The sequence below is a fragment of the Athene noctua genome, chromosome 5 (genome assembly GCF_965140245.1).
Source record: "Athene noctua chromosome 5, bAthNoc1.hap1.1, whole genome shotgun sequence".
Lineage (NCBI taxonomy): Eukaryota > Metazoa > Chordata > Aves > Strigiformes > Strigidae > Athene > Athene noctua.
Window position 1 is genome coordinate 33,522,844 of NC_134041.1, and position 71,398 is coordinate 33,594,241.

General features: G+C 44.5%; 1 protein-coding gene and 1 pseudogene across 1 annotated transcript; one reads left to right on the top strand and one right to left on the bottom strand.

Annotated features, from left to right (window-relative positions):
• Positions 1-332: 332 nt before the first annotated feature.
• LOC141961069 (putative C->U-editing enzyme APOBEC-4) lies at positions 333-1,921 on the bottom strand (annotated as a pseudogene).
• A 9,451-nt stretch (positions 1,922-11,372) lies between these two features.
• On the top strand, positions 11,373-59,460 carry LOC141961071 (ral guanine nucleotide dissociation stimulator-like 1). Its single transcript, XM_074907612.1, has 16 exons — positions 11,373-11,399; positions 12,399-12,509; positions 19,446-19,651; positions 21,632-21,709; positions 33,426-33,610; positions 36,056-36,180; positions 36,866-37,081; positions 41,389-41,492; positions 42,664-42,748; positions 45,057-45,146; positions 46,995-47,081; positions 48,225-48,257; positions 49,742-49,863; positions 50,758-50,847; positions 51,364-51,378; positions 59,256-59,460. Exons 1-16 carry the CDS (start codon positions 11,373-11,375, stop codon positions 59,458-59,460), a joined length of 1,779 nt encoding a protein of 592 aa, XP_074763713.1.
• The last annotated feature ends 11,938 nt before the right edge of the window (positions 59,461-71,398 follow it).

Below are 71,398 nucleotides of genomic sequence, written 5' to 3' on the forward strand. Positions count from 1 at the left end.
TACTTGCTATCAATTACAAAATGACACAGCTTTGTGAGCTTCCTCTTAACGGAAGGGAGGAACCCAAGGGGGGGGGGGGGGCGTAAAGTACATGCACACACATAAATAAGTGTATATAAACCCCTCTACTATTAAGGAAACAGCCGGTGGGAAAACTTTATCGATAGATCAGCCTTACCTACAGAACCACCTTCTTGACAGAGGAGGAATTTAGGATATGTCATGTGTTCCCCCAAAGTTGCCTCAGCTGGGAAGCTACAAGTCTGGCTGTGGCGGTAGCTTGTGGACTGTTCACATGTTTCTGGTAGCAATTGGCTTAAGGGCAACAAACAAATTACTCCCAGGAGGTAATCAGAAGATACCAAGGTTTTGGTTTTAGTGCGATAGAATTATGTTTGAAAGGAACAGGGATAAAATAAAAGTATACTATCTTCAGAATCAGCTATTCGAGACCACCAGTTATTCTGTGGGTTAACTTTTGTAGGAGGTGACTTTATTGATTTTTTTTTTTCTTTTTTCCATCTGTGATCTCAGTTTGATAGCCAGAAAGCAGTTCAGTTAGTATCATCTTTAGAGTAGGTGCCTGCTGCTTGGAAAAAAATCAGGATTATGAGTGTCACTGAATTATTCCTTTGGCATTTTTAAATGCCTTACGATATTTTTAGGTCTGGGGTATAGATGTTCCCTCTGAAAGGGCAGAAACATGCCTGGGAAAAGCACCAAGGGGCTGTGAGACATCGGAGGTAGCAGTCTGCCTTTCATCGCTTGGAAAGGCTGCTGGGAGGCCGGACTAGGAGAAGAAAAGGCCTTTAATTTCTGCTGCACAGCAGGGTTTCCCTGCCTCGCCTGTGGAAAGGCTTTCCTAAAGTAGGGTGTAATTCCTGTTAAGTTGTTAACTGGATGCAGATTTTGTTGATCTGCTAGGGTTCTTGATGGTGGAGTTGAGTGATGAAGGGCTGACCCTGGGATGCCATACACAAAATTGCAGAGGAGGTAACACCAGGCCCCCCCAGGCAGTCTCTGCAGAGTCACCCCAGGCCACAGGCTGGGAGAGGCTCCGCAAAGCTTCGCCGTTCCACGCAGCCGTGGGGAAACCGTCCTCGGTGAGATAAAACTGAGAGAAATAGATGCAGAGCGTGATTTCTGGATACTTCCACAAAAGGGTGTAGATTTTACTTACGCAGCAGTGGTAAACCTCGTTACAAGGAGAGTAATTTGCATAGAGGACGATGCATCCGATGTTTGCATGGGCATCTGTAACTGCATCCAGATAACCACCCACCCCAAACAGCACAGATTCGGGATGGTAGCCTCGCTCAGTACAGTCTGTAGCATGGCCTTTTTGGACTACGCTGCCTGAGGAACTCCTCAGTTCACAGAAGAGGAGGTGTTTGTTTCGGAGAGTTGCTGTTGATCTGTAAGGGAAGCCAAAGACCCTGTCAAATTCTGCGTAAGGGACTCTCGCTTCTTCACCAGCCCGCATGTGGTAGGGACACTTGGCGCAGGTGTGGTTCTGTCTCTGCCAGCAACAGGGCTTTACCACAGTCCCCTGGTTTGTCAGATATTCTTGGAAAATTGTTTTCTCTCCTGGATTCAAGTTCTGTTGAAAAATCTCCCCGTTTATGAGCTACATAGCTGACAGTCCTGAGTGAAAAGGGGAAGTATTAGCTTAAGTCAACCCTTCGATTTATTTGGCACTTGAACCGCAAAAATAGTAGGGGACAGTCTCCTCAAAAACGTACTGAAACTTGTAGCAGCGTATAGCAACTTAGTGACACACAGAACAAAGCGCCCTTGCAGCCTAGGAACATTTTTCCTTTTCACAAACTAGCCTTTTTTGCTAAAAACGTAAGTTGAAAATATTTCTCCGGCTCTGCTCCCTTACCCTAGACAGGACAAACTGTATAATAAAACCAGCCATGATTTTCAGGAATTGATTAGCAGATGAGCCTTATGAAATCTGGCAAAGCAAACAGGAAAACACCACCAAAACCCAAAAGGTATAATTACCATCTCAGCAGCTCCAGCTCAGTAAATACTCGTCTGATTTCCTTCACTGGCCTTTTAGGACTGGTCCAGAGTTTCCACTCCAGTGATGTGGCAAGCTTTCTTTTCAAAATCCTATGATGAAGAAGAAAGTTACTATTGCCTCCCCAACTAGCTGCCTGGTGATTCAGATCAAACGGACTGACGAGTGCTGGCTGTGTGTCAACAAGACGAAAGAGGAGGCCAGAATATGGTGTTCTTTGGAATACTTAGAGACGCCGGGGGATGTTTAACTGTGGGCTTTGAGCCTGGACACCCCAAGCAGTCTCTAAAGCCCTTGTGACTTTTGGGGTTATTTACAAGAATGGTCATCAGAGAACCAATACATAGGACTATGAGGTGCACATTTCCAAATGGTTTGGTGGAGCTCAAAGTGTATGCAGTGTAAAGAGGGAGAAGTAGATGTGCTGTCTAGGTTACTGGTTTAGGCCACTGCGATAGCGGTACTTACTCTAGTGTCAGAGAAAGCAGAAATTTAAGTGAGCTAGGAAGGGGGCTTGGGTGCATGTAACCATGCCATGGGTTAGATGCACTGCATCTACTCAACATGCCTGAGCATCTTCCTTAGCTGTGGAAGGATTTTAGTCAATTGTCGTGATTCACAAGAGAGAGAGAAACACAATGGACATTAATAGTAAATGTATTGCTATCTGCGTTTCAAAACTGCCTTTCTGTTGATTCCAAACAAGTATGACATTTGTTCTTCAGGAACCTGTTTCGGAGATTTTGGAGAAGAAGAAATAGAAGCTCACCTGAGCAACACCTTGCCGAAACTGAGACACAGGTGCAGCCTGCAGAAGATGCAGAGAGTGTGCAGGAGGCAAGTCACTGGTGTACAGGCAGTTATAGCTGACTATGGGATATTTTAGAGATGGTGTAAAAACAAACAAACAGAAAAACAACTCAAAACCCCCAAACCCCAGCCTCCCCAAACCTGGATTTTATTGTGCGGCACTTGAAAGATACCCTTTCTAATTTAGAGATTTCTGTGTTCAAGGCTGTGGTACTTAGTAAAGCCCTGAAATTTTAATTGTTCAAGTGGTATGTATAATGAAAACTCATTACATGGTTACAGAGGGACTAGTGTATATATATATATATATATATATTTCTAAAGTTAATGGTTACATATTTGTTTGCAATTCTCCTGTTCATTGCTCCTCCCTGCAAATCTAAACAGAGCTCAAAAGAAAGCTATGGAGTAGGCATCTGATTTAATGGTGCCTACTTGGCTCTGTAGCAGGGCTCTAAGAGGGCAATAAAATCCTTGTAGGATTTGGTGAAATCACATAGAACGAATGTAGCATTAAACAAAAGAAGTAACCCATAGATAAGCCGAATTCTTGCTTCACTTCAGCTATTTGCCTTTTAACTGAATGAAGAGAAGAAAAAAGATGACAACTATGTCTTACTGTTGTTACTTGAGCACTGGGGAAAAGTTAGGGTCCCAAGCCAACTGGAAAATGAGGCTCTTTCTCATATCTTCACTCTCAGCTGAAATTGAAGCCTATGTTCTGTTTTCTGTTACGCTAGTGGGAATCCTTTGTTGGCTTAGACTAACAGCATTGAGATCTGAGAGCAGAGAACTGCAGCGAGTGCCCATCTTACCTGAACGCTTGAAAGAATTGGTCTTAGATCTGATTGAGAAATCTGTCCCTGGTGTTCAAGAGTCTTCAGCATCCAAAAGAGCTCTCTTATATGACTGGCTTCTTGAAATGGGGTCTAGGAATTTCTGAGTATTTTGAAATACGTCCTGCAAGAAAGGAGGACACAGTTTTCAAGTTTAATATGGGTCATTTAGAATAAAAAAGCAAATAGGATCAACTATGATAGTAATACAAGGATTTATGATTAATTTATCCCTGTTACTTTAACCATCTCTTAGAGGTTAAGAGTGTTGAGTCTGTGCACAACGTTCGGAAATGCCACACTTTGTTTTGGGGTTCACAGTTCACAAGACTACTTTGTGCAGATTTTCCTCATGCTTTAAGTCTAAGCCATGGAGTTACTTTTGGACATGTTAGTTGTGACCTCTAACATGTATAATGCCATTGAAAACACACGATTACTAGGATTTGTTGTAGGAACAGCATTTAAACTGAAACTCTACATTTACTCTTTCTGGAAACTATGTATGCATGAAATGAATGCGACCTGCCCTCTGATTATAACTCAGTGGGTGGGAGGGACAAAGTCCTTGGGCTTTGAACTAGTTAGATACAAATACAGAGCTGCCTGGCAAAAGTCTGTTCAGAGGAAGGGAAGGCCCTGGATAGAGTGGGAAGTACTCCCAGTATCTTAAGTAACAGGCACTCCAATATAATTATTAAACCCAGAGTCCTCTGGGGAGTGCTTGGATTAAAGGATACCAGAGTGATACAGTCTTCTAGGGAAGGAAATACTTCTTTTTCAAGAGGAAAAATGAAAAAGACTCTAGAGTGAAAATTAAGGAGATGAAAATCCTCATAGTCAACAGAGATTTATACTGTCGAAGCAGACAGCAACAGGGCCATAAAAGGCCTATGTGCATACCTGTAACCAAAGCAAACTGAAACAGAGCAGAAGGGAAAAAGAAAGTTATGTTTGTAAATGGGAAGTTCTGAGAGCTCATCAACTAATCAAACAGTTACACTTCTTGTTCTGGAAACTGAAGCTTGCTAGAAAAGAACATGAACTATGGCAAGTAATTTGGGAATGAGGGGGAGGATTGACTACCAACTAGCCAATAACATAAATAACAAATTTGTGAATGTATTGGAAGCAAGAAGCTTCTTATGGACAATCAGCCTGTTTATGGAGATGAGAGAGCAATTAGGGAAAACGAGAACTGTGCTAAATCAACCCAATATCTGTTTGTGCAAAAAAGAAGGCAATCTTTTGAGTGACACTTGTATATGAGAGCCACTTGATTCACAAATCAGGAAAGGTTTTTTTTCCTTAATTCAGCTGATGCAATCAAAATGACCTATTTATATCACAATGTCCATAGGAATTTTCTGCTGTGGCAGAAAACTCTGTGGTTACAACAGTGATGATACCAAATGGAAGTGTGTGTGTGTGTGTGTGTGTGTGTAACAGGTGGGAAAATCAGTCCTTTCTTTGAAAAAGGAAGAAATTGGTGAACTCCATCTCCCTGTCTTCTCCTTTACATGAACACTTGCTTATTCCTCTGTGAAGCAGCAGTAAGGTGAAGAAGCACGGTCCCACTGTTTACAAACGGAACGATCTCAACAGCATAGGCAACTTTCCCTTTGTTAATATGGCTTTGATTTGACTGAGTTACAAGCCTTAGAAAACCACGTACTCAGCATGCACTTCAGGGTTTTGTTTCTTCCTTCAAAGCTTGTGAAGGGGGCAGCCAAGAGGATTTGCTGCAAACACCTGAGTAGCTATAGAGCACGAAACTAGAGAAAGATACTGCTTTGAAGCAGCAGGGACACGTGTGGCTGGAAAAAGAACAGAGGAGCTGGTAAAGCGCTTAAGGCCTAAGAAAAGTTTCTGGGTGTTTTGCGATATGTGCGACTGAGACTCCAGTTCCTAGGACCCGCCGTCTCTGCTCCTCCAGGTTGTTTCCAAAGAACCAAGAGAGGTTTCTGCAGACTGAGTAGGGGGCAGGTATAAGAGCAGACCCTGAGGTACGCTGGCACTACTTACCCTCCTCTTGAGTGAAAAGGCTCAGGGGACAGGGAGTAAAACACGCTGTTGTTTCTCCGTATGACGTTGCAGGCGGTGCAGTTTACCAGTGATGTGACCACGGTTTTGCAAGCAGCATTGCTTTGAAGTCTTAACAAACGGCAGGCCAAGGACTTGCTGTTCCTGAAGGAGATATGCCCCCTAGATCTGAGATTATACAAAAGCATGCCATCTCCTCTTGGACTGCACAGTTTGTGAAACAGTGCATGCCTATCTAACTGCAATCACATCTGAAATGAGAGGTCAAGGGAAGGCTGGATCTGCTTCCTTAAGTACATAATTTTTTGAATTAGCATTGCTAATTATGCAGCCTTATGAATCAGTAATCTGTTGGGTTTTTTTTTGTATGGGAGCTCTGTTGCATTTCCTCTGGCATTTTACAATGAAGCTGGTTAATACTTCCAGTTACTCAAAGGCACCTATTTAGTTCTAGTGTCAGCCAAGACAGGTTATGATGAACTTGGTTATCTGGTTCTTTACTGAGCTGCTACTGCATTGTCACATCTTTCAACGCTGTTCAGAGCGAGCGGGGAACACGTTTTTTCCTTTTTTGCACAGGAATAAGGATCGCAAAGGTTGCAGACAGTGGAAGATCAGACATACAGTGTATAATGTAACATTGCTTGTGCTTTGATTAGTTAGCGGTTTGAAATTCAAATTTAATTTTTGATCCCAACAATTTTTCTTACTGGCTGACATGTACTGACAGGGCACTCATTCATCTAAAGAATATAAATCTCCAAGTTAATTTATTTCCAAAAGAGGAACATGGAGGACCTGCCTCCCCTCTGTTACCCTCCACATCAGCACGCAGCACGTAAACGTATTGCCCCTGTGCTGATGGAACAGACTGCATGAGGTAAGTGCCTGTGAGGTGCTTTGTGCTGTAAAGGACCTTGAGTCCTTTACCGAGATTGCAGCACGCTGAATGTTAAGCGGGTCTAAAGCACTCTGACAAACTAACTGTGTAATTGAGTGGAAAGCAGGAACTCAGGCGTGCACAATGTAAAGGAGTACTACCAGGTGGTTCTCATACAGTAACTGTGGCAAAGAGCTCTCTGTAGCCAAGCTACAGGCCAGAGTCCGCAGCCAGTAAATCACAATATAAAACCGATACGTGTTTGCATTTCTATAGTCTGCTTAAATTCTGTAGCTTTTGTGGCTCACCTGTGTGTGATTTTTTTAATAGTTTCAATCTCAAGAACTGTAGTCTGCAGCACCTGTTAGCTATCAAATTGAGGGCATATGCCATAAACAGAAAGCGGGAACTAGATGTGGTTATAAAGAAACCAGACAAATAATAATTAATGAGATAGTATGAATAGAAACAGTATTTATTTCCTTTTGTAAGCATGCCCTTCTAATGCATCATCCACTGCAGGGGGCGTCTCTTTGGACAGGCTTTATTCTATACGATAGATTCTCCTATTTTCTACAGGATGAACAGACAGCCTGTCTCGTGGAATCCTCTCTTCCAGTTAACAGTTGCACATGTACAGGTAGTGCCCTTGAGGTGGTAGCCACTGCTTCTTAAACAGAAACCCCAAAACAGAAAAAAAGAAAACTATGTAATATTGTAAAAACACTTAATGCAAAGCCAGGGTTACTAGGAAATGTCTAGCATTTCCAACATGCAAACAGGTCTAGCCCCTGGCACAATCAAGCACCAGACAGTGGAAACTGCTTGAGCTGGTACTGCCATTGAAAGGAACATCTTGAAACCACGGCCTAACTTATGGTTTCTGTAATGCAAGGAGCGTTCTCCCTTTTTTGGAAAAAAAGTAAGGAGGCAGTTGTGTGTTTTCCTTTCCTGTCTCCCACTGAGCAGCCCTTCCCAGTAAGGCTAATTCGCATGCAGCGCTCTGGTACCTGGCTTCTTTCCTTTTAGGCTGCGCGATGCCCTTCTCTCATAGAGAAGCTGTCTGGGACGATTCTTACATCGCCTGGTTACTTTGTCCTTTTCCTTTGCTCTCCCAAATATTTCCCTTATTTGGGTACCGCTGGCTTCTGTTTCCTCTTCTCCTTCCGCTAGGCCCCTAGAAGAGGCAGTAGGACTAGCTGTTCTTTATTTCCAGCTGGTTTATAGGTCTTTTGCTTTATCTGCTCATGAAAGTGTCTGCATGCCAGCTGTAGCAACAGTTGAAAACAAGGAAAATCATCACTCTGTGACTAACTTATTTCTCTGTGGACAGTCAGCAAGTTCTCATTGGGCTTAAGTGGTCAATGATCTGCCGTTTGAGAACTTTCCAGACCTCAAAGGATCTTCTTATATAACATTTCACTGTGAGAAGTGTAAGGTTGCATTTCACAAGTGGATTTGCATTTCCTTCTTGGTGCAAGGGGGAGGGAATACGTGCTCAGATGTATTTAGAGGAACAATTCTGATTCAGTAGAAAGGGCAGGCACAGACCTTGATTATGGCAGGAATGTAGCTATCGCATGTGAACATGATTGGGAAAGAACCAAATATTTAACACAAAGTTAACCACGAGTGTGGCTCATTGGTGTAGATCGAGTTTGTGATTAAAGTCTGTTAAACCAGCAAACCAGAAGTTCCACTAAACCGAGTTGCAGACTGTTCTCATGCTTTTTCATGCTGTTCTCAGTCCTCGAAATCTTTACAGAACATCTTTTAGACCAATCAGAGCCTGCTTTGTCTTCATGTTCTCCTGTGCATTCTGATCCTGTCTCTTGGTCTACATAAGGGGTTGAACACTACATAATGGTCTTAGAATGCAACTAAAGGGAAGTTAAACATTACATACGCTTTTCCTCCTTTTCAGTATGAAATAATCAGTATCTGGATAGAAATCAGATTTTTAGGAGCCTAGACTGAGCACAATCCTTTCTCTCTCAAAGATCAAATAAACACATACATGTTATGTACACATACACAGACACGCATGTTTTGGTAAAAGTTAATAACAGGAGTTGGGTCCTTCTGTTAAATTTGTAGTCAGTACAGCATGTTCCATTCACTTTGACAGGTTCTACCAGTCTGAGAGAAATTTCTTGTATTCCGTGTAACAACACTGTTGTAGCTATGACATCTGAGGATCTAAATATGGACAAGGTCCGTTGAAAGAGGGAGTATATTTGAATTGACCTCTTTGGTTAGCTGGAAAGCAAGCAAATACTGCGGCATAAGAAAGAGGCACACTATGTTGGAAAACACTATCCCATCCCCTGGCAGCTGCTTTGATGAGCAAACCACCCCAGCCTACACCTATCCCTCTCCCAAGTGAGACCGTTAGCAACAGAATCCAGACTTCCAAGGAACTAGAAAACTGCAAATATTAGAATTGGCAGAGGATTCGGATAAACACTTTTGCACTGAAAATCTGTTGCAAATGTGACTGCAGGGCTCTACGCAATGCAACGTCTGACGGAATTCTTGTGGGGACAAGACTCAGTCCCGGGGAGGTTTGAGCCTGCAACTCATTCTGATTCCAGGGTCTAGGCTCCAGTTCATCAAAGAATCTTAAGAATTTAGTTGCTTTGATGTGAATGGTTTAGGCTCATGCTGAAGTAAAGCTACTGCTTACGTGCTTTTCTGAACTAGCATCCTAGGTAGGGGCTAAAGAAAGATGAAATTAATTTGTCAGACTAAGTTGCACTGTGTATTGCCCTGGCCATCTTGCAGTTTTCCTCTTGCAGCTAAACTAGTTAACGGAAACAGCTTCTAGAAGCTTACTCATGTAAACTAATTTAAGGGATAAGTAAACAAAATAACTAGATTAAGATTTCAGTCAAGTAAATACTGAAAGTTTCTACGAAACACAGACATATTGGGTTGGGGGTTTCTGGTCAGATTATTGAAGTTTGTATCTGCCTCAGCATATTCTGGATCACTTTGGTGTTAAACAAATAAACTCAATGCTCCGCCTGGCAAATCATCTGATCACTTCAACCGTGACAACACAATGCAATCTTGGTTTCGTAGCTTAAAATAATGTTCCTTGCTTTCCTGTGCTGCCTCACGTTAACAGCTGCAAGTGATAACAGTCTCTCCGAACCAGCACTGCTCCTGAGAGACTTGCCAGTAACACTTGTGTGTAAATACGTGAATATACTGGCTGTTAGTGCTGAGGTTCAGGAGATCTGAGCTTTCTGGTTCAGGTCTTACTTGCTTTCATTGACTTGCACAGTAATTGGTGCATTCAACTCCTCTCTGCTTCCCTTTGTAAGTCCAAAAATCCAGGTAACTAAAGACAGCTCAATAGGCAACTTAAGTCAGTGTTTTTAAGGTGGTTTGAGATCCTTGTGTTAGCATGCTGATGTCTGCAGCTAGTGCTTGCGTAAGAGGAGGGTCATGGTTCAGAGGGGCTTGTGTGTGAGCAAGGGGCTCCCACAGAAAAAAAATAAGGATATTGTGGGTTTAGTCTATGTAAAGAGGTAAGGGGGAAAGATGATAATCTACTGATTACAGAGACTCAGTATGAGAAGCTTTTCTCCTTGGCTTAGGAAGAGCCATTCTCTTGCGGCGAGACAGGTGAAGAGCGTCGGGGTTTGTTTCCCAGGGCCAGCTGCACAGGTCGAAGGGGTAGGAATACTCTCCCCAGGCCTCCAGTTTCCCATCCCCTTATCTCCGCAAGCCAGGAGCGCTGCCCCGTGCCCCTCCGCATCTCGACCTGCAGAGCCCACGTCTCCGCTCCTTGCTCCTCGTGGCTCCGCTGTTTACCACGGGTTTCTTACCTGCCGCTGCGCATCTGCACATCCCCTGTCCCCGCTCTCGCTTCTCCCTGGCAGGGGGAGGAGGTTTTCTGCCGACGGCCACAGGGTTGCGGAGAGCCGCGGGGGGCCGCGGCTGCCCCCCAGCCAGCACGGTGGGGGCTGCCTGCCCTGGCACGGCCTGCCTGGGGTGGGCAGGAGGAGGAGGAGGAGGAAGGCCCTTGCTCTGCCCCTGTCTGAGCCACCTGAATTGCCCGGTGGGCGAGCGCAGAGCAGGGCCGCGACAACCTGGAGTACCGCCGCTCGCAGCAGGGCTGGGGTTCCCTACAGCCTCTGACTTCCTTCCTTTCAAGCTTGGGGAAGTAAGCTTGTCCAGCTTGAGCTTGCCCTACAATCCCCCTTCTGTCCGTTTGCCTTTCTAAGTGCTAGAACAGTTCCAACCCCGTCAGGAGCGGGCAGGGAGCCCCCCAGGCGGCCCGGCCCGGCCCTGCGCGCTGGGCACCTGCCCCGGCCGCCCGGGGGCACCGGGCGCTGCCGGTGCGGCTGCACCCGGGCGGCGGCGGGAAGGAGGCGCTGCCCGCCGGCCCCGTCCCCGCTGGAAGCCGAGCGGGACGCGCCGCACCTCGTCCCTCTTCCAGGGAGCTGGGGGCGGGTGAACGCCCCGCTCCGGGCGGCGGAGCCCCGGCGAGCGGCAGCCCCGCGGCCGCTCCCGGCGCGGCGCCGGGCAGGCACGACTGAGTCCGCCGCAACTTGTCGGCCGGCGGTAAACAGGAAGCCCCTCGGCGGGGCCGGGGCCGGGCCGAGGCGGGGCCTGGCGCGGCCGCCCGCCCTCCCGCCTCCCGCGCCGCGGAGCCGAGGGGCCGCACGGCTCGGCCCGGCCCGGCCCGGCCCGCGGCGGCCGCTGACAGGGCGGAGCGGCGGCGGCGGCGTGCCCCGTCGAGGCGCCCGGGAAGGCGCCGAGAATGAAATTGCTGTGGAAAGCGAAAAGGGTAACCGGGCGTCCCGTCCCCCCCTTGCCCTGCCCGCGGGGTGCCGGTGCCGGCGGGGTGGCCCGGGCGCGCCGCTCCCCGCAGCCTCGCCGGAGCCGCAGCGCGCTGCCGCCTCCCTGCTCGTCGCCGCTCGGAGCGATGCTGCCTTCCCCAGGAACCGTGAGCCCGCGCCTGGGGCCGGGAGGGTGCTCCGGAGGGGGGGAGTCCCCCACCCCCGGGAGAAGCGGGGACGCGGGGGCTCTGCCTGCGCTTTTGTCCGGGTAATCAGCTGGGAAACGAGGAGTCATTGCAGCACCTGTTCGCTTCGAGTTTGGAGGACGTTGCGCTACTTCTTTTTCTGTTATCATTGTTATTTTTTTTAACCCGCTTTCTAGTGTTTGTGAGTTTTAAAGCCTCGACTCCGTAAAGTTTTTCGTAGCTTGGAATAATAGGTTTTGAAAAGCAAACCACCGGCTCTTTGGATCCGTCCTGTCAAAAGAAATAAAAGGTTGGTGTATTTTAAACTTCGAAGCTAACAAGCATTTAAAGGCTGCCTGCCTAAGTAATTCTGCAGTTTTAAAAAGTGCAATTCCTTCCATAAATGAAAGGCCAAAGAGATTAATTGCTTTGGAAAGGGGGGGAGGGGAGGGAAGAGAAGACTGCTAATCAAACCCAAACTGTTTCCTTAGAAAAGACTTTATACAACTATTTAAAGTATGTGCTAGTCTAGGAAAAACAGTTGAATGGGAAGTCAAGGTATCTTGATACCACAGGAGAGGACAGTTTGCCAAGAATATCTCCAGAATATATCCTCAATCTGAAAGTATCCCGTATTGCTTTGATTGTTGTATTTACTTTGTGCAGCCCATCTTCTGCCCTCAGGTCTGCGTGAAGCAGTACAGCACCTGGGGTAGAGTGCGGTTAGCAGAGGAGTGAAAATGTTCTTTTTCTTTCTCTCTTTTTTTTTTTTTGTTTTGTTTTGTTTTTTTTTTTTTTCCCCCTTTCTCCTTTCCCTGGCAGAGTGCAATTCAGGATGTGGGTGAAGAGGTGGAAGAGGGAGCCATTTTCCATGTCACCCTGAAACGAGTGCAGGTTCAGCACGCTGCCAAGGAAGGAGCAAACTGGATAGGCGTAAGTAAAGCTGGCGCGGTGGCGTTTTGGAAGGCTGCTCATGGGCTTTGGAGCCTGCTCCAGGGAGCTGAATTCCACACGAATCGTTAATGATAGTAACTTTTAGCACTGACTGCTCTCACTGTTGAAAAAACCCAAAACAGTGAAGTTGACTGCCTGGGTCATCTGAAATAACTCTCTCCTTGTGTTGACTCTTTTCTTGTCATGCAGACAAGCTTTGACCAGTTGTGGCGAGGGGTCGGGGTCGGATGATACTTAGTGCAGGAGTAAGGATCTTAGCTTATGGCCTGAGAAGCTGAACATTTAGCAGTTGTTTCAGACTGGGCTATGGCTTGTTTCTGCTGCTAGGAACCTATCTCAGGTCTCCCAAATTAGTAGTCATAGTATTTTGACTAATGAAGATCTGTCGGAAGTTAGCGGAAACTTCCTGAGAAGTTAAGTGAATATAGGTTTGGGTCTTATTTTTGTAGTGCTTTCTCAGCTAGGTTAGAAATTACTTGTCTGCATGTCTGCAGGAATTACAGCTCTGTACTGTTTGTCAAAGGTACATTTTAAAGCATGAAGGCTTTAGTGGTAAGTAGATTGAGCTGAAATGCACACGCACTCAATTTGGCATGCTGCCCAGTGCTTCACCTCTGTCAGGCCAAGTCCCCAGCTGATAGAAAATGTCCTCACTTCATTGGAATCAGTGCAGCTGTGGCAGTTTGAGCCAGATCTTCAGGAGCTGGCTCTAGCTTTTGTATTATTTTGTTATGTTTCTATATTTTCTTCAGGATCAGAGGCAATGATGTAAGAACTTGGTTTGATGTAGTATCCAGACTGATATTTTAAAGACTTTTAAAACTGCCCTGAGATTTATATCAAATCGTGTTCTTGTGAAGTTCCATGACATACAGCAATGCAGCGGTGCTGAATCCACAGTCAAGAAAGATAAGCAAATTCTGTCCTGCATAGAGATAGTGCTTAGAAGCTCCCCTTCCTATGTTTCCAAGAAGTACATAGAGTTCCAGTCAGAACAGATAATTTCAAATCTGCTTCCTTCGAGTGGCAGATTTCCCGCCTCTGCCTCCTGTTTTTCCCAGGAGAAAATATTAGAAAGTATTTACGAGCTCCTGTAAATAGATCAGGCTAGAGAAAAAGGCATATTGGTAACTGGAATAAAAGTTTTAAGAGGAGTAGCAAGGAATTTGAATGACGTGGCTAGAAAGAGAAGGTTGTATGAGGTTCAGCTTACTCCCGAGGATGTAAAGGCAGCCTGTAGGGAGGCTGGCACCTGTGTGTTGAACCGGATGGTGCTATTGTCCATGAAGCAAAGACAGCAAAGCAGAAAAGACGGGTGAAAAATTTAGAGTTCTGTGGTGTTTGTTGGTCTTGAACTGACAGCCAGGTACCCATGAAATGAACCAAGGACAAGCTGAATCGTAGCTTAGCCAGAAGCAGATAAGAACAGTAGAGCAGTGGCTGTAAAAGTAGACGAGCTGCTAAACACCTGAATTTCTGTTGCCAGGAGCAGTATGCTGACAGAGTATGAATGGCATCGGAAGAGGTGAACTCCAGTCAGTGGTTTTATGTAAATAGTAAACTGAAAAGTAAACAGTTAGTTGACAGAGAAAGGAAAAAGCAGCAGGTAGAGAAGGAAGTGGAGAGATGGGGGGAATGTTTAAGAGGCGAGAGACTGAAAGAGATTTTGATTAGCTGAGGGATGGGACTGTGGAGGGCAAAAGGGACGAGAGAATGTGTATGATGTGGATGGGATCCACTGGACAAATGAAAGGATTAGAGGATGACCACGGGAAAGAAACTTCTGCATTTGTCAAATGATAGAAATGAGAATTGTTCAAGGGTTCCTTTGCAAGGAGGAACAAGGGCTGGAGAATTTGAGGAGCTGGGACTGCAGGTGTGGAACGAGATTGAATTGAAATACTGAAACTGCTCGACTGTGGAGCAGACACAGTTGAAGATAGGAGGGATGGAAAAAAGGCCTTTCTCTTGAAGATGCTTGGCCTGGTGGTTGTGTTTGTGCTGTATGCCAGTGGATGCATACACTGAAGATGAACCACAGCTAGGGGCTAGCAGAATGGGCCTTACGTTAGTGGAAAGAGAAAAGAAGGAATGGGGTAAGACAGTAAGGCAGGAAGAAAATGATTGACCATGTAAATAGCAAAGAGGCAAGTGAGGGGGTAGTTTAAGGCTACCTGGTTAGAGGAATGTTCTCAGCAACTGGCCAGAATTGTACCAAGGCAGTAGATACTAGTGCCGGCCAGTTCTTTCATCCAGTATGAGGTGATGCTGTGTCAGTGCGATTTGCCTTAAGTTCTGTAGAAAGGTAAGTAGAGTAGGTCTGTGAGATGCTTAGCTTTACAGTGGCACACTTGGAAACTGTGGAATGTGTTTGGTGAAGTCAAGTAAGGTAGGAAGTTCAGATAGTTGAATGTATGAGCTTGGAAGTTGGAGAGACCAAACTGCAAACACTACCTTGACTTCTAGTTTGAATAAGGGAAAAAACCTTTCAGACCAGGGCGCATGAATAATGATCTAAGAAAGATGCTATTTTTTTTTTTTAGGAGTTAGACTTTGAGAAATAGAGAAAAGCTCTTGTCAGCAGAGAAAGCTGTATCTAAGAGTTAAACTAAGAGTTGGTGAAGTCAAGCCTCACAAAGGAAGTGAACACAAACAGATCACGTTTTGTCAGCCATATGAGAACAACAAAAGAATAAGTCTGCTTCCTAGAGAGAACGAGATAGGAATTAAAATTAATCTATATATAACCCAAAAAACCAAATGAATTTTTACCTGTTTTCTATAAGGATGACAAAGGTCAACCTAGAGGTTGATGGTAATGATGGCGCGTGGGGCTTTTTCATGTCTTCAAGCTTTGTCTCCAAGAGCTTAATGTGCCCATGCTGGGCATCTGGTAGTGTCCATCCCCAAACTACCAAGGAACTGGTGTAAGAAATGATAGTCAAGCAGCAAGAAGTTTTAATTCATCGATCAAGTCAGAAATGCTGTTGTATGGCTGGAGAACAGCAGCGGTGCCTGTATTTGGCGTGGGGAAGGTGTGATTTAGGTGGGTAGGAGACAGTGATCTCATGAAGATAACTGCTCTGATTTAAAAAAGCTGTGGGCTTAAACTGTTTGAAAATCTGCCCATCTTGAATCTTGAAATCACTGAAAAAAATTAGGGATGATAAAATATTTTTAAGTACCTGTTGAAGAAGAGCTGCTGCTGCAGCTTTAATATGTGAAATAATATAAACACGAACAATCCCTACAAGTCTCTTAAAATGATTTCTAGCAGTTTAATGTTTTGCTGACAAACTCAGGTTTAGATTTTCAGGGTTTGGTGTTGTTTTTTTGGTTTGCTTTGGTTTTTGGTGTGGGGTTTGTTTTTTGTTTTTTTTTTTTTTTAACTTTCTCCCAGTATGATATCTTGGGGAAGTTGCAGTGTTGCAATTAGCAGAGAAATTTGTGCGTGTATCATACTTGGGAGCAGATTCAGCCCTTGTTTGGTACACATTCACATTAGTGGATGAGACGCCTTTACACACGCTGAGTAGAATATGGCCGTAAATCAGTACATCATGGTTTGGACAATCTGCTGGATAGAAAATTAATAGTTAAATACGGTGGTGCAGGCGTTCTTCCCTGTTTGAAAGTGGTTGCATTGTATAAGTGGTTATTGTCAAAAGTCTATTTTAATTGTACGATGAAAAGTCAGCAAGAAAATGTAGTGTTTTTTTTTCTCCTGAGCAAGTTTTGCTTAGGGAAAATTTGAATGGAGGCGGGCGATGTATAGCACCAATAACAAACAGTATTCTTAGAGTGTTTCTGTAATGGTGATGCCATATATAATTCTATATATACCTTTAAGTCAGGTGTATAACAAATTATACACCTTTATATCAGCCATGAGATCCACGGAACAAAGTTTTTCAAGTTATTCTGGTGTAATTTCACTCATTCCCTGTGGGGTTGCGTTTGGGGTAACAGTGGGGTTTGGTGCAGTAGTACTGTGTGTTGCCTTGTCTGTTTATAAAAGGTATGAATGGGTTCATGACACAAGCCCAAGTTACCAGTCTGTTTGAGCAGATGTAAACCCACAGTGCTTCCAGAAATTCTTACAGCTTGCACCCAAGCTTGTGTTCCTTGCATCAGCCTGTGTGTTTCTGCAGCCGTGGGGTGAACTTGTGCGGGTTAAACCTGAGCCTAGGAGGTGAAATAAAGGGCTCTGTTTTGGCTGGACCACTTTCCCAGCCCACTTGGCTGCAGCAGGTGGACAGAAAAGGGCCTCTGGGAATGGGTTCTTTCAGTGGCTTAAACTCAAGGTGAAATGGTGCCATTTTGCAGTTGAGATGTGGCTGCAAGTCTCCTAGGGCCTCTGCTTACCTACTGCGTCTATACTCTTTACAGGCTGTTGACAGGTCTTTGTGTCTTGATGGTGCAAGATGATCCTGGCTCTTCCAGGCCTTCCTACAGACACAGAGGCACTTTTCTGCCAAAAATCTGTGCCTGGGCCCACTTCTTGTTAGAAAGTCCAGAACACTGTGGGATACTGCTGTTATTCCTGATTTTTCTTTTCCTGTCTGGTCTATTTGTTTGGTTTTGGGGTTTTGTTTTTGTTTTTTAATACAGGAGGTTGTATTTTAATGTAACAGTAAGATTTGTTGGACCTTGTTAAGCTGGGAAATGAGATGTCCTCGTGCCAGAGTAGCAGGGCTTTAGACTAATATTAAAGACCTCTGTCTTGTTTAAAACAAAAAAGGGTGTCTATTATAAATAATTCAAAAGCAATGGAAGGTCGTGATGTAAATATGAAGTGGATGGGTGATCCGTTCCTAATTATTTTATGAATAGGTTAACTTTTTTCTTTGTGCTTTTGTCAATATACCAAGCCAGAGTTGGTAGTGACTGTAAGTCATTAACATGCTGTCTTCATGTCCTCAGTCTAGTCCCAAGGTGTTGTGTTAATGTTGGAATATTGTTAGCCTTGTTGTTTCTAACTCATACCTTAGCAGGCAGTTTCTGGAGCAAAACGTCTGGTCAAGCTGTCCATGAACTTCATATTCAGTCCTGGTGGTGGTTGGTCAGGATGAATTTGAGACACGTCAAGGAACCATGGAGAAACTCAGAATGTGGATTGTCTCGTTACTTAGGGGAGCCTCTCAGTCTGTACAAATAACCGACTCGATATTCCAAACTCAGAAGAGCTGTTAAATTATAAACCGTTACTGTAAGGCTGTGAAATGTGACCTAATGATATGCTGTTACTGCGTGATCTCATGATACAGCAGAAGCTCTTACTAGGAGGGGAGGCTGTGATTCCGAAGAGAACCATCACAGCAGTCCCAGCTGAAGGCATGCTGTGGGTGAGTATGTAAGGAGGAAATCTGCAGCGGAATAATGCTGCGATGAAAATGGTTGAACTCCTTAGTTTTTATCCTGAGGTTGCAGGAGAGTTGATGATGCAAAGACTAAGTACTAGAGTGTTGTGTGTTCATGTCCAGTGCAAGTTTGTTTCCTGTAGCATTCTTCTACTGATATATCTAATCTAACCTAAAAAGATTTAAGATTCCCTCCCCCCCCTTGAAATATTTCATGACGGCTTGATTTCTCCTTTGCATAATGCCATTAATCCTAGCTAGGATTTGACTTTGTAAACTCAGTGGAAGTGAATAAAAGTAACTACTTCAAAAAGGTATTTCATTCGTTCAGATGATCTTCCAATAGTTTATTTACATAAATCATAGTGATGTCTGGGGATTTTTGACAGGATTTTTCATTTCACTCATGGCTGCGGACACTCGAATGGGCTCAAGCCATTTCTTTCTCTCAAGGAAAATTACTTTTTTGTTACTGGAGTTCCATTAGTGCTGGTGATATGTGATTATGCACGTCATGTAACTGTGACTGAGGTAAAAGAGCAGGTGTGTCACAGCATGTTTTCCTCAAGCTGAGGATGCAGTCCATCAGTCAGTTTGGTCCCCATTAAACAGCAGCAACAGAAAGAGAACTGTACACCTCCCCATGCTGCCTCTGTAGCTCGGCCTTTCTTAGGTTAGTGATCTGAACATTCCTTCCCAGAGACAGTCAACTCAAGAGGTAGAGGGAAATCTTCTGTTTGATTGCTCTTGTTGATGTATTTTATTTATAATCTCATTTTAAAGTTTTTATCCCACATACTTAACAAATCAGTATTTAAAGTAGTCACAAAAATAATTTTCTGAACCATCCTCTAAATAATGGCAGAATTGAAGGGAATGTTTCTAGTTATTTCAGACTTAAACCAGTCTGTAAGCATGAAAACCAAATGCTGTCTAAGCCCCTCCCCCCAACACCAAACCCTAAATTTGTTGACAAATCTTGTGCCAAATGAAAACTGTAAGAGAAAATGGAAATGTTCTAATGGTAAGTTTGCAAGATGATGTTGGCACCCTCCTTGCAAAAGTATCATGAAATGTTTCACATCCAGATGTGTTCATGACCTTGGGTTCTGTGTGGCAACCCAAAGTTGGTATTTTCAGAAAGGGAATCACAAGTGCTGATGCCAAAGTTGTGGTCAGTTTTCATGTTTATTCAGAAGTTAATGGGGCACTGAGTTACCACTATTGTTCCTCCCAGTAATAATATTATTTGTGGTGTGATGGATTTTCTTTTAGATGATAATATATGTTGGGATCATAAGCTAACTTAATAGCAGTTGGACTGTAAAAGATTGTGTGGAGCGTAGAAGTTATCTTCAAGATAAACTTACTGAAAACCTCTGCTATTTGATACGGCATTTGGTGTTCATTTAGCCAAAAGTGACAAAATCACGTAGTAACTAAAGATGGAGTATTGATGTGGAGGATGGAATTTAATCTTTGTTTCATTGTGAAAGCTGTGTCAGGGATCTGGCTTCTGTCTGATTTTTGTGATTGTTTTGTTTCAACTTTGTAGGCTGGAGGGGACGAGTTCCCTCCAGAACGTACTGTCAGCCAGTACGAAACATGCAAAATCCGGACAATAAAAGCTGGGACTCTGGACAGACTTGTGAAGAATCTTCTGACAGCTTTTGGAGACAGTGATTTCACCTACACCAGTATATTTCTGTCTACATACCGTGCCTTTGCTTCTACTAAGGAAGTACTGGAAATTCTTGAGAGGTAAGAGCCAGTATACAATGGGAACTGAGCCATCATTTACATGATAGGGGGATGTGCTCAGCAATTTCTTCCATTACTTTTAGAGGACATGGACTTAATAACCCGATGGACAGATGTCAAGAGTCCTGCAAAATTCAGAATTTCAGCGTAAAGATAAAATGTGTAAATGCGTGCTGCCCACATCCCAGCTGTCATTAAAGCGTAGTCATCAGGCAGCAAAAGTGTGCCGTGTCTGACTGCTAAGGATCCAAACTAGGACCAACGCAAGAAAATTAGTACAGCTTCCCTCTACCCACCCCTCAAAAAAAAAAAAAAGAATGCATGGGCTGCAAAGTCATACCTAGAATAGATTAGTATGTTTTTCTGGATACTGATATTTTTGGACCTACACTCTCCTGTTTGGGGGCTGCTGATTTGAGACAGGGATTGTACAAACATAAGAAAGAATTCACTGTCCCCTTCTAGTACTTGACGTGAACATGCAGTCATAAGTATTTGCAGACAGCAGAAGAACTGGATGATGTTCTAAGAATAGCTTAGGGTAAGACTGTTAAATCACATCTGCTGTATCTGTACAAATGCTTAGAACCCACAAGATTAGTTTTCTCACACTGAATTCTAATTGGGACATGATTAGATCGGAGGTGATCTTCTTTTGGGAGGAGAATATTTATTGCATTTTCCCAATCAAGTTTGTGTAGATTATATTTACTTTAAAGAGGAGCTGACTTGCCAAGTGACAGTGTGTCGTGAGAGTGTCTTGCTTCCTAAGCCTGTAAATTGCCAAAGAGGCACAGATTTATCAGAGGAGCCAATAGCTGTGTGCATATAGATTGTCCCTTTTAGCCAGTAATATTTTGTGTATGATTTATTTTACTGACTTTTATAAAAGACACATTTTTAACAGAGAAAGTTGGAATAAATAAATAGTGAGTTGAATTGAATGGAATTTTTCTTTGAATTGCAAACGCTATCTGTACAGACCTGGGATTCTTGCGTGTGAAGCCTTAGACTGATACTTCCACCTCTTCCTTTTGTCCTTTGAAACATTTTGGATGACTTTGTTAAGAGTTCTGACATGAACCTGCTGGACACAAACTGGCAGCCCGCTACGTGATACATCTACCTGATGTTACGAGGATGTTGTAGCACAAGCACTTAAAGATGCACTTACTCTCCTCTGACTGTTCAGATTAATTTCAGGTGCCTGTTACCCTTAGTTGGGCACAGAATGCGTAAAATCAGCTTGCCTTATTCTGGACTGTGCGTAATTGTCCGCTTTCAGTCATGAAAGCTGGCTGTAAGGAGCCATGAACTCCGTTACGGAGCTGTATGTCTGAAACAGGGGGCACTGCCGTTGAAAATGAAGGGCATAATCCTGCCTTCGAGGCACGTGCGCTGCCTGTGTAGGTGAGAGATTTTGCTTTGCACTTTTGGAGTCGTGCCCATGGTTTCCTCTTTCCCAGTGGTAATTTTCAGAGTGCCGTGGGCCCTTCCCACTCGTGACAACTGTGTCAGTAGTTTTGGCACGAGTGGGCACTTGTCACCTCGAAAACTTTGTGGGAAATCACTCTTGGAGTAGGAAGAAATGGCAACTACTAGAGAAAGAGAAGCTGCGTTGGAGAAAGTGGTTGTGTTGCAGCCTCATTGCGCCCTGGAATATTGCTCTGGGAAAGGATGGAGTGCAAACAGGCAGAAAGGGTCTTGGAGCTGTGAGCAAGGAAAATGTTTTGGTTGATTCCTCCTGTGTGCAGGCTGCTTCCTGTAAGTGAACAAATTCGGTTGGAAGAAACTGTCTGTCTCTTGAGGACTTTTTTCCTCCTAAGTGACATAATCTTCAAGCTCCTTAGTTTTGCCCAAATGTTAGATTCCGTATTTGAGCTTTTTAGTTGTTGATGAGACTTGTATATGAATTATGCTATTTAGGATTTTGCTTTTATTCAGTCGGAGTTCCTCTAAACACCCGTCTCATTTTTTCAGGTGCGAAAACCCAGAGCCCTCAGGCTGTGAAGAGGATGTAAGCCAGGATTCCTCTGAATCCAAACCAGTCCTGGGGACGTAAGTGTGTTTCTTCACTGTTATTTTGCACAGGAAGCCCCAGTCAGGATTCGGTACTGGGGGAGGCTGTGGGCAGCATAGATGTTGCTTCCTTTGAAATTTCAGAGCACTGTTGGCTTGCTTCAAGAGGCTTGTGTAAAGGCCACATATCAACGGTCTGGTAAGATATCCAGCCCTATAACGCAGAGATCTTTCTGTCAGGGAAATTGTCTCAGAATTCAACATGAGACGAACACATCTAGGCCAAGAGTTAGTTGATTAAACAAAGGAGGAGTGTTTGTTTCCCCTGCTTTACCTCTGGTGGTAAATGGTTATGGCTTGTGACTGATTTCATTGTGCATAACAGCAGTGTCTGCAGACCGAAGCTGGGGTTGTTTCAGGCAGCGTGTGTATGCGTGTTTCTTTGCCACTGGTGCCCCTGTGATTTACAGTGTTGCTTTTAGAGTGAGATTTAAATTCTGAAGTCATCCGAATTTGCAAGAAAAAGAGCAAAGCTGTCTTGAAGTGCAGTTAAAGGGGTGAAAAAGGGGTTTGCTTATCCTCCTAGCACCATATGAACGTGGATTTTATCTGTAGACGTCGGGTGTAAAATGTGCCTTAGGTCTTCAGCATTTGTTCTTTGACAGCGGTGTGATCTGTGGTTTGCATGCATTGTGGCAGTGAAGAGTAGCTGCAACGTTATATTTGATTACAGTATGAAGATGCTCTATTCTTGTCAGCGTTACTGAGGATTGTTTTTCTATGAATGTCTCAGCTTCCACCAGTTAAGAAGACCTTAGTTTTTTTTATCAGTGCACTGACTTCTCAAGGCGTAACTGAAGAAGAAGCCTTTAGCTTCCTTTTGTTTTGAGGTGGAAGAAAAATGTGGAACTCTTCTGTCATGTCCACATGTCACACAGTCCAATCAAGACTGAGAAATACGCTGCACTGTTTTAATTCCTGAGATTCAGGCAGACTGTCGATTCAGTTCTGTTCTACAATACCGAGCGTGGTCTTCCCACTGCTTACCTCCATGCTTTTCTGATGGCTTGTGTGTTGGGATTAGGGGGGTTTTGAGTCTGGCTTAAAAGGGTTCAAACATCCCCAGTCCAGAAATGTGTCGTTAACATACTGAACACCTTCCTGTCCTCCGTTGTCTGAATGGATTGGTTGGACAGTGAGGTCGCTTTGCCTTCCGTCACTCATGCAGCAACTGTTTTGCTTAACCACCAGAGATAAATTGGTAAAAGCTCCTTGGCTGTGAGCATTTCAGTAGCTGTCTCTGACAAGAAGAGATGTAGAGCTTAATTAATGTCTGTAAATGACACAGGACTCTCCGAGGCTTTAGTTAGAAACACACGTTATCGGTTGTTAGTTTATTTTTTTTTTTTTAGCACTTAGCAAGGACAGCAAGCTAGAAGCTCTACTGATTTGGGCTGTTCCTCTTGCCCCATGAGACTCAACATGGGAGCTCAATTCTCTGATTTTTTTCCTGGCTGCTGTGACAGAGAGCTATCAGTCTTTTCCTCCCATTTTGCCATGAGAACTCATCAAAGAACAGCTGGTAGTTAAAAATTCATTACAAGCACCAAGAAGGCAGTGTTCTGTAATGGGTAGAGGCAGTAGTAGGCAGCCAGCAGGTTCCCACACTGCCATCGAAAATGAGCTCCAGGGTCTCTTCCAGCTTTGGGCAAACCATTTGACTTTCCCCTTTCCCAGTCAGTCCAGGCACAGAATATGAGCTACAGCAGTACCCTTCCTGCAAAACAGATGAAGCGTTTGTACTGGGGATGAGGAGAATAGTTTCACCAGGGTAAATCAGGTTGGGATTAGTCCCCCAACTGCCGTGTCATGGACCCAAAGGAGCTTGATTATGAGATGGAGAACACTCAGTGTGTTTATGTATCTCAGAATAGACCTGCAAGTCCCGTGCCAGGGCTTGAGTGCGCTTGTGGCACAGCCTCGTTTGAGAGCCTTGTGGGAGCTCATTGTCTACATGTGAAATCTGTGTTCATATTTGAACTCCTCTCGTGATCTCGTAACTTGAGGAAGGAGAGGTCCTCCTGGTATGCTTGTCCATTTTGCAGCTATTAACAGGATAGACCTGAGCCACTGTATCTGTCTTTTTGAGGATTTGAACTTTAAAAGCCAAGTGCCTGGTTGTCGGGAGCACAGAGTACAGATGTTCTTTGAGCTGACACATCAGTGTGTCTGACTGGATGCTTGTGGTCAGAGGTTTTTACTGAGAGCATGGCCCTTCATGGAATATCAGTGGGAGTGTGGGATACCGTTATTGCACGAGGGTTTTGTGAAGTGGGGTTATTGGAACAGGTATCAGGGAAGGTTTCTGTAGATGTGAAAAATACGGCCATTGGAGGGCTAAGCTCTCACAGCTCACTACAGAGCGCGGCCCTAAGCGTTTGGTGAAGTGGATAGGACCTGCTGCAAACCAGGGCTGTTGTCACTTGGTCATCTCAGCTGTTTTTCTGATGGCAGTGGAGCTCATGAGATCGGCTTCTCTAGAAGACGGTTTCTTCTTTCCAGAACATCTTCCCCCGCTTTCCCTGACAGCAATACCTGTAAGTCACCACCCCTCGTGCCCGCAGCAGCACTTATGACTCCGTGATGTACAGAATCAGTTGTTCTGGCCTATAGTAATCAGAACAGAGGAGTAGCGTAAGAACTCCTAGCTTTTAATTTTGGCTCTCCGGCTTAGGTAGGTAAGGAACAAGGCACGGATAAGCCATCTGTGCTTTTCTTTTGTGTCAGGAAAGGGGTATGATCCTACTTGCTTTGTAGGGACGTTATGTGGCTCAATTAATAGCGATGTTGAAATGCCTAAGTGCCAGTCCTGCTGTGATTGTGATAATAGCTGTGGTTGCTCAAGTGCAGTAACTTTGCAGCCAGGTAAGAAGTCAGACGAGGAAAGAGCAGCCACCCTGGGGAGCAGGCCGTACAGTTAGATTTACTACTGTGAGCTTTACCTCTCAGTCTGTACTAATTCTGACATAGAGCACGGGGAGCAATACAAATCGACAGTGCATGTATCCAAGAATGTAAAACTGTTGAGGAATTCATTCTTCTGAATGGGTAATTCTTCGTATCTTTGAAGAATAAAATACGAAAGGACAGCAAGTTTGTGGGGGTGCTAGTAACTTTAAAGAGGAGCTGACTTGCCAAGTGACAGTGTGTCGTGAGAGTGTCTTGCTTCCTAAGCCTGTAAATTGCCAAAGAGGCACAGATTTATCAGAGGAGCCAATAGCTGTGTGCATATAGATTGTCCCTTTTAGCCAGTAATATTTTGTGTATGATTTATTTTACTGACTTTTATAAAAGACACATTTTTAACAGAGAAAGTTGGAATAAATAAATAGTGAGTTGAATTGAATGGAATTTTTCTTTGAATTGCAAATGCTATCTGTACAGACCTGGGATTCTTGCGTGTGAAGCCTTAGACTGATACTTCCACCTCTTCCTTTTGTCCTTTGAAACATTTTGGATGACTTTGTTAAGAGTTCTGACATGAACCTGCTGGACACAAACTGGCAGCCCGCTACGTGATACATCTACCTGATGTTACGAGGATGTTGTAGCACAAGCACTTAAAGATGCACTTACTCTCCTCTGACTGTTCAGATTAATTTCAGGTGCCTGACACCCTTAGTTGGGCACAGAATGTGTAAAATCAGCTTGCCTTATTCTGGACTGTGCGTAATTGTCCACTTTCACTCATGAAAGCTGGCTGTAAGGAGCCATGAACTCCGTTACGGAGCTGTATGTCTGAAACAGGGGGCACTGCCGTTGAAAATGAAGGGCATAATCCTGCCTTCGAGGCACGTGCGCTGCCTGTGTAGGTGAGAGATTTTGCTTTGCACTTTTGGAGTCGTGCCCATGGTTTCCTCTTTCCCAGTGGTAATTTTCAGAGTGCCGTGGGCCCTTCCCACTCGTGACAACTGTGTCAGTAGTTTTGGCACGAGTGGGCACTTGTCACCTCGAAAACTTTGTGGGAAATCACTCTTGGAGTAGGAAGAAATGGCAACTACTAGAGAAAGAGAAGCTGCGTTGGAGAAAGTGGTTGTGTTGCAGCCTCATTGCGCCCTGGAATATTGCTCTGGGAAAGGATGGAGTGCAAACAGGCAGAAAGGGTCTTGGAGCTGTGAGCAAGGAAAATGTTTTGGTTGATTCCTCCTGTGTGCAGGCTGCTTCCTGTAAGTGAACAAATTCGGTTGGAAGAAACTGTCTGTCTCTTGAGGACTTTTTTCCTCCTAAGTGACATAATCTTCAAGCTCCTTAGTTTTGCCCAAATGTTAGATTCCGTATTTGAGCTTTTTAGTTGTTGATGAGACTTGTATATGAATTATGCTATTTAGGATTTTGCTTTTATTCAGTCGGAGTTCCTCTAAACACCCGTCTCATTTTTTCAGGTGCGAAAACCCAGAGCCCTCAGGCTGTGAAGAGGATGTAAGCCAGGATTCCTCTGAATCCAAACCAGTCCTGGGGACGTAAGTGTGTTTCTTCACTGTTATTTTGCACAGGAAGCCCCAGTCAGGATTCGGTACTGGGGGAGGCTGTGGGCAGCATAGATGTTGCTTCCTTTGAAATTTCAGAGCACTGTTGGCTTGCTTCAAGAGGCTTGTGTAAAGGCCACATATCAACGGTCTGGTAAGATATCCAGCCCTATAACGCAGAGATCTTTCTGTCAGGGAAATTGTCTCAGAATTCAACATGAGACGAACACATCTAGGCCAAGAGTTAGTTGATTAAACAAAGGAGGAGTGTTTGTTTCCCCTGCTTTACCTCTGGTGGTAAATGGTTATGGCTTGTGACTGATTTCATTGTGCATAACAGCAGTGTCTGCAGACCGAAGCTGGGGTTGTTTCAGGCAGCGTGTGTATGCGTGTTTCTTTGCCACTGGTGCCCCTGTGATTTACAGTGTTGCTTTTAGAGTGAGATTTAAATTCTGAAGTCATCTGAATTTGCAAGAAAAAGAGCAAAGCTGTCTTGAAGTGCAGTTAAAGGGGTGAAAAAGGGGTTTGCTTATCCTCCTAGCACCATATGAACGTGGATTTTATCTGTAGACGTCGGGTGTAAAATGTGCCTTAGGTCTTCAGCATTTGTTCTTTGACAGCGGTGTGATCTGTGGTTTGCATGCATTGTGGCAGTGAAGAGTAGCTGCAACGTTATATTTGATTACAGTATGAAGATGCTCTATTCTTGTCAGCGTTACTGAGGATTGTTTTTCTGTGAATGTCTCAGCTTCCACCAGTTAAGAAGACCTTAGTTTTTTTTATCAGTGCACTGACTTCTCAAGGCGTAACTGAAGAAGAAGCCTTTAGCTTCCTTTTGTTTTGAGGTGGAAGAAAAATGTGGAACTCTTCTGTCATGTCCACATGTCACACAGTCCAATCAAGACTGAGAAATACGCTGCACTGTTTTAATTCCTGAGATTCAGGCAGACTGTCGATTCAGTTCTGTTCTACAATACCGAGCGTGGTCTTCCCACTGCTTACCTCCATGCTTTTCTGATGGCTTGTGTGTTGGGATTAGGGGGGTTTTGAGTCTGGCTTAAAAGGGTTCAAACATCCCCAGTCCAGAAATGTGTCGTTAACATACTGAACACCTTCCTGTCCTCCGTTGTCTGAATGGATTGGTTGGACAGTGAGGTCGCTTTGCCTTCCGTCACTCATGCAGCAACTGTTTTGCTTAACCACCAGAGATAAATTGGTAAAAGCTCCTTGGCTGTGAGCATTTCAGTAGCTGTCTCTGACAAGAAGAGATGTAGAGCTTAATTAATGTCTGTAAATGACACAGGACTCTCCGAGGCTTTAGTTAGAAACACACGTTATCGGTTGTTAGTTTATTTTTTTTTTTTTAGCACTTAGCAAGGACAGCAAGCTAGAAGCTCTACTGATTTGGGCTGTTCCTCTTGCCCCATGAGACTCAACATGGGAGCTCAATTCTCTGATTTTTTTCCTGGCTGCTGTGACAGAGAGCTATCAGTCTTTTCCTCCCATTTTGCCATGAGAACTCATCAAAGAACAGCTGGTAGTTAAAAATTCATTACAAGCACCAAGAAGGCAGTGTTCTGTAATGGGTAGAGGCAGTAGTAGGCAGCCAGCAGGTTCCCACACTGCCATCGAAAATGAGCTCCAGGGTCTCTTCCAGCTTTGGGCAAACCATTTGACTTTCCCCTTTCCCAGTCAGTCCAGGCACAGAATATGAGCTACAGCAGTACCCTTCCTGCAAAACAGATGAAGCGTTTGTACTGGGGATGAGGAGAATAGTTTCACCAGGGTAAATCAGGTTGGGATTAGTCCCCCAACTGCCGTGTCATGGACCCAAAGGAGCTTGATTATGAGATGGAGAACACTCAGTGTGTTTATGTATCTCAGAATAGACCTGCAAGTCCCGTGCCAGGGCTTGAGTGCGCTTGTGGCACAGCCTCGTTTGAGAGCCTTGTGGGAGCTCATTGTCTACATGTGAAATCTGTGTTCATATTTGAACTCCTCTCGTGATCTCGTAACTTGAGGAAGGAGAGGTCCTCCTGGTATGCTTGTCCATTTTGCAGCTATTAACAGGATAGACCTGAGCCACTGTATCTGTCTTTTTGAGGATTTGAACTTTAAAAGCCAAGTGCCTGGTTGTCGGGAGCACAGAGTACAGATGTTCTTTGAGCTGACACATCAGTGTGTCTGACTGGATGCTTGTGGTCAGAGGTTTTTACTGAGAGCATGGCCCTTCATGGAATATCAGTGGGAGTGTGGGATACCGTTATTGCACGAGGGTTTTGTGAAGTGGGGTTATTGGAACAGGTATCAGGGAAGGTTTCTGTAGATGTGAAAAATACGGCCATTGGAGGGCTAAGCTCTCACAGCTCACTACAGAGCGCGGCCCTAAGCGTTTGGTGAAGTGGATAGGACCTGCTGCAAACCAGGGCTGTTGTCACTTGGTCATCTCAGCTGTTTTTCTGATGGCAGTGGAGCTCATGAGATCGGCTTCTCTAGAAGACGGTTTCTTCTTTCCAGAACATCTTCCCCCGCTTTCCCTGACAGCAATACCTGTAAGTCACCACCCCTCGTGCCCGCAGCAGCACTTATGACTCCGTGATGTACAGAATCAGTTGTTCTGGCCTATAGTAATCAGAACAGAGGAGTAGCGTAAGAACTCCTAGCTTTTAATTTTGGCTCTCCGGCTTAGGTAGGTAAGGAACAAGGCACGGATAAGCCATCTGTGCTTTTCTTTTGTGTCAGGAAAGGGGTATGATCCTACTTGCTTTGTAGGGACGTTATGTGGCTCAATTAATAGCGATGTTGAAATGCCTAAGTGCCAGTCCTGCTGTGATTGTGATAATAGCTGTGGTTGCTCAAGTGCAGTAACTTTGCAGCCAGGTAAGAAGTCAGACGAGGAAAGAGCAGCCACCCTGGGGAGCAGGCCGTACAGTTAGATTTACTACTGTGAGCTTTACCTCTCAGTCTGTACTAATTCTGACATAGAGCACGGGGAGCAATACAAATCGACAGTGCATGTATCCAAGAATGTAAAACTGTTGAGGAATTCATTCTTCTGAATGGGTAATTCTTCGTATCTTTGAAGAATAAAATACGAAAGGACAGCAAGTTTGTGGGGGTGCTAGTAACTTTAAAGAGGAGCTGACTTGCCAAGTGACAGTGTGTCGTGAGAGTGTCTTGCTTCCTAAGCCTGTAAATTGCCAAAGAGGCACAGATTTATCAGAGGAGCCAATAGCTGTGTGCATATAGATTGTCCCTTTTAGCCAGTAATATTTTGTGTATGATTTATTTTACTGACTTTTATAAAAGACACATTTTTAACAGAGAAAGTTGGAATAAATAAATAGTGAGTTGAATTGAATGGAATTTTTCTTTGAATTGCAAATGCTATCTGTACAGACCTGGGATTCTTGCGTGTGAAGCCTTAGACTGATACTTCCACCTCTTCCTTTTGTCCTTTGAAACATTTTGGATGACTTTGTTAAGAGTTCTGACATGAACCTGCTGGACACAAACTGGCAGCCCGCTACGTGATACATCTACCTGATGTTACGAGGATGTTGTAGCACAAGCACTTAAAGATGCACTTACTCTCCTCTGACTGTTCAGATTAATTTCAGGTGCCTGACACCCTTAGTTGGGCACAGAATGTGTAAAATCAGCTTGCCTTATTCTGGACTGTGCGTAATTGTCCGCTTTCAGTCATGAAAGCTGGCTGTAAGGAGCCATGAACTCCGTTACGGAGCTGTATGTCTGAAACAGGGGGCACTGCCGTTGAAAATGAAGGGCATAATCCTGCCTTCGAGGCACGTGCGCTGCCTGTGTAGGTGAGAGATTTTGCTTTGCACTTTTGGAGTCGTGCCCATGGTTTCCTCTTTCCCAGTGGTAATTTTCAGAGTGCCGTGGGCCCTTCCCACTCGTGACAACTGTGTCAGTAGTTTTGGCACGAGTGGGCACTTGTCACCTCGAAAACTTTGTGGGAAATCACTCTTGGAGTAGGAAGAAATGGCAACTACTAGAGAAAGAGAAGCTGCGTTGGAGAAAGTGGTTGTGTTGCAGCCTCATTGCGCCCTGGAATATTGCTCTGGGAAAGGATGGAGTGCAAACAGGCAGAAAGGGTCTTGGAGCTGTGAGCAAGGAAAATGTTTTGGTTGATTCCTCCTGTGTGCAGGCTGCTTCCTGTAAGTGAACAAATTCGGTTGGAAGAAACTGTCTGTCTCTTGAGGACTTTTTTCCTCCTAAGTGACATAATCTTCAAGCTCCTTAGTTTTGCCCAAATGTTAGATTCCGTATTTGAGCTTTTTAGTTGTTGATGAGACTTGTATATGAATTATGCTATTTAGGATTTTGCTTTTATTCAGTCGGAGTTCCTCTAAACACCCGTCTCATTTTTTCAGGTGCGAAAACCCAGAGCCCTCAGGCTGTGAAGAGGATGTAAGCCAGGATTCCTCTGAATCCAAACCAGTCCTGGGGACGTAAGTGTGTTTCTTCACTGTTATTTTGCACAGGAAGCCCCAGTCAGGATTCGGTACTGGGGGAGGCTGTGGGCAGCATAGATGTTGCTTCCTTTGAAATTTCAGAGCACTGTTGGCTTGCTTCAAGAGGCTTGTGTAAAGGCCACATATCAACGGTCTGGTAAGATATCCAGCCCTATAACGCAGAGATCTTTCTGTCAGGGAAATTGTCTCAGAATTCAACATGAGACGAACACATCTAGGCCAAGAGTTAGTTGATTAAACAAAGGAGGAGTGTTTGTTTCCCCTGCTTTACCTCTGGTGGTAAATGGTTATGGCTTGTGACTGATTTCATTGTGCATAACAGCAGTGTCTGCAGACCGAAGCTGGGGTTGTTTCAGGCAGCGTGTGTATGCGTGTTTCTTTGCCACTGGTGCCCCTGTGATTTACAGTGTTGCTTTTAGAGTGAGATTTAAATTCTGAAGTCATCCGAATTTGCAAGAAAAAGAGCAAAGCTGTCTTGAAGTGCAGTTAAAGGGGTGAAAAAGGGGTTTGCTTATCCTCCTAGCACCATTTATGTGACTACTGGCTGGAAGAGGTTTGAAATACAGGGATGGCTTCCTTGTCAAGGGGGAAATCTTCAGGACTTCATTTTCTCAGGAAATTTAGAGGTTTCTTTTGCCTTTTACTCTGGAACAAGGGACTCTTTTCCCTTTCACGTTATGTCCTACTCTGTCACAGTAGGTGATTATGAGGCAGTGGCTGTGGACAGTGGGTCATGTTATGTGACTGCACACAAAAGTCCTTTTCCCTAATCCCTCTGTCAGCTCATGCGAACAAAATTCTCTTGACATCGTTTTTTGATATGCTGCCTGTGTCTTCCCAGCCTGTAATATGTGCTGTGGCCCGTGGTCGTAGTGCACCAATATAGACATGGTGAGGTACCGGCACGTTGCTGTGACGAACCACAGATCTCACAGAAAATGCAGCAGAAAAAAAGAAAAGTTGATAGTTACTTTTTTTATCCAGGCTTGAATTTTCTTAAAACTTGAAGTAATTAGATTATTTTGGCAGACTTTGTTTAGTTTTTTTCACACTCAGTTGAAATTTGTCAACAACATTGTGAGTTATCTCTGGAAAACCATAGCATAAATTTTACGTCTTGTTACAAAATCAAGTTGAAATGATGGGAAGTCCCTGCAAAGACAGGATTTAAAGAATTTCCCATAAGCATCCATTTGTGGAGTATCTATGTACCAGTCCCAATAGGTGGGTGTGGGTTAAAACCTACATAAACCAGGAAAAGGAGATAAACAGATCACTTCCCTCTGTTTCAGGCAGGGTGGAAACCGCATCAGCTCTGGTTTCCCCTCATCCCTCTCAGTCTGTGTTAGGCTTGTCCATGGGCAGTTCTCTGCAGTTGGTGTCTTTTTAGCTACATGTGTCTAAGAAGGCGTGCGATAACTTTCCTGAACAAGATCCAGTGCTCCTCTAACTCCTTAAGCGTTCCTCTTCCAGCATAACCGAGCATAACCTTTTTGCATGGTGTAATTTGACAAAGCCTCCCTGTCTTTGAGCTAAGGGTAAACTCAAGGTTCTGCTGATACATTTTTTTGTTAAACGCATTTCATCCTGAGATTAGCAAGGCCAGTCTGTCTTCTGGGTTCAGCTGTCTTGGCGCTTCAAGCTCGATACGGGGCACTGCCCGTGCTGCACATGTCACGGTTAGGGTGTTATCTTCACAGATGAGGCAATCTCACTGTGTATGTTCATGGGGGTTAGGTTCAGGCTTAGACGGCTTTTTCACAGAAGCCAAGGTTTCCTTCAGTCTTTCTCCTAAGACAGCAGATCGTGAGTAGTATGGGTTGGAGGACAATGCAGCTTCAGCTTGGTCCCTAGACTTGGCAGCAGCAACTGATGGGAGGAAGGGCAGCAAAGGAAGCGTTTGATTTAGCGCTTCCACGGGGGAAGCTGCTACCCTGAATGCGTCCAGAGGAGGGCAACCAAGGTGGTGTCAGGGCTGGAGGCATGTCCTGTGAGGAGCGGCTGAGGACCTTGGGCTTGTCTGGTTTGGAGAAAAGGAGGCTGAGGGGCGACCTCATGGCTCTCTGCAGCTTCCTGAGGAGGGGACGTGGAGAGGGAGGTGCTGAGCTCTTCTCCCTGGGATCCAGGGACAGGACGCATGGGAATGGTTCAGGGCTGTGCCAGGGGAGGTTCAGGCTGGGCATTAGGAAGCATTTCTTTACTGAGAGAGTGGTCAAACCCTGGAACAGGCTTCCCAGAGAGGTGGTCAATGCCCCAAGGCCGTCAGTGTTTGAGAGGCATTTGGACAATGCCCTTAACAACGTGCCGTAACTTTTGGTCAGCCCTGAAGTGGTCAGGCAGTCGGACTTAGATGATCGTTGTAGGTCCCTTCCAACTGAAATAATCTGTTCTATTCTATCAATATTTGATGTCCTGAATTTAATAGAAGAGTCTCAATATAGCTTAAGTGGATTTGATTCTTTATTCGTTTTCATTTGGGGACTATAATCAGATCCACTTGGGGGAGGGCAAATCAGGAGCAACTTCACTGAGGTCCCTGGCAAAATCTGAGTGATATCTTAATAAGATTCCATGTATAAAAATTAAATTCTTTGCTCAAAAAAGTCTTCATACTGCCTTCATGTGGGGTATGAATGCCTGTGTTTTTATTGTTGTATTAGACACAGATACCTGCGGTTGCATCAATACATGCTGTTTACAACCAGTGTGTTCTTGTGTATTTGCTCTTAGTGAAGTAGCATCAATCTTAGGAGCCTGGCTTGATCAGTGTACTGAGGATTTCAGAGAGCCGCCTGACTACCCATGTTTGATGAAGCTGTTGGATTACTTGAAGAAGAATATCCCTGGCTCTGACCTGGAGAGGAGGGCGCAGAACCTCTTGGAGAAGTTCCAGAACCAAGAAGTGGAAAAGGACGGTAAGTTACCTTTCCCTTCTGCCTTCCTGTTCTCCCGGACTGTGTGGTGACACAGGGGTTTGTGTGGAGTACACTTCACTAACTCGTAGGCTAATTGATTATATTGTGAGGCTCACCAGGGACTTTTTTCTTGTTTCTTTCTTTAAAAAAAAATCTCTGTGAGGCTGCAGGCTCTGTGCGGGATGAAATAGTCCTATAGTGTAGGTGCCTATGCCTGTTTATTGTGGGGATTGGGATTGGGAAATCCAGCACTTGTCTAATATTTAGCCAAAACTTTGAGATTACTGCAGCAACTAAGTCGTTAATTGTCAGCGCCCTTCCCGTGTCATGGAATTAAAACACACAGCAGGTCTCTAGCTGTTTTTTTCATTTCAACACACATGCACCGAGAAAAGCCCAAACCAGCAGAAAGAAAAATACAGAGCTGTGGGGTTAGAAGAGTTTTAGACTTGTCGCTTACTTTATCAGAGCTCCATCTTTGTTTATTTCTGAGATTTCTTTCAGAACTCTTAATGTGTGGTCTGGCATCAAGGCTTGCTGATAATTATTGTCCCAAAGCATTCATATTGTGCTATGAATTTACAAATTTGGGTCCTAATCCTACAGTTTGATTTGCGTAATCAGACCTCCGTTCAGTGCTGCCATCAGCCATGCCGGTAGATTAGACTGCAGTATCAGATACGTAGAAAAAAGCCATTTCTGGCCTCAATTCTTGCTGCTTGAGCAATGCAAATCAAGGTGAGTCAGAGACTGCAAATTCAAAAGGGGCACGTGGTTGCTGTCAGTGAAGTCAAGAGGGCAGCTGGGCTTTGAGGGGGACCTAAACGGATCAGCGATTTGAAGATGATGAGATACTTGAGTACGAGAGAATTCCAGCTTCTTGGACAGCAGGGAAAAGACTGGTTACACATTTATGAAGGTGAAGGAGAAAAGAGAAAAAAAAGGCATGAAAAAAGAAAAGGAAAATTCTTGCGTTGCACTCGAGGACCTGATTTTAAAGGCACTGGGAGATTTTGAGTAGGGTTGCAACTTTGCGATGAGGATTTTCACTGAATTTCAAGGCGGAAGGGAAAATGAGGAGTTACACAGCCAAAAAGAGGGAGAAGAAGGTGTAACTCTTGTAACAGTTTGGTAGAAATCCATTTAATTATGCGCAGTGTTACAAAACAGTCACGGAAAAATAATGCTGGAACAGAGGTCTCCCTTTATTGCGTTTAGCTCTGTCAATAAATTGTGCAGTTGGAATGTGCGGATGGAAGTCTGGATAGAGCCTCTAGTTAATAATTTGTTACATCAGAACTGTAGCAATTTACACTGATGATTAGGTTTTGCTAATGAACAAAGAAAGGAAAACTGAAGTATTTTGAAAAACAATGATAAAATATCGCAGTCTGCTTTTGTCGCTTTAATATCTGTTCTGCTTTAACTGGTTATGAAGTATTGCACAACACACTCTGAAATGCACTGGTTGTTTTTGTTAATGAAATCTCACTAGTAGTAAACTCAGCACTTTCAGTGTTAGTCTTCAACAAGTCCATTTTTTTTCCCTCCCTTCTCATGGAGTTACTGTCACCTTACAGTAAAAGGGATTAGGAAGAGGATTTCTTTTCAGAGATTTTCTGTTTGACTTCCTCCTCTACCATGGGAAACAAGGGCATATTTCTTTGTGTTTTAATGTGGCTTTGTTCTCAACCTGTGGGAGCCAAAAGGTGACATGGGAACATCTGTGAAATCCTTTCCCTTCTGCACTGGATCTGGTCCCTTGATGAGGACAACTCTCCTCTCTCACCTCTTCATTGCTGCCCAGGGCAGATTTAGAAGCAGCATTCAGCTGAATGCTGTAGGTGCTCACTGTTCTCCCTTTTCTGGGCAGAAATCCCAGAGAGGGAAGGTGAGGGATGCTGGAATAAACTCTCTTCAATGTAGTTTATGTAAGCACAAATGGTGCCAAGAAATCTGATCTCTCCTTTTAGTTCCCCACATGGGAGCTGAAATCTGGATATAAGAGCACTCCTAATGCAGTATTTTGGGGATATGACTGCAGTCTTGTTCCTTTTCAGTTTGGTTAATTTTTGGTTTTTCAGATTATAAGACGCATTAATACTAAAAGGTAGATTAACAAAATTCTGCAATGTTAATAAGAAATTTTTGTTGGGGCATTCTTCTTTCAGAAGAATGTTTAGTGAATGGGTTAAGTCACTTCTCTGCTAAGAGACCCTGAACAGCTCAGTTCTCTTTTCCTTCCACCTTTTCTTTGCCAATTTAATTTTCTGGTCATCATCTTTCTCACCAAAATATGCAGCACAGCGGGGCTATTAGGTCAGGCAGGACCCTTTGTGTGTTCTGCTATAATATATAGAGTGGTGGTTTAAAATAAACAAACATCTTCTTTGATTCACTGTTTGCTGTATAAATTTACCAAGTCGTGTTTTCCATCCTGGACAGATGGGTTCCGTGTTGCTTCCCTCTGTAACCTACGTGATGAAGAGGAAATGGACATCAGCAGGCCTGAAGAATTTTCTTTTTTCCAGGCAGACCTTGTGGCAGAACAGTTGACATACATGGATGCAGTATGTAGAGTATATGTACTACTTGAAATGCTGGGGTAAATAGTGTGGGGCTTCTAAAAATTTTTTGTAAAGATATGTCAATGTAAGTATAGTGTTCCAGAAAAGGTCTGTTGTTGGGACACAGAACACAGCTCTGCTTGGTTATCCAAACTGGCTTCATTCATTGGGCTTTTTTTCCTTCAGTCATTCCAAAGATTATTTTTTTTTTAAATTAAAATAAGCGTGAATGTATACTGTGTAGCCTTTTCTGCAAAGCTCAGTATTTGTACACCTGAGAAATAGCACATTTTTATGACGTATACTAAAGATGTATCGGTACTCTTAAATGCAGTGCTCTGATTTGATTTGTCTGTATCAATCTCCTTCAAAATATCATGATATAAAAGAATTTCCCCTTGGTTTTCCCAGGAGTGTTTAGCTGTCAGTTCTTTTAGGGCATCAAGCCTATAAAGTGTCTATTTCTGCCAAATATACAATAGATATATATATTAAAGTATATACACTTTATGTATAAAAAAAATAAAGTGTACATACTGCCAAAGCGTGTATTTCAAACTAACGGAAAACAAATATTTACCTTTTAATGCCATATTAGATTTAGATCCATGTAAACATGCATTTCTTCTTGTGGATAGTAGAGATTTAGGAGAACCCTGCTGACGTAGACACCTCTGCTTCACTCTAGGAACTCTTCAAGAAGGTTGTGCCCTACCAGTGTTTGGGATGCATCTGGTCTCGACGGAATAAGAAAGAATATAAGCACCTGGCGCTGACCATCAGGGCTACCATCTCACAGTTCAATGTCGTTACCAAATGTGTGGTCAGCACTATCCTGAAGGACAAGGAGCTCAAATCACAGCAAAGAGCCAAGATCATTGAGAAATGGATTCATATTGCACATGTAAGGCATTTATTCTAGACTGTTTAATGTTTCTCGTGTGGGTGCCTTGGAGTGGGGGAGTTGGAAGGGGAGGAAGGTGTTGGATGCGTTGGTCCCAGGCCATCTTAGCTCTAATGCTTTCTATTTTTGACTGCCTTTCTTTGTAACAGTAGATGAAGTGTTGCCCTTCCTCAGTTGCTTCCCCACCATGGAAGTGGGGTTGGTGCTTGTCTCTTTGGTTGGGGAGTGCTAATTAATGGGTGAGGCAGGTACTGTGTCTTGCAGATGGGGAGTGCCACATACTTGATGATGCAACGTTTATGGGAAGATGGGTATAAATTCAACCAGTTCACTTCCCTGGAACTAAATGCTGCTCGTATCAGGGAAGGAAGAGAAGTGATGGTTGATATCATCCAAAGGTTAGACTTGTTTGCAGAAGAAAGTCTAACAAGAAAGGAGTCGGACTGGCAGTGGTGCAAGCAGCAGGCACAGTCAGAATAAGCTTTGCACTTGCCTGCCTTTGGCCATTCGTGTTCAGCCAGTGAGCATCATGCTCCCTCTCCTGCGTCGATGAACGCCATGGGACTTGAAATCAGATGTGGTGGAAGGCAGCACAACTGTTTGTGTTTTATACATTTACATATGTGTGTGTACATGTGAAAGGAAAGCAAATACAGGGTTTGAAGTAAGTGCAGAGAAAGCTAACACTTCTAGGAAGCAGTAGCCTCTTCAACATGGAAAAAATGAAATTATTGTTTGTACTCTTTTGTTTTGAAAAGTCCTTGAGGCTGGAAGGTCATTTGCCTACTGAGTTATTCATGGTTCCCATCATGTATGCAAACCAGCTGAGTTTGGAGGGGGTGAGGGGTGCAAGCAGTGACCAGAAAAAATAAGTAGAGTTACAATATGGTACCAGACTCCTCCTCATCTTACCTTTCTGGTTTATCATTGTCTCACGCGTTTCTCTAACCCGTTTATACTCTTGGCTTCGATTCCTTTGTCTTGTAGCAGATTGTGTGTTTCTTAATCTTTGTGCGAAAGGGTTTTTCATGACTTCTTTACATAACTCCAGTTTGCTAATTTCTTAGATCTTATCTTTAACATTTTACTGTAAGCTTTTTAACTCCCCTCAGAGCACTGGGCAGCTGGCAGCAAACGGGATCTCTCTTGAAGAGAACATTTAAAGCACTTTCATATGGATGTGCGTTGACTTGTGTTTTAAGAATCACGTGGATTCTTTCTGAGCTATACAAAATAAGCAGTCATAAAAAGCTCAAGCCAAGCAGAGGCTTTCCAACCTTGACCCTGCACTTGTATGCTCCCAGCGGCAGCGTTGTTAGTCCTGGCACCTGAGCTTTGGCAGCTGCTGGTTCAGGAGGCTGGTGTGGGGAAGAAGTCTTTCACCTCTTTTGGCACTTCCATTGACTCATTGTTCTCGTCTGATGGCTGCTTTGTAGCCCCTGTGAATGGATTAGGAAGTTTGATTCCTATTGTCTGTGGGCAGATCTTTAAGTTGCAGAGGGTACCAGCTGAAGGGGCCTTCGTGGGGCAGCCTGGGCTGCAGCCTGGGCGAGCAAGTACGAAGCAGCTTCCTGCTGGTCCCAGGGAGCAGGGAGGCCCGGGAAGCCAGGACAGGGACCGCTCTCGGCATACTTGTTCTGTGGATGGAGAACTTTGATCTCCACCTCTGTTGATTCAGTGCTTCTCCCTGTACTTAGTTCATACACATAATTCAATGCTCCAGTCTTAGCTAAGCACGTGAAAAATGCATGAGCACGCTCTACAAAATAATTGCACATGTCGAACAGCTAGTTGCATATCTGCTTAGCTGCCCACTTCTGAAGAAAGCTGCTTGCTTTTTGCGTGCAAATGAATGTTTTGAATAGTTAGATGTCTGAATTAGAAAATAATCCCCTCATTAAAGTGCAGTTATTCCCAGACTGCTGACTCTGTAACTAAGCAGCGTGGAGTTCCACGTTTGTTATTTGTTCGTGACTTTTGGATCCAGTTTCTTGGTTTACAGGATAAACCGAATACTTTTCCGAACTGCCAGCCCTCTCTGCTCCACCTAGATCTGGGGTTCCTGAGCAGGAGCAGCCAATTTTACTCACACAATTTTTTCTTTAAAACTGAAAAGGAACGTTGAAATCGTTACTACCCTGTTATGCTTAATCTTTTAAACTCAAAGTTGCTTCTGCACAGTATTCTTTCTGGTTTCCCCCCTGTGAAGGGCACAGCATGAAACAATGTTATTCAGAGCAGTCTTAAAAATTCTTCCTATATGTAAATGAAAGCTTGCTAAAGTTTAGTCTGCAATCAGTTAAATCATTGAGAACACCAAATCCAGGATTGAATTCCTAATGTGCTGTGGGTGCGTATGCCTGGTCGTGAACCTTCTGCGTCACTGACAATGTAGATGTATCATCAGTATTTGGGTTAGGAGATTAACGACGTCTGAATTAATGATGCACTTGTGTTGGAAGACTAATGGCGTCTAGACTGATGATGGCTAAAAGCAAAAGAATTTGTGCTTGTTATGGAAGAAACAGATAAGAAGGGATTCCTTTAAAATAGCAAAGCAGAAACTTATCTACCGGCTGCCCGCGGTTAGTAGTCCTTATTGAAAGTGCTGACAGGAACTAGTTTTTGAAATGGGCATGCGCTAGAGCAGCACACGGGTTTACCGTTATTTTTAGAATGTACAAGAATATATAAGGACTTGTTTTTCTCATAAACTTTGGAGCTTGACTGTTAACCATATTGGTGTGTGTCTTGTCCCGCAACCTCGTCCTGCAACAATATGCTTTAGATTATGCAACGTGCAGTTAAGTCAAGATGGTTCCAAATTGGATCTTCCAGTGCAAACTCCTGTGTTTGAGAAATCTCAGTGCTGAGAATTTGTGCCTCTCAATCCCTGTTCTCCCCGGTCTGAATTTCAAGTTGAAGTTAAAGAAAGCAGGGTCTTGTTCTTAAATGTGTCGGTCTCAGAAGAAGAGCCGTTACGTGGTTCCTTTGGCTGCAAAGTTTGCAAGAAGAGCTTTCAGGTCTTGCATGTCCTACCACGTGATTGTGAACTTGGTCTTCATCTAGCCTAACTGCTAACCTGCTTCAAGTGCTGCGGTGTGCCTAGTCAGTCTTCTTAAACCACACTTTGTTAAATGTAGCCTCCTAAGTTGCCCAAAGATTTTTTTTTTTTTTTTTTTTTTTAGGTAAATAAAAGGGAGTAAATGTACTTGCCTTAGTTGTTCAGTCAATTTTAATGCAACTTGTGAACAGAGTTGCTGATATACCAAGGTCTGACTTTTGTTTATGTTAAGGTTGCTTTACATTGATTCAGTCCTACAAAGGAAATAAAGTATGTCTATTTTCACTGTAAGGATCCTTTACATATTCAGCATTATTAGTGTAATAATGAGTCCCATCAAAATTTGCAAAGTGGAATTGTAGTTTGGATTTGGATATATTCTCATCTACATGCAACAGTCAAATGGGCACGTGTTTTGTCTGTTAATTTGCATGTACGGACACCTGTTAGTGAGAGCTTGTATTTGCAAGAGTTTAAGTCTGTGGTGCCCGGGCGTTCTAGTTCATGAGCCGCCAACAGATTTACAGGAGTTCCTTGAAGAGTCTCAGGCCAGACTTTCCCTCTCCTCCTTGCTTGCATCTGCTTTACCAGGAATCTGTGCTGTCTTTTTGAGAACTAGGTTTTTCAGTATCCTTTTCCATCCAACCTTTTCCCCCAGAGAAACTGTAAGAAATGCCTATGAACCAGTCCCTCTGTTAGGATTTGGTACTGACTCTGGAAAAGCTGGGAAGTTTTTTTCTCTTGAACAGTGTGCACGTACTTGAATAACAGGTTATTCCTTTGCATGTCTTTATTTTTAATTGACGCTTAGATGATTGAGGGTTTACATTTTTAATACCACATATAAAGAGGCAAAGCCTGTTTTTTCCTCTAAAGGGTAAAAGGGATTGGTAACTGTAAAGAGTTTTTTAAGAAGTGTAATATTTGTGCTTTCTAGCCTGGCTTCATGGACTCAGTTCCACTTTTATTTTTACTGGGACAACTGGAAGCTGTACCACTGCAACATCACCACAAATACATGAAAGTGAGGAAAACAAGATATAAATGCCAAAGCCCATAAAGTGTTTGTTGGCTGGGGGGGGTGGCGGGGGGGAGTGATATTTTTGATGCTCCATATTTGTACAGCTGCCTGCTTAGCAGTGAGAATGTGTAGCGAGCATGACACCAGTCAAACAGAAGAGCACTAACATATTCGTAATGCTGACATTACATGCTCCTGTATCTCTAACCACTCCTTTCACAGGAATGTAGGATCCTGAAGAATTTTTCCTCCTTGAGGGCCATCATTTCAGCACTGCAATCCAACTCCATCTATCGGCTGAAGAAGACCTGGGTGTGTGTTTCAAAGTAAGCATCCCCCTCTGCCCCTGTGGCTAGCCCCAAACAAAGACAAAAAGCTCCGTGCTCTTTCTTTCCATCTTGTTCTTCTCGGTCTTCCTATTCTGCTCCTTCATGGACAAGTGTCCTCTTAGAAGATACTCTCATTCCTGTGAGGCTCAGACCCCTTTTTTTGGGTCTGTCTGCTGTGAGCTCTTCTTTCATATTGACGGGACCACCTGCCCTCAGGGGTACTGGGTCTCTTCTGTCCTTTATAGCGTATTGGATCTTCCACAACCTATTTTGAAGAACTATGGGACTACCTACTGACTCAGCACAAGCACACGGTTCTTGGAAGGTCAGCAAAAGGCCACCATGATGCTTGCCAGTTGTCTCCTCTACTGTGAAGTTGGAGGAGGTCAACGTTGCCACAAACCTTCACTAATCCTCTCTTGGTCCTGACATTTCCTTAAAACATATCCCCAAACTACAAAATCCAAGCCTGTATTGAAGATGGTATTTCTTACAGGGGAATACCTTTTTGTGCAACTGGCATATTTACTGCATGCCAGACAGACACCAGAAAGCTGTGTAGGAAAGATGGTGTTCTGCTCATTCAGTTGGTGACAAACAGATTTATGTTTTTTTCCTTTGTCTTTGATAAACAAAGAGAAACGTTGCTCTGCCACACAGCATACTTCTGCATTTCCACTAGGAGAGGTGGATCTTTCCTTCTGCCGCCCTGTGTTCCTGTTGCTGATCAGGATGTTGCCATCTTGTGTTTATAGTGTGGGGTAATAGAAAGGGGCTCACACAGTTACAAGCTTCTGGCTTTCCTGAGTGCGTGGCACAGGGCAAAAACGTAGGATACCTCTCACAGCTATTTTTCTGTTGCTTTGTATCCATTTACCCGCTTCCTTACAACAATCTGATACCCCTCAGTGTGACTGAAAGCCCTGCCCAGGATCGGCGTACCTGTGGCATTCCTTGTGCTGCTGTCAAATAAGGCTGGCGTTACCGGGGAGCACCAGGAGATCCCAGGAAAGTTCCTAGTTGATGTGCAGCATCTCACTGGATGCGTTTTGGTGGTGGTATCTTTTACATGCCCAACTGTTAACGATTCATGAGGAAAAAACCAGTAATCTGATCTGTATTAGAGTGCTTTCTGATAACCTAAAAGATTTAATCTTTTCCTATACAGGGACATGATGCTGATGTTCGAAGAGCTCTCTGATACCTTCTCAGACCACGACAATTATTTGACAAGCAGGCAGCTGCTGCTGAAGGTGAGAATTAGCTTGAGTTGCAAGGCTTGTGATCTCAATCAAAGCTGAGGTTAGCCCTTCTTCTAAGGAGCTGTCAAAGCTCGTCTCTCCCTGAACTACGGTAGGCAGTGCTTCAGGGAAGAGAGGTCTGTAAAACCTGTGCTTTTCTGCTGGGATGAGAGGTGATTTTGTTGTTCCTGAAAGCACCTACGCTCCTGTTAGCCTGCTGAGCTTGGATACCCACACAGAGCAGGGTGCAGCAGCACAGTTTCTGTGAGGGCTTGTTCACAGGACAGCAGGTCAGGAGCCTTGGAGCCCCCACTGCTGGAGTTCGACGTCTCTTGGGCAGGGTGATTGTCTGAACTGCTAGCTGGTGCACCCTCTGAGCAGACCTGGAAAGGCTCTGGTTTGCACTGGTGAGTGCAGAGCAGCTCCAAATGAGATTCTCAACTGGGCTGCACGGCTGTAGTGCTCTTGACTTCACTGGAACAATGCCACTCGGCTTCAGCTGAGGAATTAAACCAAGATGTTTATCTGACCATCCCATACCTTTCTTGGAACTGGAAAACAGGGCTGGGAATTTCGAAGGAACAGGCTTCCTGCTCTGTGTGTGGCCAGATGGACAACAAAGCAGGCTCTGTCTGAAGCAGTTTGACTTGAGCACTCTCCTGGGCGAACGCCAACAAGCTCTGGGTCTTGAGAGGGGTGAGGAAGAATAGCAGGGAAAGGTTATATTCTGTAGAAACTATGGAATGTTTGTGGCAGTTTTTTCTGTCTGCATGAAAATGTTTCTATAGACTGCCTCCTGACCAGTTGATTTTTTGGCAGTTCTATCCAGTCAGTCTGGCATTTGTACCTTACCCCCTTGCCTTGGTATTTGACACAGTGTTTTGCTCAGGAGTGATGGGTGAACACATTCAAACCTGTCAATCTCCTTTGTTTATCATCCATTTATCAACACCTGTAGCTAAATTTTAAAGCAGGTGAGATAATAATAGGCATAGAGGGAAAATGTGTATTCACAACAGCTTATTAACCTAAGTACTAAAAAGACACAACAGCAACTCAATCTGAGCCCAGACCTTCTGGCTCCTAGCAAATCACCCTCTCCAGCTGCCGTAAGGAGATCTGCAAAACATTTTGAAAGCAGTGAGAGGAGAAAAATTCCACAGAATAGCTAGAACCTCTCTCCTACTCCTCCTTTTGGACTGTTTTGTAACGATTGGAGGATGAATGTCCACTGAATCCCTAAAGTCTTTGTTTTCTTTCACTGTAAATAGTGTCTGTAGGGAAGCTGTCTTTGCCCTTGCCTATCCATCCTACAAATGTAAGTGTAAAGCAGACAAAATGGCACATGACAACAGGTTGTTTGGCACGGAGAGGGAGCGCTGTGTTCTCTCCTCCCCAAACAATGGCTCTGCTGCAAGCTGCAGTTTCAGGTTCTGTGCCTGCCCGCCGGCTGCTGTTAGAGGATCTCCAGTTTATCTTTCAGTATCTTGAAGACACTGAGACAACACTCGTTTTTCATTTGCTCTTGTTTTCCAGCCGAGGAAGGAAATACAGTTTGAGTTTGATCTGTTCCTTCACTGTGACTGAGAGAAGTAAACGTTGTGATGAAAGGATCTTTCCAAGTGCAGGCTGTTGTTTTGTGCCTCTTAAAAAGACTGATAATCATTCGTGCCCCACCTGTCCAACCACTGGAGACAGTAACAGTAACTCCCAGCATCCCGTAGGGATCCAGGGAAATAAAGGCTACAGATCTATTGTGAAATAGCTCCTCCATTCACAGGAGAGCTTGACTTGTGGAGATGAAAACCTATTACCTTGTTTTCCTGCGTGGTTTTGGATTAGTCAATAAGCTACAGAGGGTAGTTGCTGCATCTCTGTTGCGGCATGAGAAAAACAAGCAAGCATTACATAAGATAGAGATGTTTACTTGTAGCAGTCCTGATTAGGAAATTAAACAGAAATCCTGAGGTCGAGAGTGTCAGGATAGAGTTCAGAGAAGCATCTGGCCACCTGAAGGTGCATCTAAGCTTCTCTGATTTAAACTCCCAGGAGATTTTCAACAGCTCTTAGCTTTGACCAGAGTAGAGCCACTTTGCTGAAAAACTCCCTTCTAGTAATTTTGTGGGATTTTGTCCACAATTCCCAGTCAGTGTACAAGTCCCGGAAAATTAGCACATGTATGTACACGTGCATGTACCTATACAGCAAATATTTTTGCTTGCCCCATTGAATGTATTTGCAATTATTTTACACAAACATAGTTGCCAGCTTATCGCTTAGATCCTTTGTTAATTGCCTTTAATTCTCTTGTAACTCACAGGAAGGAACATCCAAATTTGCCAACCTGGACAGCAGTGTGAAAGAAAATGCGGAAAGCACACGGAGGCGGCTGCAACTTCAAAAAGATATGGTGCGTTTGGGGTCCTTTTCCTCCCCTTTTTGACCTGATAACGTGATTAACCCTGAGTGGTGAATGATATAAGAAGCAAAAACTAGAAAGGTATTTAACAAAGAGAGCGTGCAGTAGGTAAAGACCTTGAGAGTGCCGCTGTCAAGAAAAACAATCACATCAGTGCTATAGATTAGCTGATGCAAAGCGAGGGAAGCGAAAGGTTGAGACTGAATAGGCAGTCAGAGTGTTTGTTCCTGTGCAAAGCTGTATTTCACTTATGCTGTGGGTCGCAGTAAGCAGGTAATACTCTGTGTGCGTGTATATAAAGTGCAGATATATATAGATGATATCCCCCCCCTCCCCCCGCCCCATACATCTGTATATAAAGATGGTTCCAAAGCGGGATCCGTGCTGCACCCCGCTCAAGCCGTATGGCCTACGCTGAGCTGCCACGCTGTAACCGCTGTGGTTTTTAGCGCAGCCCAGCTGTCCTCCTACTCCAGTAACACCCGCCTGTGTACTGAAAGGCCGGAGGAAACGGATGTGCAAAGCTTCAGCATAGCCAGTGTGTTCAGAGATCTGATGCTGGGAACGCTCCGAGATTTCAGGATTCGGTGGTTGTACGCGGGGGCCACGTCATGTTCCCTGGCACCAATCTTCCCCTGTCCCCTGCAAGGGGATAACTGGGTGGGCAGGTTTGCTGCTCCCGCTTGCATTTGCTTCACATCCCAACCAGCTGTTGGGGGTGGACCCTGAGACAAGGGTTTGGCCTCAGTTTCAGGTCTTCCAGAAGTTTACTAAATCTGTCACATAGAAGAGTAATAAAAGATGGGTGAATACAGACATGTGTTCTTCGTTTTCAACTGCCTTGTTTCTGTCCTACAAGAAATTAATTCTGTTAACTACTCTCGTTACCCTTTAGAGAGAAATACAGGGAAACTTTTTCATGTAGTAAGATACCTAATGTAAGTACTGGAATTCTTGTGATAAAAGAAAATTAGCTCTGGCAGAGCAGCAATTGCATTTACTTTGAAGCAAGCTCATGAAGCTTCTGACATGCCAGCTTGAAAATTGCACAGACTTTTACAGAGATTGCTTTGTAAAACGTGTCCAGTTTCCAGTCTGCTGGTGAAAATGCCTTTTGTCTCAAAGCTGGCAAAGATTTAAAAGGGCAGGCGGAGAGAAATCTGGGATAGGGAGGCAAAAGTGCTGAATGTGACTTTTTTGTCTATTTGTTTGACTGGAGAAAGTATGGATCCTTTGGATGGTAGAAACAAGCGTTTCCTTCACAAGTGTAGAAGCAGCCTGAATTCTACAACTGCTAGCAGCCTAGGAAGTTTAAAATGTGAATAATTACTCTCAAAATGAAAGGAATGGCTGAGGAAGATGGTCACTTCTTAGAGGAGGACAACTGTGACTTGATTTGACTGGACTGTCAGGTGGCATACACCATTAAGTAAAAATCCACTGGAATGAGGCAGAGAGAGAAACTGCTTCAACAGGCTAGCCGGGAGCATGCCCCGGCTCCTTCTCTTGTAGCAGGTAGCCGAGGGACCCTGTCCCTGCTGCTCGATGCTGCTTCCACAGGCGGGGTTTCCTGGTGACCCACTGTTAGAAACCAGGGTGTGGTGGCAGTGTGGTAATAGAAAACCACTTGGCAATATCTGTGAGAGCATCCCACTGTCATTCGAGTTTGATTTGAATTGTAGATTAGATACTGAGGAGGATGCCATGAAAGAAAAGATAAGACCACTGTTTGGTTAAGCAGACTGCTTTTATTTCATTCTCCTATACAGGCCTATTCTAGCATTCTGATTATTACCGTTTCTCAATCATTTAATCCAACGTTGCTCTGATCATTTGCAGGCAGTAATGCAAGGCACGGTACCTTTTCTTGGTACCTTCCTCACTGATCTCATCATGCTTGACACAGCACTTCAGGACTATATCGAGGTAAATTAAGGCAATTTCTTGAATCCTAAATATCCTCCCTGCCTTCCCAGCACTGAGCGTGTCTGTTCCTGTATCTTCTACCGGGTTCTTCTGCAGCTCTTAAAAATGGAGGAATCTGTTTTCAAAAAAAAGGAAGCCAGATGCGGTTTTATCAGCAACAAGAATCTTGTGTGAATTGGAGTGCTGTTATCTGAAGGGACAAGCTTAGCGTTGTATTTTGTCTTGTTTTCTTAGGTTAGAAAATGTGAAGAAAGTAGGCTTTCCATTATTCTGTTTCATTTTTCTGAAAACAACGTTTTAGGCATGCAGATTTATGTGAATAATTGGTAAAATGCACACAATCACAAATTCAGCACTGCAGACTGATCACTGAAGAGCTTTGGTATTGACTCGGGTGTGTCTGGGCCCTAAAGTGATTGAAGACTTGTTTTTTTTTCGTTTCTCTTTAGCTGAACAAGCAGGGGGAACCAATTTAGCACAGGAAGGGAAAAAGGACTGCAAGAGGGTCTGGTTGTTTAACAGAGACTGAGGATGGGGCCAGTTTTCAAAGGTGTTTGAAACCATAAGTAGAGACACTGCAGCCTTTGTTGTGCTGGTGTTGGTATTTATGATAAGAATGGGCAAATACAGTTCTCCCTGGGCTGGCAGTGGTTGCTGGGGTTTTTAGTGGTGGTTTGTTTGGCGGAACTGCACAGAAGCAGGCCTGCGTAAGGTTGCTGTACATCCATTTTCTTTGGGGCAGTTTCCCTCCTGTCCGTGCTTTGTGTTTACTTGGTGTTTCTGAAACTCCCTGGGAACACTGCTAGAGTCACAGCACAGGCAAGAGCCAAGTTTGTTTCTGCCGTGCAAAATCCCACTAGCATTCTTCAGAGCGGATCTCAACACAGCTTTTATGAGCATTCTTGCATTGGGCTTTTTTTCTGGGGCAGATTGCCCTATAGGCCGTGAGGACAGCTGTCCCTTGGAGACTCAGATGTATGAGTGCTGTGGTTTATACCAGATCTGGAAACAGGTATTTGGAGAAGGTCCTTGCTCGGGGCACGTCTGCGCTTTACATTAGCCTTGCTACTTCATGCTGTTTGTGATTAAGTTCAACTAAGCTTGTGTTCTTCTATTCTGATCCCTGCTCTTTCCTTCCAACAGGGCGGCCTGATCAATTTTGAGAAGAGACGAAGGGTAAGTTGAATGTTCTGTGATTTTTAGTTTACTGATACCCTCTTCTAGAGCGTTCTCTTGGCGAGGCCGTTTGTCATTGCTCGGGCATATACAACAGCTGTGAATTTTAATGCAAGTTCACAAGGAAAGAATAGACCCCTGAAATGCTGCGAGCTTCTGCCAAACTGTGAACAAACTGCAGAACGAGAACCTACTTTTTAGATGTGTGCAGTAGGGGAAGAGGAGCTGCAGGCCACTTACTTCCGTGGGAATTACATGCGGGGCATGCCCATTCCCTCCCTTTGGTGTTCATGGGAATGTGACAGATGTGTATGACCTGTGTGTTGAAACAGAGCTGGTGGCATGAGACCTTTGCTTTCCAGAAGATACAGTTTGTAAATATCTTCCTTCTGCTGCGGTAAACTATTTGTAGGTGAAAGGCTGCAGATGAGACAGAGAAATAAAAGCTGTCAGTCTTTCTGTTCAGCCTGATCCTCGTTGGTCAGAGATGAGTAATGTTATGTAGGAGTTAAAGGTTCTGTCTGAATGAAGTCATGCCAAATCTCCATTCTGGGGTCTGAAAGCAGTCTTGGGAGTTGGCTGTGATGGAGCCATTTCCTCCCCTTAACTGCTCCCAGCTCTACAAACCACTTCTTGGACTTGCCTTGCATGTACAGCTGCATGGCTCAGGGTACTAATAACGGGATACGGGAGCTTCTGGTTGGTCATCGGTCCAGCTTCATACAAACCAGTGGCAAAGCCGCCCTCTGAACCAGGCCGAGTACTCAGCTGCATTCCTGCATCCCGATTCTATAACCTCCTCTAACACGAGGGGGTATTAAGAATTATTGTGGCAAAGCGTGTGTGCAGGTGGAGTTAGAGAAGAGCTGCACGTTCTAGTCACACGTGTTACGGGTAGCATTTCATGTTCCTCTGGTGCAAGTGTGAGTGCACAACGTGAAAAGCCGGGGACAATCAGACTCTCTGCTTTCGTCGCAGGCACCCCTAATTATTTACCCTCGCTTGCTGTCTGAGAACCACCTAAGCACAGGGCATGGTTTGTCTCTCACAGCTGGTCTGGCCCGAGCAGGGGTCAGCAGGTGGGGTAATCTGAAGACTTTATGACCCTTTGCTACCCTCGTTCCTAGAGGAACAACCAGCAGTGCTGCCGTTCGGTGGGTTTGCACTGGCATTGCACTTCAGTTAGTACTTGGGAAAAGCGCTGTGGTGAAGTGCGATTCCTTGTGTTTGTCTTCTGATTTGTGCTTCTCTGAAAATGTCACAATTCAGTAAACATTTTGGATGCTGGGGGGAAAAAAAAAAGACAAGACTTCGTTGTTTGAAAAACTGGTTCTGGAAATAGTCACTCGACTGAAACTGAACTTCAGGTCAAACGAAGTTTGTCCTGGATCTGTTGTTGCCTGTGTTTAGTATATGAATGAGTGAATTTGGGTTTGTGTTGTTTTTTAATTAGAATTCCCATTTGATTCTTTATTTTTTTTTAGGAATTTGAAGTAATTGCCGAAATTATGCACTTGCAGTCTGCATGTAACAGCTACTGCTTGACACCAGACCCAAAATTCCTCCAGTGGTGGAGCAGACAGGAGCATTTAACTGAGGAGGAGAGGTAGGTTCTCAGTCCAGCCGGCGAAGCAGGCTTTTCTTAGCCCACACCCCCCTGCAGGGAGGTTGTGTCAGCCTTGAGCTGTCCTCTTACAGGGACTTACATGTACTGCTGCTCCAGGAGGGTGGAAGTACCTCTGTCTTCTGCTAACCAGCTGTAGAAACCCTGTTAAACATTTAGCAGGGGTTTTTGGAGACTGGATTTTTTTTTTTTTTTTTTTTTGAGATTGGAAATGAGGCTTCTGACTTTGAAATCTGATAGTCTGTTGTGTCTGGGCTGTCTGTATGCCCAGAGGCACGCTCAGAGGCCGATCCTAGGGGAGGTCGAGATGCAGGCACTGAGCGTTGGGCTGGTGGATGCAGGCAGCAGGTAGCCAAGGCAACGCAGAGCTGGCTGAGCGCTCATCAGATAAACGTCTCCCGGGTGTTTGGGGTGGGTTTTGCAGCCCTGCTGAGTTCTGTGCTACGGTACATGCTGCTAGACCAACGCAAGGCAATTTATTTTCTGCACTCTAATATTTCCACTAGGTATCTGAATACCACTCTGCTGCACTAAGAGTGTAAGCATAGATACATACTGCATTGTACTGAGTCATAGTGAAAAAAAGTCAGCTTATCCAAGATTCACATGTTAAGTATTTTCTTGACTATTTTTTTTAAATAAAATGATGACTGTTATCCAAAAAAGCACTAATTTTTAAAATTGTTGTAAAGAAGTGAAATATCCCCTTCATCAGGGTAAAGTGTAGAGCGCGCTGTGTTCCTCTTTGTGGGGTTGCAACCTTTGGTGAAGTGGGAATAACTGAAGGCTTCTCAAATATCTTGAGTATTACTGCTTTGAGATACCTAACTAATCGTCTTGTCTGTCAAAATTAACCGGGTGCCCTCTGTTCTGCAGTTACAACCTTGCACGTGAGATTGAAGCAGCTGCTGACACTGGCACCCCATCGCCGAAACCTCGGAAAAGCGTGGTGAAGAGGTTGAGCCTGTGAGTACGATGGGGCAAAGGGTATCTGGTGTGTTAATATGAACCTGAATAAATCAAACAAGCAGTGCTTGTTTTACCCGCTGAAAAACCTGGCTGGGGATGCAGACCACTGCAGTACATTAAGGAGACACCATCAGCTAGAAATGCAGACTTCTGTCTGAAGCTGTCCTTGCTGCTGCTGTTGTTATAAGTAGTCATGAGGATTATTAATGATGAAAGAGATTAGAGACAAAAAAGCCTTCCTAAGGTGTCAGAAAAAGGAATCATTTTAGGGCTGGATTATAAATTCAATATCTATTGTGTAATGACTTCCCTGAATGCAGAGGCAAAACAGAGTAGATGAGGATAAAGTCTGGCCTATTATTAGTCTAATTTGCTCACACTTGCAAAAATTCCTTGCAGGATTTTAATTTGAAAATTAAGGTTAGCAAAAGGGCATTTGATAATAGAAACAATCTGCCCAGCTGCCTTCAGGTTAGAGAAGGAAAATAATCATGGGGACATGGTTCAATTGAGTTTAATACTGCAAAGGTTCAAGCAGGAGGCGGTGGAGAACAGGGGCATGCAGCTAAGCAGACACAGGAAAGAACAGACTAGCAGGAATTCATGGCAAGCTGCAGGAAATGAAAGCAGAGATCAAGGGCGGAAGTAAAACTAACTTAAAGGTGAGAAATTTGAACCTGATGCGAGAGGAGATACGAAAGGACTCCCGCATACCAGTGGCATGATCAAGATGAGGTGGGGAGATGATGAATTTAAGAGCACTATCAGCTCCTAACTGTCCTTTCCTGCTCGGTTCTTGTGGCCAGTTTCCTCAGAACAGGCAGTAGCCATTTCACTTCACATCAGCACTACTGCAGGCTAGGGTCTGAAAGAAGAATGAATGGATGTTTTCAATCTAGAGTTTTGAGTTCTGATAAGCAAGAAAAAAAAGTCCAGGCAGCTGTTTGGAAGGTGTTTCAATTAGTCCGTCTGAGTTCCATTTTGCGTAGTCCATCTGGCTGTGAGAACGTGAGCTTTGAAGATGACAGTGCCTGAGCTCTCGGTGGCCTGTCATGGGTGTCTCCCTCGGCACGTGCCTAAGCTGCGCGTAAGAACTGTCGCTGCGGAGCACAGGCTTTATTCTCTTGTTTCTGACGGCGTTTCAGTGCTGCAGTATTGTCATTTACTGCATGGAGTTTGTTTGCACTGTGCAGCCTTTGTCTAAAGAATTGTTTCATCTGCACTCTGAATGTATTTTGCAAATTAATACTGTAGAAAAGACTGGCATAATTCACCCCGGCAACAGGGGGTGACACCTCTTTAAATTGTTTTAAATCGTTAACTGCATGCCGACAGAGCATCTAATTCACCTGGCTTCTTTACTTTATGTCTTGTACAAGTTTGTTTCCTTTGACACTCCTTTAAATTTACTTGACCTGCATTTAGAAATGAGTCTTGGAGAGGGAGAGCCTATAATTTACACTTTCTCCTGATCTTCTCGTTGTGTACATCTCCATTCAGACTCTTAGAGAGAAACTGGTATCCGTGGCACCTTTACTGAGGGAAAGAATTTGCAGCGGGGAGGAATTGGCCTTTGGCAGACCTTTGCCTGGTGTTTGGCCACGTGTTACCTTTCTTGCACTCATGGCGACTGAGCAGGTCTTGTGTCAGTGGGACCCGGGTGTGACAGCAGTGTGCAGGACCGCGTAAGGTGCAGCCAGCTGCCATGCCTCTAACTCGCCCCTCCTCATCCCTTGGGTTGTAAACACATCAGGTTTACAAGCTGTCATTTCCTAGCAAGTGAGGCTGAAAATTCAGCAGACCGAAGAGTCTTGTTTGTGGTACTTGGGCATTAGCTCAGCTTTTGGCCTTGCAGCTGGTGGGTATGCCAGGTCAAGAAGGTATTGTGTTAGGGTGTAACAGACTCTCTTGACAAACCGTATGAACAGCATAGAGGAAATGGAAACAACAGGCCACTCAAGACAGGAAAGCAAAACAATGAAACAGTGCATAAGAACTTTGAGCCAAGTGACCGCCTTGCTCAGGCCAGCTCTGTTCTGCTTTCACTTACTGGCTTTTATGCTTTCTTTTCTATACTAGACTGTTTTAGGCAACTCGACATCAAAGGCCTGCTGCTGGAGCTGATCTATTAAGTTCAAACGAGCTGTGGCTAGCCTTTCCACTCTATTTTTTGGCAATTCCTCCTAAAGTGTCCACTCTCTCCACAATGATAACATGGTCTCATGTTCTGAATGAATTTTTTCTTTTCTGGCATTTTGTTACTTATCTTAGTGACAGCAGCAACTACTGGTTTTTCTTTTTCTGCTAGTAAAACACCTTTTACAGCAGAGGCAATCATAGCTGCTTGGGCATTCTGTTCTGCCCTGGAAGCACGTAGTAGCATTTCATCAACAGGAGCTCCATTTAGTAAACCTGCTAGTATAGTCCTTGTTCTGGTATTGGCATTTTCAAAAGCTAACAACCGAAACATAGTCTTTCATTTCATCAGGTAAGTCCGCTTGATCTTTCATAGCTTGAGATAGTCGATCAATACAGGCACTGTATATGGTTCTGTAAGTCCTTGTCGAACAGCCGCAAATGGAGCTGTTTTTTTTCCCTTCAGGTATCTGCAGAAGAACCCGGTGGGCTAGCTGTTGTGACATTTGGTGAAAAATTGGAGGGAAAGTCACCTGTACGGCCGTGCTGGCATATGCGCCCTGACTCTACAGATACAGTACAGATACCTACAGTCCCAGCATAAAATGGATCGTTCTGATCACGTTGATGCTTATTTAGTTCAGTAATTACAAGTTGATTCCATGTTCTTTCCCAAATTAAATGTTGAGAAGGAGTCAATAAAAGTGAAGCAATGTTCTGAGAATCAGCAGGTACCATCAAATCCGCTGTAATTATATATTTTATAATGTTCTTTGCTGCTCCTGATTTTAATCCATAAGTGGTTACTGTTTGTTTTGCTTGCTGTAAAATTTTCCAATCACGTGGTTCCCACTTCCCGACTCCCCCTTCAGTGACCACGGGGCAGGCTAAAGATCCAACTGTCTGCCAGTCTCCTTCTAAAATAGCATCTCGGACTACTCCAGTCCATCGTCGCTGCACAGGATCAGTGTCGGAGGTTGGATAGGATGGAGGTCGTTGTATAGTCGGAGCTGTATTTGTTGTGGTTGGTGGTGGTGGCAGTGGTGGTGGTGGTGCAGAAGGAAGTGCAGGGCCTGAGTTGGAGTGCCACCAAGTGGTAGATTTTAGAGTCCTTTTTTGTGTCAATACAGGGATGTAGCTCCTCCAGCTTTTTCATTAGTTGATGTAACAGTTGGTCATTTTCTAAATCGCCTGCAGCAGGAACTGTTGGAGGCGTGTTACTGCCAGAGTTGTTGGATGATGACCAAGAAGAGGAGGAGGAGTGTGAAACTGGAAGGGACGAATATAATCGTGGGCGGCAACTAGATCCGCTTTGCTCCGCCTCTTCTTTTGTAATTTCCCTCATCTGAGGGGCAATCTCTTTCACTTCCGCTTTACTCTCAGTTGAAACTGAAACTTTGCTGCTTGTACCACCCCCTCCTGCACGAGCCGCAACTTCTGCTGCGGATGCAGCGACGGAACCCGACGTACCACGAACAGGCAGCTTAGTGACATCGAGACCAAAAAATTTCGCTACCGGACGACGTGGGGTGGTTGCTTTATTTACTTCTGCTTTATCTGGTTGTACCGCCTCTATTGCTGCAGCGGCCACCTTCCGCTCAGCTTCCATCTCTTGTAAAGCATTAATCACTTCCCGCCACACCGATCCAAGTTCCTTTGCTTTTTTTCCTGCTTTTCCACCCTCTATAGTAAAATTCCACAGTAAATCTCCTACAGCCCTCCATTGAGAGGGATTAAATAACATAGAGGCGCTGAGGCAAAGCTGTGGCTCCTGCGCCCATTGCACCAAGTCTTTTAGCTTGGACTGGCTCACATCACTACCTCTCTTAGAGAGTATACTTGTGAGGAGCCATATCGCTGCTTCCACTTCTTGTGCCATAGCAGCTTACCTTCGCAGAGGACAGCCTGCAGAACCGTCTCCTAACTCCAGAAGTGCGTCTATGTGCCGGCTTCTGTGTTTCTCTGCGCCGTTTCTATCCGAAGTTCTCCGTTCATCGCCACGTCTCGGTCGATGTGTTAAGAATAACGAGGTCCCTGTTCGGGCGCCATCTGCCGATGGATAGAGCCCGGATATCAAGAATAATACCAACGTGGTTTGCAAGCTCGATCCAATTTTATTAAGTACAGAGCATCTTACATACTGTTAGAGAGTGACTATGCGAAGGCAAACAAACTGTGATTGGTTCTGTGCTACTGTCCACACGATATTATTCATATTTCATTGGTACAACGTAAGAAGCACACGCGAGAGGCGTGAGCCGTGGACCTACTACTTGAGGTTTCAACGTCACGCCTTATCTCTAGTTAAAAGAATTTGCTGAACAATAGCTCTCTATGCAGTGGCAAGTCAGAGAGGAATGCTGAACAGCAGTTCTTTCTACAGAGGCAAACAGCAGAGAATTGTTCATTTCAGTATCAAGGACCATGTGACTGTTATCTTCCAACAACTTCTCCACAACAGTACAGACTGGAATTTTTGGGGGGGTTGTTTTGCACGTGAGCCGAGGAAGGTGACAGCCTCACCTAGAGGGGAAAACAGGACTGCAACGTTTGTCTTAAGAACACCGCACAAGCCAACTCTCTTTGCGAGAAAACATTTTCCTTTGTGCCAGTATTACACAGAAGAAGGTCTGAATTTATTTTTATAAAACGGGAGAAGAAAAGTTTCAATGCAGTTCTGCCTGAACCGAGGAGGAGGTCCCAGCCGCCTCCAGCTGACTGACGGGAACACTGGTTTGCGGGAGGTGTGGGTGAGCCAAGTGCCACAAGCAGTTGCTGCCTTCAGGAGGGATTTACATTCATGAAAAAGCAGGGCGGGTGCATCCCCAAAACACTCATCCCTGGAGACAGTAGAAACTGCAAGTGGGTCTGTTGCTTTCACACAGCTGGCAAACTTCTTTTTGCGCTTGTTCCATGCCAGAAAATTACCTATTTGGGGTTTTTTTTCCAAAGACCTTTGAAAGAATGGACTGCACTTGCTTTGGGATGAATGTCATGGTTTGTCCATGAACAAGGCAAAGAACCACTCCTTGTCTGGATTTAGGTCTGGTCTTAATGCCGCTACAGGGCGTTTTTTCTTTCACTTTGCTAACCCGTTGTACAGAAATCGATGCCTTTTGCCTGTACTCTGGAAGGACCGATGTACCTCTTTGTAACGTGCAATCACTCTTCAAGAGCAAAACTTTTAACTCACGTTTTCCTTCATGAGGGGCAACTACATGACCTTTTATTTTAAAAGTGGGTATTGAGAGGAGATAACCGGGCCTTAAACATTACCCCAACCACCCAGAGATTTTGATACACTCGTAGCATTATTATGGGTCATCTACAGGCAGCTCCCTTGCTCTTGATGTATGTCTGTTAAATGAGTTTCCTGAATGGTACATCCTTTCAGCTGCAATAAAGAATTCAGCTGGAATGTTATCATCTGTTCTCTGTGAAACTTTAAAGAACATATTTCTTGAGTCTCTTACCAGAATACAGCCTTCCTTGAAAGGATAGTTAGGAGTTTTATTTTTAAAAGCCATAAATGAGACATTGGATTGTAAGCAGCTCTTACTGAATAGGCTGTCTTTGAGATACATTAGTCTGAGTTAAAACAAACTCAAATACTTAATGATACACATGCCTGGGTCTTTTTTTTCCCCACCGGTTCTGTAGCAGAGATTTTCAAAACTGTGCGCAATTAGCGATAAACTCATGACGCAGTGTTTGCTTTACTATGTTCTGTGTGAAGTTTTATCACCTCTGTTGACAAGTAGCACCATGTAGGTCCTAGTCTGAATAGTTTAAGGACTCCCACTGTTTCCCTGTTAGGAGGGTGAAGGAAGCGAGTTTGTAACTGAGCCTTAAACTTTGCCCAGAGTTAGGATAAGATTACCACAGAAGAAGTTCAGTTTTCTTTGCGTTTCAGTGTAAGCGTGCACTGATGTCTGTGCAGTACCATTTGCAAAGCACAGCACTGCTCACTCAGAGGGGGTATGTCTGTACTAAGCTGAAAGGTGAATGTTCTTGATTTTAAAATTACAAAAATGTTGTATATGAAAAAGATTTTTTTAATTGCTTACCTGTAATCTTTATACAATAAGTATATAAACTTTTTTTCCACTAATATTTGCCTGGAGTGAATCTGTTTTCTTAAGACTTTATTACTGCATGTCAGTTGTGGGGTTTTTTCCTACCTCACACCACTTCCCTCACTGTCACTCTTTCCAACTTCATCACTTTTACTGTTTTAACTGTTCTCAACTTCTTCCAGCTCCCACAACCCATCTCCCCTGCCACCCAGAGAACTTGAAATGCCATATTTTAGCCGTAACCCTTCAGCTACAACCTTCCTATACCTTTTTTTACTCTGCAATCGTGCATTTTCTTTTGAATTCCTAAAAGTTTCTATGAGGACGGCTTCTGTGTTTCTTCCGCACAGTGGCTGGAAGGGCTGTCCAAGTAAAGCAGTCTCTCACCCACGTTACCCACGGAGGGGCAGCAGCTCACCACGAGCCATACGTAGTCCAGTCACACATTGCAGGAGTGCAGCGAGCTTGCCGAGAGCTCCAGGGCAAAGCAAAAGCCATCCCGGTGCATCAGTCACGCACGCCAACCCGAGCCTGGCGCCTCAGTTTGCGCAGGCAGGGCCAGCGGACAGGGCGCAGTCCATCTCCTGGGTCTGGAACTTATCCGAGCCAGTTTCATCTTATCGTCCTCCCCGAGTAGACTGAACCATGGCCTCCACTCGCGTCAAAACCACCACCAGAAAGAACGTGGCGACCCAGACGGAGCTGCCACGCAAACACGCAGCGGTGCAGGTCCCGGGCTGCAGGGAGTGCCTGAGCCTGTCAGTCCTGCCGGAGGGCTTCATACAAACCAGTGGCAAAGCTGCCCTCTGAACCCGGCCGAGTACGCAGCTCCATTCCTGCATCCTGATTCTATAACCTCCTCTAACACGAGGGGGTATTAAGAATTATTGTGGCAAAGCGTGTGTGCAGGTGGAGTTCTATCCCAGAGTCAAAGAAAGGTAAACGACCAACAACACTGCAAATAACAAATAAAGCACAGTCCTAACCAAGCACATGATAAAGGCAACAGTAATAACAACACTATCAATTAACAGTTTTTAAGCAGACATATTCAAACAAAATGTGTCCCGGGCCGGGCCGAGGGATGTGCTTCCAGCCTTTGGGAACTGGGGGGAGAAGGTGGTTGTTCACACGAACAGGTACAACTGCAAGACGGTTTACACGGACGCTTACAGGATGACCACATACATACCACACGGGAAAAATACAGCAAGAGCTAACAGAGCACCTGCCACACAATTAAGTGTCAACAGGGTATATATTCCGGTGGCTGTTGTGGCTGAAGATGGCACTCTGACTCGCCGGGGCGGGGGGGGCGCGGGTTGTCTGCCTACGCAGCAGGAAAATGAAATTCCACACCCCCAGCCTAGCGTGCAGGCGTGGTTTAGGCCTTGGTACTTCCACCTCGCCTTCATGGGTCCAGTAATGACCTTTTAAAGTGCAGGCCCCATTAGCAAAGGGACCTTCCCTCGGAACCAAGGGAGAGGAGAATGGTCACCCAAAGCAATTTTTGCAATGATAGACAACGCATCCTAAAAACGTTAGTAAGGCAACGAACATCGGCACTGCACAAAAATTTAGATTTACATAAGGATCCCTCCTCATGACTCAGGGCATCTGTCTCCAGGAGCGCTGACCTGCAGGAAAAAGGAAGGAAAAGCTTCTTGGTTCGTTTTGTGAACCGGGAGTGGGTTATAATTAGAAAGATGGGGCAATCCACCTTGTATTAATTTTGTGCTCCTTTCCATGAGCATCTTTGGCTTTCCAGGTATACTTGTTTATTGGTGTATCCAATACCAACGATACCGCTCCCACTGTTGGCAGTTCAACTAAGACAGGTTGTCTGGGAGAAATGAGATGGATTTCTGGGGTGCTTGGCTTTCAACTCCTACACCTAAATCTCTTAATTGTTGCAACTAACTTAGTTGCAGCTGGAATCTGCATGGGAGGTATTTTTACTTTGCCGCCCGTAACAGGTCCAGCACTAATAGAGTTTAACTCCGAATTGATACTGACTATCAGAAAGATTTAACGTCAGTCTTTCTGCACAGGTTGCCCTAGAGTTTGGCCATTAATTCATTTGTACTGCTCATGTACAAGTCACGTACATGTACTGATTCACTTCCCTTGCCTCGTGCAAAGGGCACAAGTCGGAAAGCAGTGCTCAATCCTCTTTCACCCCCCAGGAACCAGTGATCCACTGGCCCATAACACACCCCTCAGAGAGCAACCCAAATCTGCTCCGAGTGGGGGCTCGGGTGACAGCACAGACTCGGCCAGTGTTCCATCATGCGAGTTTAATCACCCTGAGCCTGAAGACGCCTGCATCGCTCCCGTAGGAACCGCTGATGCGTCTCAGAAAAAGGTGCAGTCTGTGCCTTGTTGCCAGAAGAAGTAGCCTGAGAGAGACTGTCGACACTGCCAGCAGGGCCCAAGCCTGCTTGTCGTGTCGAGAGCATTGCTTTTAGAGGAATGGAGAGACTCTAGATATAAATGTGTAAAAATGAAAGCAACCCAGTCAGGATTTTTGCACAGTTCCCTCTGTGTTGCTGAGATACAAGGCAGACTGAAGCTCTCCTTCCCTGAAACCAGATTTTCTTGTGGTGCCTGTTAGTGGAATTGCACGAGGTTAATTTTTCTTTCAGTCCCTCGTTGTGCTTTTTGAGAGGGATGGGGCAGGCTAGCGGGCAGCATTTCTACCTGTGGGAAGTGGGGTGAGGAGCACGTGGCAGCATGACGTTAGCAGTGACACGGACAAGAGGATTTGTGAGCGCCCCCCAACCAAAACCCACTGAAATGGGAGATGGGATCAGCTGAAGAGGAGTAAGCTCAACAGCTAGACATTTCCTCCTCCAATACCTCAGGTCTGATGAATTATTCTGCTGTTAGCAGCCTGCTGTTGTGTCCATCATTCTCAGTCAGCTGCGGCTGTTAAAGGGAGTTTGACTTCTGCGGCGGGCGGAGGAAGCAAGCAGCCGATTCAACGTGAATGATAGAGCAAGCTTCAACTTTATTGAAAGAAATCACACCTTATATAAGCACTCTACAATAATCACGCATACTACTCACAAATCTATTGGAGACATGTAAAACATTATCATATCCCAGCCCCCTGCAGCACTTCAGGCATGTCACAACACCTTCCTTCTTCTGGCCTGCCCTCTTTCCCATCACACTCAAGGCCATTGTGTACCTCAGTTTCTCTCTTGGTTAACATAACAGTCCTTTGTAAGCATAACTGTACCCTGGGTTTTTTCCTTTGTTTACCTCAGATGGCTGCAATCAGCTCCTGCAGAGACCCGTGGCCTTGCTCTCTGCAAGCCGTTCTCCAACAATTCCCCCTTTTTCTTTTTGTGCAGGCTGCACAAGCATAAATTTACTAATATTTCTCATTATACAACTATATGCTATTTTAATAATTACTACAATCAATAATACTATTCCTAATCACCGCAATAAACTGTTAAAGGTACCCTATTAAGTACAAAGCATCCCATATTACCTATGTTCAAGGGATATGACTAAATACTAGAAAATAAACAGTGAGGAAAATATGGAATAGCACACTTAATTAATAGAAGTACTAACATTCAGATCCGCAATTGCTAGGGAACCCTGGATACAGCGAGAATTTAGAATGCCCTTCCTCACAAACTGGAAACCCTACGTGATGCGTCCATCCGTAGGTGAGGCATCCAAAGTCGCTGCAAGCAGGTCCAGCCTTCAAAGCAACAAGCCAAAATAACTGGCAACTTTCTTTGAGCGGAAACATCTGATTTCATCCTCCTGTTGGGTTCCACCTGGAGCCTGGCCAGTACTCCAGGGGGAAAACCAAGGGAGTTTCTAAATAAGGTTAAACACTTGAGCTCTTAATTCTCAATGTTACTAAACACAGAAAGTGGAATACACATATTCTTGCGGTATCTTATCCTTATTAATAACTACATTTTCTCTAAACTACATTTTGCACAAGCGACTAGTAAGCTTATATATTTCATTAAGGAGTTACAATTACTGTTAGCATTTTCTCTTAAAAGAATTGGCAACTGTAGTGTAGTTTGTCCTGTTGCAGTAGCAAACATTACTCAGACATTCTGCTTGAACGATCAGTCGAAGAGACCGCAAACTGTCCGCACAGGGGCACTCACAGCACCCACAGCTGGATCCCGAGTGCTGGCTGCCTCTCACGCCTCAGCTGTGGTTGCACACACCTTGCTGGTGACCATTGGAGACTAAGACCTGTGGAGACGCAAGCATAACTTCTTCCCCAGGTTATTAAAGAAAATGGTCCTTCCCAGTTACCCCTTACTAGGTTTTTGTTAACACTTGAGCTTTGCTTTGGACTTCTTGTTGATCTGGTATCTGTGATGAGAAATGACACAATATTGGTGACACCTGTAACACAGGGGAAATGTTTAAAATGTTCATGACATATAATGCCTTATTTAGCCTTTTGTGAGGTGTAGATTGGTATCTTGCGTCTTGCCCCTTTGTTGTTATTGTTGTTGCAATAGACGCTTTAGCTTGCTAGATGTATGCTTCACAGTGGCCTGACCAGCCGGTGAATGGGGAATGCAGGTCAGACGCTTGACTCCCCACTGTATGACAGGATGCAAACAGTGCTCCAGGAAAGGTATTAACAGACACCTGTACATATTTTAGTATCTGAAATGCACCTAAGTGAGTGACAACAGATTGCTATAATTCTGAGGAGGTGAGTCCCCAAGAGTCAACACCACTTCCCTGTTGAAGAGACGGAGTCTTTCTGGTATTCAGGGCAAGTTGCAGTGATGTCTTTAGCCTGATGCCTTGATAAAGAAACCTGGTTTTGTATTGCTCTGGCATTCTGGTGGAAAAAATGCATGCGTTTTACAGCAGAGCAAATGGTTGACCGGGAGCCAAGATCTCTCCCCCCTTTTGTTTTTGCAACAGCACTTTCAAGATCTGGCGTGCTCTTTCTACGATGGTTTGTCCTGTGGGGGAATGCAGTACACTTGCGATGCTTGTTAGCTATACGGTGAAGATCTTGTTTTGCTTTCTCTGTAAGTACTTTGGGTGATGTCAGTGAAGGATCTTTTCACAAAATATCAAATAAGCTATGCAGATCATCATGAGTTAGGCCCACGACGGCTGTATCTAATTTATGGTTCCTAACAGTGACTGTAAATCTTTTAAAGTCTTAATAACAGTTTTAAGTTGTTGCAGGACAATACACACAGGTGATTCGGTTTACAAGGTTAGTGTCAGGGTGGGTTTCAGGGTGGGTTGTGCTACAGTGGTGATTAAGACAAACTTGATCCAATTTGAGTTCCTCGTTGAGTCATACAGTTATGACCCCAAAATGCAATAGGGGTTTTCCAATATAAATGGATGGATATTTGCTACCCAATTTTCTGGGCCTCTTACATGAATGAGATCCTTGCTTTAAATTGTTACAGCATGACCACCAACCCTGAAAAGCATTTGAGTTACCGGAGCTAACAGCCAATCTGCTCACAGATATTATGGTTAACATCTGCACCAGTATCTAAAACGCCTGTCAGCTCGACAGATTTTTCAGCTTTAACGAGAGTACATTTTACCAGAAGTGAACCTTGTGTTACTGTTTTAGTCAAAAAAAATTTAAGGGGTACCTGCTGATCCAAATCCCGAGTAATTGCAGCTTCTTTAACAAGCTGAGCAATTTTTTACTTTTTTGTTACTGAACATAGGGGTACAGACCATAATTTTGATTTTTCTCTTCATAATCAGCATCTACGACCCCTGGTAAAACAAACAACCCCTGTAAGGTTGCGGATGACTTTTTAACAATATTTTCAGAGGTGCACTCTCTCCGCAGAGTATGCACCTAAATTCAAGATAACAGTCAACACAGAATTACTGCCTCCCGTTAGAGGAGGTATTTTACCTGTAACACTGAGAACACGGAGCCCAAACAAACCGCAGCACCGATGCCCCAGCGGGCGGGCACTAGGACCCTGTAGCTCCTCGGCGGCCGCTCCCTTGGCCGCAGAACTCCGCGGCTGCAGCGGCCGCGTCTCGCGCACACACACACACACACACACACACACAGTCGCACAACTGCACGCAGGAGCTCCTGACACTCATCACTCACAACATAAAATGACAAATATGACAAATACGAGGACTCCATTAAGAACATCTAAAGCCTGTGCTGCACAACGCTGCCGCTTTTGGCGGGGGGGTGCCGAGCGCGCAGTGCCGGGCTCAGCCGCAGGCGGCCGCTCCGCGGGGGGGTCGGGGAGGCCCCGGGCCGCCGCCGCCAGCTCCGAACGCCGAGCACAGAGATGTACACGCTCGGTTTTTCAGATTTTGATTTTTCAGAGTACTGTGCCGGCGTGAATGCCGTTTTTTCTTAAAAGTGTTAGCCAGTTTTTATGGGGCCAGTCGAGATCCCTGAGCCATCGCCTCCAGTACAGCTGTCGTAGTCTGAGATTTTGCAGCCCGTTCTTATTAATGCTTTTCTCTAAATCTTTAATAATAGAAAAATGCCGTTTTTCCCAACGTGGCTGATGACTCGGCTCATAGCTTACAGGAGTAAGAATTTTTCTTGCCATGTCCGTATTCCCTTGCGCCAAAGTTTTTTCGCCTCACTTTTATGTTTTTTTCACCTCAGTTTTATCTATGGATCATCCCCAATTAAAGGAGGACACAGACCAGACAGTCCAGATTCTTTTTCAGGATTTACAGCATCAGGGTCTAAAAGATTATCACGCCATTCTGCTTCTTTAAACAATAAATTTGGCTCTTTAAAGTGTCCCTTAGCCTTGCCCAGACCGATCAGCGCGGCTAAGTCTTTTAACGGACCTACTCCCTGCTTTTCTAAAAAGCAAAAAGTTTAAGGGCTACCTCTCGTTCCTTGTTCCTGCCCGGGCAAAAATTCCTTAAATTCCTGGTGCAGCTTGACGACCTTCCTTAAAGTCCGATCAAGTAGCCAACAACCAGTGAAGGCTTTTCCTGGGTAATCCCTATTCAGCCTTTTATTCCTGTGGCCTTTCCTGGGTAATATCCCTATTGCGGCCTGGCCTTTCCTGGGTAAATCCCTATTGCGGCCTATTCCGGGGTAGCCCTCCCCGGATTGCAAAACCTCCTGAAGCTGGACCAGCTGCTCCAATGTCAGACTTACAAATCCCGACGCTTTAGGAGATGGCACACATCTACTGCCGCCGGCAGCGACTTTATCGCCTTCCTGCTCCGAAATCCGTCCCGCCGCTTCCTGGGTTCCGTTCGGTGGAAAAGCAGAGTTCGGGTAACCCTGTTCGGTGCGCCACTTGCGGCGGGCGGAGGAAGCAAGCAGCCGATTCAACGTGAATGATAGAGCAAGCTTCAACTTTATTGAAAGAAATCACACCTTACATAAGCACTCTACAATAATCACGCATACTACTCACAAATCTATTGGAGACATGTAAAAGGCTACATTATCATATCCCAGCCCCTTGTGGCATCTTCCTTCTTCTGGCCTGCCCTCTTTCCCATCACACTCAAGGCCATTGTGTACCTCAGTTTCTCTCTTGGTTAACATAACAGTCCTTTGTAAGCATAACTGTACCCTGGGTTTTTTCCTTTGTTTACCTCAGATGGCTGCAATCAGCTCCTGCAGAGACCCGTGGCCTTGCCCTCTGCAAGCCGTTCTCCAACAGACTTCAGCAGCCCTGTGCTCACCAAGGACAGCCCAGCTGCAGCCAAGCTGCGCCTGCAGCCTGGGGAAGGTGTTTTCTGGGTGGGAGAGCACGTGTGCATTAGGAGCAGCCTAACCCTGCATGAGGATAGGGAGGCACTGCAGAGAGACTTGCATAGATTGGATCAGTGGGCCAACGTCAACGAGATGAGCTTCAACAAGGCCAAGTGCCAGGTCCTGCACTCGGGCCACCACAACCCCCTGCACAGCTACAGGCTTGGGGAGGTGTGGCTGGAGCTGTCTGGAGGAGAAGGATCTGGGGGTTCTCATTGACAGGCGGCTGAACAGGAGCCAGCAGTGTGCCCAGGTGGCCAAGAAAGCCAACGGCATCCTGGCTTGTGTCAGCAATAGTGTGACCAGCAGAAGCAGGGAGGTGATAGTCCCCCTGTCCTCTGCACTGGTGAGGCCACACCTGGAGTGTTGTGTCCAGTTTTGGGCACGTCAATACGAGAGAGATCTCGAGGGGCTGGAGCGGGTGCAGAGGAGGGCAACGAAGCTGGGGAAGGGCCTGGGGAACAGATCCTATGAGGAGCGATTGAAGGAGCTGGGGCTGTTTAGTTTGAGGAGGAGAAGGCTGAGGGGAGACCTCATCACTCTCTACAGCTCCCGGAAAGGACATTGTAGGGAGGTTGGTGCTGGTCTCTTCTCACGGGTGATGCGTGACAGAACAAGAGGGAATGGCTTTAAACTGCAACAGGGGAGGTTCAGAGTGGACAGGAGGAAAAAATTTTTCACAGAAAGAGTGGTGTTGCATTTCGGGTGAGAATAAATTTGGTACAAGATAAATCCCCTTGCGTTCTAGCCGGTCCTCAGAGATTAGAGGGGCCGGGGCGGCTCTACTTACACCTTCATAGGTATGTCAGTTGGGTTGTTGTTACGAAGGCTCTCACATAATCCACTAAAAAATAAAAAAATTATTATTAACACAATTAACTAGCTCTCCATAAATTACAGGTTCGAATGTCTGTGAGAGGAGCACAGAATGACTTCCTAGGGTTTAACGGCAACCCCAAACGCTTTATCACTCACCTGACAAGTGAGGGCTCTCAACCTCGAGGACCTGCTCAGGGCAGCGTCCCGAGCCAAGGCCCCTCGAGGAGTTTCCTTGGGCAGCATCCCGACCCAGGGGGAGAGTCCTCGGCCGCAGCTGCTGCTCCAGGGGACGAGCTCCAAATGGCTCCCCCCGGGGACTCCATCGATACCCAGGCCGAATCTGACCTGTGTCAATAGCGGCTCCCATTGGCCACAGGCCCCGATTGCCACGGAGCCCGGAGAACAAGGGCAGCCAGGAGCAGCAACCCCTCAGCAGCCAAGAAGCACCACTGGGCTGGTGCACCTGCCACAATCCACCCCGTGACTGCAGCCATAATTCGGCAGGTTTCCTTGAAGTGGCGGCGCAGTCACCTCTCGCCTCCAAGGTTAAAAGGCAGTGCGGTCCTGGTGAGTCTCCATGCTCGTTGTGGATTGTCATCCCTAGATGATTATACACTCAAATCTTAAAAAAAACAACCCCCCACCCATACAATGTATTACAATCAACACTGAAGGAAGCTGATTAACCGTTCTAACGAGGAAGATTCAAACAGATCCAGTTAATGCTTAATATGGCAACAACTGCCTCAAGTCTCTTGCCACTTTCTTCATTTGTTGACCTAAAGTGACATTAACACAACAGCACCAAGTTCAATCACATTCTTCTGAAGGATGCCAATTTCACAAGATTCATTCACCACCACTTTGTCAGCCGAGTCTTGGTTGTCCATATGGGTCACCATTGCCAGTCAGGATGTCGAAGTCATCTGTTCCTCCAAGATCTTAACAAAAGAAACAGAACTAGGCCTGGGGTCAGAACCCGGGCATCAAGTTGGAAATCAGGGATTATCCATCAGGCACTGCTTTGGTGAGTTTTTCCACCTTTATCTAAGGCCTCCCAGGCATGGAAACCCCCTAGATTTTAACAAGGTCACAAGCACAATGCCACAAGAGGGCAACTTCCCCACCGCAGGCTGGCCTGCATGTATTTTCAGGGGGAACCGGCCCTTATGATTGTCAAATATAGGAGCATCGTCACCTGATAATCCCATAGGACAAAACGCTCGCCTTCTTGGGTTCACGTAATGTCCCTGGCAGTTATTAACAATAAAAACTGCTTATGCGAACCTTACATCCCAGGTAGGTCGTGAAACACCGGCAGGCCTCTCGATCAAGCCATTAATTCGCTCAACCATGCCATCAGCTTGAGGGTAACACGGTGTATGAAACACCCACTCGATGCCTTGTGTGCCCACTCCTGGACCACCCCGACAGTAAAGTGGCTCCTGTTATCTGATTGACTTGAGCGTTTCCTTCTCTCTCTGCCGCGGGTGGCAAGAATGATCTCACTGTGTTACTGATTTTATTATCAACTGAAATTAAATTATGTTTAATTTTAATGTAAGTACAGAATTAAGGGATATTTTAGTAAAAATCATTTTACATTTTTTGTATTTTGAATCTAGCAACCGATTGCTACTCTAAAATCCCCTGTACAGCCCCGTACCAAGGCCGAAAGGATTGGTCATAATTGTTTAGTAAGAACGGTTAGAACCTAGGTAACAAAACATGAGGTGATTTGTAATCTGATTTATAATACATGTATAGGACTAGAAGAATGCAAGTAGTTGTCAAGGTCCAGGATTAATGAGAACCGAGGGAAGTAACCGTAACAGCTTGCAGGTACCTGCCAAGAAAACTGTGTCCTTAAGCAGAAGGTAATTCCGGCAGGGGGAGATCGCGACCACCGACTCATGGGCCACCTACTCACATTACACCCCAGACCCATTTCTGGACATTTCTAACCTTTACTGCGCAGAATCGGAAATGGGAGGAGAATATGTTAATGATTTCTTAGAAATTGTATGCTTATGTATAAAGACTTAATGAATATGTATGAGTAAGTTCTATATAAGATGTATGACCCTGGTGCCTGGTACGTGTTGTTGGTGAGAGCACTCCCCTACACGTCCGGCCGTCAATAAAGAAGTGTCTGCTTATCTACATCAAATTGGTGTTGATAAGTTATTTTTATCCCGGATTTCGGTGACAGTTTCTGGCGACCCAGATGGGACCTCGCTGAGAGAGACCGGAGGAGTCGGGGACCTGATCGGTTCCAGCCGGCACCGAGGATTACTCGGGGATACCCATCGATCCCCGATCCGTAAGGCTCTTCGCGACGTCCCCTGGATTTTGGTAAGACACTTCTCCTTTGCATTGGTTTTGTATTGGTTTTGCATTTGCATTGGTTTTGTATTGGTTTTGCATTCGTTTTGGAAAAGTGGGTTAGAGTCCCACTATATAAGCCTGCCTGTCAGACGCGGCGAAAGCTGCGCAGGGTTGGGCTAGAGGATCCTCGTTTGTTGGAAGCCTAGGCGTCTGCCCGTAAGACATAAGCGAAAGCTATTGCAGGGTTGGACATTTGGATTTGGAAACAAGAGAACCTATATGCTATAGAGTTCTCAAAGGTAGTGCCTCTAACGAAAAAGTTAGAAGTTTTTATGTACTCTATTGTGGGATTGGTTGTTTCGTCAATTGAATTTTGTGTAGTAATTAGGAACTGTGTTGCATTGTGTTATATACCTTTATTTGTCGTAGTAATGGTAGAAAGGTGTGAGTGTGTTTGTTAAGTGTGAGACGTGTAATTGAGCATGAAGTGAGTGTGGAGTTCGGATCCGCAGTTCTGTTATCCCACGAGGGGTGCAGCCGGAGAAGGACGAAGCGATAGACTTGAGCGAGTGATTAATTGTATATTGTGTTAACAAAATAACTGAACCATGGCATCTAAGCTGACTCATTTGTTTAAAAGCAAAAGTATGGGTAATCTTGCTGCAAATGACAAAGTTCCAAAAACCTCTCTGTTAGGATGTTTGTTAGCACATTGGGGAGATTTGCAGGATGATTTGCGAAAGAGTCAGATGATTGAATATTGTAATCATTGGTGGCCTCTGTATACTGTGGATGATCAGGAAAAAAAGGCCCATGAATGGGACATTAAATTATAATACCATTTTTCAGTTAATGCTGTTTTGCAGAAGGGAAGGAAAATGGAGTGAGGTGCCATCTGTTGATTTATTTTTTTATTTAAAAGGAAGGATTGGCAGAAAGAATGTAAGTTGATTAGTAAGGATAATTTAGTAATGGCTATAATTTCTGATGATAAAAAGGTGAAAAAGTGTTGTTCAACATATGAACTTGGAAAGACTGTTTGAAGGAAAGAATTGTTTCTACTGAAAAGGATGAAGGGCTGGAATTAGATATATGCCCTCCACAGAGAGAATGGCATCAGGGGCGAGAATATAGAGAACAGGTAGAGGAACCTGAAAGTAGTGGAATAGAAGATGTGGATGAAGGGTCGTCTAAGGTTGTAATTCATACCCCTGTATCTTGAAAGAACTCGGCAGCAGGTACAAACAACAGTTTCCCTGCGGCAGAGAGTTGGCAATGATGGGTCAGCGTATGTGAAAGTGCCTTTTTCAGTGACGGATTTGATGGCTTAGAAGCAGGCAGTAGAAGTGTATAAAGAGGATCCTGAGAAAACAGGCAGAGTAATAGATAATATGAACAGAACACAGAATCTGGATTGGAGTGATTTACAGGTGATTTTAGCTAATGTGTTAGATGATACAGAAAAACAGATGGTATTGAAGGCTGGTAAAGCACAGGCAGAAGTGACTGTATTGAGTAGGACAACAGGTAGAATATTAGAGCAGAATACTTCATCTGGGGATCTGCAGTGAGGATCCAAATAATGTAGAACACAGAGAAAGACTGAGTTGGTATCAGAAATGGATTTTATATGGAGTTAAACATGCCATGCCTAGGTTTCTGAACTGGTCTAAATTGTATGAGGTGGGACAAGATAAGAATGAATCTCCTTCAGCATTTCTAGAAAGACTAGAAGAAGCTGCCAGAAAAATAAATACTGATTTGAAAGTAGAAACTGAGGCAGCTCAGATATAATTGGCTTTGATTTTTATAGGACAATTGGTACCAGATATAAGAAAGAAACTGATTGATAAATTTTTGAAGTATAAAATCTTGGAGGAGTGTGAATCTAAATATAAAACTCTCATTCTACCAGTCAGAAAACCATTGGGTGAATATAAATTAGTGCAAGACTTCAGAGCAGTGAATCAAATAGTTAAGGGTATATATCCTGTAGCAGCAAATCCTTACACGCTGTTAACAGCTTTAAAGGAGACTTATCAGTGGTTTACAGTGCTTGATTTAAAAGATGCTTTTTTTTGTATACCTTGGAGAAGGAAAACAGAAAATCGTTTGCTTTGAATAGAAAAATCCACAAACAGGACGAAAGATGCAGCTGGCATGGACAAGACTACCCCAAGGATTTAAAAATAGCCCGATAATTTTTGGAAATCAGCTGGCAAAGAAGCTTGAAACACGGAAACAGGACAAACCAAAACCTGGACATTTTCTTTTACAATATGTGGATGACACACTGATTGCTACAGAAGAAAGATTTACCTACATATAGGTAACAATAGATCTTTTTAAATTTCTGGCACTGAATGGGTATAAGGTAGCCAGGAAAAAAAAAAAAAAAAAAAAAAAAGCGCCCAAATAGCATGTCAGACTGTGATACATTTGGAGTTTAAGATTTCAAAAGGGCAGCGGCAATTAGGAACAGAACACTGAGAAGCCATGTAAGCTGAAAAATATTCATGAACTCTGAGTATTCTTAGGAATGACAGGGTGGTGCTGCCTCTGGATCATAAGTTATGGTCTGACAGCTAAACTGCTATATGAGGCCCAAAGAACTCTCCTTTGACATGGGGCCCACAGCAACAATGGGCTGTCACAGAATTAAAACACTTTAATGTCTGCACCTGCCTTAAGACTTTTGGACATCACCAAAGACTTTCAGATGTTTGTTCACGAAAGACAACGCCTGGCACTGGGTGTCCTGACTCAGAAGATGGGAAGCTGGAAACGACCTGTCGGATACTTCTCTAAACAGCTGGACACAGTGAGTAAAGGGTGGCCAAAGTGCCTTCGAGCTGTGGCTGCAACAGTGATACTCATACAGGAAGCTCGGAAATTAACTTTGGGAAGCACAGTAACAGTCTATGTCCCACAGATGGTGATAACTGTTTTAGAACAGAAGGGGGGACATTGGCTATCTCTGAGCTGAATGATGAAGTACCAGGTAGTACTGACTGAACAAGATGATGTGATTCTAAAAACAACTAACCTGGTAAATCCTGCAGTGTTTTTAAGTTCCACACAGGAAGAAGAGCCACTGGAGCAGGACTGCTTGGCTACTATCGAGTATGTTTATTCCAGTCGAGAAGATTTGAAGGATGCACCATTGGAGCAACCAGACTGGGAATTGTATACAGATGGTAGCAGCTTTATGGAGGAGTCTGATATGTTGGATACGCGGTAACAACAGACACCACAGTTATAGAAGCAAAGGCACTGACGAATACCACATCAGCTTAGAAATCAGAACTCATTACTTTGATTCGAACCTTAGAACTAAGTGAAACGAAGAAAGTAAATAATTAGATAGACTCAAAGTATGCTCTTAGGGTGGTACATGTCCATGGAGCTTTGTAGAAAGAAAGGGGATTATTGT

Excerpts from the sequence above, each read along its gene's own strand:
- LOC141961071 (XM_074907612.1), top strand. The coding sequence starts at position 11,373 with ATGAAATTGCTGTGGAAAGCGAAAAGG. Across the intron at positions 48,258-49,741 it reads ATTTTGAGAAGAGACGAAGG|GAATTTGAAGTAATTGCCGA; the intron begins GTAAGTTGAATG and ends ATTTTTTTTTAG. Across the intron at positions 49,864-50,757 it reads CATTTAACTGAGGAGGAGAG|TTACAACCTTGCACGTGAGA; the intron begins GTAGGTTCTCAG and ends TCTGTTCTGCAG.